The sequence below is a fragment of the Tasmannia lanceolata genome, unplaced genomic scaffold, assembly GCF_043159265.1.
Source record: "Tasmannia lanceolata isolate RefF3 unplaced genomic scaffold, GAP_Taslan_0.1 ptg000025l, whole genome shotgun sequence".
Taxonomy (NCBI): Eukaryota; Viridiplantae; Streptophyta; class Magnoliopsida; order Canellales; family Winteraceae; genus Tasmannia; species Tasmannia lanceolata.
In genome coordinates, this window is record NW_027518702.1 from 13,407,261 (window position 1) to 13,478,441 (window position 71,181).

General features: G+C 38.2%; 6 protein-coding genes across 8 annotated transcripts; 3 read left to right on the top strand and 3 right to left on the bottom strand.

Annotated features, from left to right (window-relative positions):
* Window positions 1–415: 415 nt before the first annotated feature.
* LOC143857666 (uncharacterized) lies at window positions 416–748 on the top strand. Its single transcript, XM_077368103.1, has one exon. It carries the CDS (start codon window positions 416–418, stop codon window positions 746–748), a length of 333 nt encoding a protein of 110 aa, XP_077224218.1.
* A 4,010-nt stretch (window positions 749–4,758) lies between these two features.
* Window positions 4,759–22,222, bottom strand: LOC143857879 (SWIM zinc finger family protein). Of its 3 annotated transcripts, none has more exons than XM_077368404.1 (8): window positions 21,996–22,222; window positions 17,931–18,229; window positions 16,946–17,597; window positions 16,240–16,439; window positions 15,576–15,685; window positions 14,641–15,478; window positions 13,695–13,848; window positions 4,759–5,107 (listed from the first exon to the last, which is right to left on the bottom strand). In XM_077368404.1, the coding sequence occupies exons 2-6, from the start codon at window positions 18,197–18,199 to the stop codon at window positions 14,691–14,693; spliced, it is 2,019 nt and encodes a 672-aa protein (XP_077224519.1). In that variant the 5' UTR covers window positions 18,200–18,229; window positions 21,996–22,222; the 3' UTR covers window positions 4,759–5,107; window positions 13,695–13,848; window positions 14,641–14,690. The 3 variants fall into 3 exon arrangements, with proteins under 3 accessions (XP_077224519.1, XP_077224518.1, XP_077224520.1); XM_077368403.1 differs by having other exon boundaries at window positions 15,576–15,820; XM_077368405.1 differs by lacking the exon at window positions 21,996–22,222 and having other exon boundaries at window positions 15,576–15,820; window positions 17,933–18,103.
* Window positions 22,223–23,657: 1,435 nt separating this feature from the next.
* Window positions 23,658–36,419, top strand: LOC143857970 (uncharacterized). Its single transcript, XM_077368536.1, has 5 exons — window positions 23,658–23,761; window positions 23,804–23,855; window positions 33,176–33,309; window positions 34,021–34,235; window positions 35,980–36,419. The coding sequence occupies exons 3-5, from the start codon at window positions 33,217–33,219 to the stop codon at window positions 36,269–36,271; spliced, it is 600 nt and encodes a 199-aa protein (XP_077224651.1). The 5' UTR covers window positions 23,658–23,761; window positions 23,804–23,855; window positions 33,176–33,216; the 3' UTR covers window positions 36,272–36,419.
* LOC143858222 (uncharacterized) lies at window positions 26,461–29,858 on the top strand. The gene is made up of 2 exons (XM_077368879.1): window positions 26,461–26,975; window positions 27,321–29,858. The coding sequence occupies exon 2, from the start codon at window positions 27,428–27,430 to the stop codon at window positions 28,586–28,588; it is 1,161 nt and encodes a 386-aa protein (XP_077224994.1). The 5' UTR covers window positions 26,461–26,975; window positions 27,321–27,427; the 3' UTR covers window positions 28,589–29,858.
* Window positions 36,420–39,876: 3,457 nt separating the features above from the next.
* Window positions 39,877–45,907, bottom strand: LOC143858284 (putative indole-3-pyruvate monooxygenase YUCCA10). Its single transcript, XM_077368931.1, has 5 exons — window positions 45,569–45,907; window positions 41,480–42,082; window positions 40,945–41,178; window positions 40,613–40,735; window positions 39,877–40,091 (listed from the first exon to the last, which is right to left on the bottom strand). The coding sequence occupies exons 1-5, from the start codon at window positions 45,605–45,607 to the stop codon at window positions 39,915–39,917; spliced, it is 1,176 nt and encodes a 391-aa protein (XP_077225046.1). The 5' UTR covers window positions 45,608–45,907; the 3' UTR covers window positions 39,877–39,914.
* A 3,573-nt stretch (window positions 45,908–49,480) lies between these two features.
* LOC143857667 (uncharacterized) lies at window positions 49,481–51,890 on the bottom strand. Its single transcript, XM_077368105.1, has 3 exons — window positions 51,772–51,890; window positions 51,545–51,677; window positions 49,481–51,427 (listed from the first exon to the last, which is right to left on the bottom strand). The coding sequence occupies exons 1-3, from the start codon at window positions 51,888–51,890 to the stop codon at window positions 49,481–49,483; spliced, it is 2,199 nt and encodes a 732-aa protein (XP_077224220.1).
* Window positions 51,891–71,181: the final 19,291 nt, after the last annotated feature.

Here is a 71,181-nt window from a genome sequence, read left to right on the forward strand (position 1 = left end):
AGGTGTCCTAGTAGTGGAGGGTGGTTAAATTGACTGCCTCTTTGAGTATTAAACTCAGTACTGTAATCTGGTATGCATAGAAAAGTTTTTTTTAAGAAAACCTACAAAATTCTGAGGGCATCCACCCTAAAGTGGATTCTTTTGCTTCCTTGTTGCACATTTTCCCAATCTGCAGCTATCACTCAGGTTCAAAGATGGCTAAGGTGGTTGTCGTTAGCGGAATGGTGGTATAACACATTCTTTCACTAAGCTTCAAAAATGACTCCATATGAGGCTGTCTATGGCCAGCCCCATCCATCCATACCGTTGTAGACACTTGCGGCTACTCAAGTTGATGCAGTGGATTGGGCATTGAAGACTCAAAGAGGAAATAATTAAGACTCTTAAACATAATCTCCGTTGGGCTCAGCAACGTATGAAGCTGCAGACAGACAAACACTGCACAGATAGGCAGTTCAACATTGGAGATTTTGTCTATCTTCGCTTACAACCTTATACACAGGCATTTGAGGCCATGAGGAGTGCAACAAAACTAGCACCTCGGTATTATGGTCGCTTCAAGGCACTTCAACGAATTGGGCCGGTCGCATATAAATTGAATTTACCAGCATATGCTAAAATCCACCCAGTTTTTCATGTATCATGTATTAAACAGAAGCTCGGAGAGAATGTGACACCCACACAACAGTTGCCTTTGGTTGGGGAAGATGGAGAGATAGAGTTTGAACCAGTGGCGGTGCTTGATTGATCGCAGGATGGTGAAACGTCATAACTGTGCAGTAACAGAAGTGCTCATTAATTGATCTAACATGGCTCCTAAAGATGCTACCTGGGAGACTTGGCAGTCCATTCATGAAAGATACCCAGAATTTCAACATTGAGGACAAGGCTGCTTTTGAGAGGGTGGCAATTGATACGTGCAGACAGGAACAAATAGAGAACGTGGGATGGTTTGGATCTGTTTTATATTTATTTCCTATTTTCTAATGTAATGGTATTTGATCATGCTTTTGTTTTAGTTTATGCTTAGAAGTATGGTGTCAGTTAATCTTAGGGGTGGTTAAATTAACTGCCTCTTTGAGTATTAAACTCTGTAATGTAATATGGTATGCATAGAAAAGTTCTTTTAACTTTTAAGAATAACTACAGATTTCTGAGGGTGTCCACCCTGAAGTGGATTCTTTTGGCTACTTCTTGCTCATCTTCCCAATCTGCAGCTATCATTTTCTCTCATCCTAATTGATTACCAGAAACACAAAAATAAGAGCAAGAAAGAGAGTAAATTCAAAAATTCAAAACAAACTCAACTCAACAAAGCATTTGTCCCAAACTAGTTGGGGTCGGCTAATGAATCCTTTAGGAAATTTTCATGAAGAAGATGAAAAAGTCTACCGGGCGCAAATTGACTAAGTCTAATCCTGACACTAGTTGACTAATTCAAAACAAAATAAAGAAAAAAAAAAAATTTGGGCCCAAGCGGGAAAATAAAGAGGAAGAGTGAAATTTGGTAAAGGGCGAAAAATGGAATTTCGGAAAATTTTGGTTTCGGTCCCCACCGGTATCCAAAATTTCGGATTTCGGTCGAAATTTTAAACCATGATCATCAGTTCATCACAAATGGAAGGCTGTCTTAGATAAAAATTGAATAAGGTTGCTTCAGGTTGTTTTTTTCGTGTGTAAAAAAGTAGTAAATTTAGAAATATTTTTCCTCACCAAACTTTTTGAGAGAATTCCTACAATCCAAACAGGCCAAAGCCTTGGTCTAGTGAGGGTAAATATGAGGAAAGTTTTAAATTTCGATCGTAATCCGAAATTTTGGGCTTTGGTTTATTCCGAAACCGAAAGATAACCCGAAAAGTTACTTTATTTCGACCGGAATTTCGAAATTTCGTTTCCCTTAAATTTTGGTCCGAAATAGGAAAATCACATTAAAAATACATTTTATTAATTATTTAATATTTCCCTGAAATTTCAGGTGGAATAAAATATTACTTTTTTTTTGTTCAACAAAAATTTCGGTTTCGGTGAGTACCGAAATGCATTCTGAAGCCGAAATTTAAAACCTTGAATATGAGAAGGTAACCTATTTCGGAGAAATTTACTTACTCTATGTTTGTTTACTTAATGAATTATTTTTCATTGTTCCAATGTGTAAGGTGAACTAAGTGGTATTTAACTTCCCTTGCTCCAGTGACCGCATATTGTAGGCAGTGGCGGAGATAGAGGAGGGTTGGGACACCACCCACGCACGCCCCCCCCCCCCCCCGGCGGGCAAATTAGATTTTTTTTTCCTCATCAAAACAAGAGCTGTAAAATGATGAGCCCAACCCTATACATGGGCTCGGGTGGAGATTGTAAGACCTACCCGTCAAAACATGAGGCAAAATGGTGAGCCTCACCAGATGCATTGGTTTGAGTTGAGTTAGGGAGGGACCTACCCTACATATCAATGAGCATCACGGTTATTTTGGGTTTTTACTTGGTAATTTTTGTCCTTTCACATATAAGGACATTTTGGTCTTTTTGAGTCGAGAAAATCCAACATGAGTATTTTGGTCACAAATTGATGGCATGACCCGATTTGCAAAATTCACTCAAATGTGACACTTTTTTCTTTCTTTCTTTCGTCAGGTAAAGCAAAGTAGAAGGCTCTTTCGCAAAAAAAAACCCTTTATTTTATGCCCACTAAGTTAGAACTTTCATTTAGAAAGCAAGTAGGGATTAAATGCTATAATGGGCACATTTTCAAATCTAGCCCCTCTTGTTAAAGTTCAATATTCCTCCACTTTCCATTGAGTTGCTTAGCACAAAGCAAAAGAAGTAGGGAATCTACCCACAAGATGCAAGCATCAAACTCTCTAGTTTAAGATATGTTCCCAGAAAAATATTTGCATCAAACTCTCTAGCTTAAGATATTCACATGAGAATTGAGAGGCCATGAGTGAGTAGTAGGTTACAAGTGACTAGAAAATAGGGAAAATAATCACTCTATCCAAGGCTTAATTGCAAGAATGCCAATTAAGAGTGTGAATATCAGGATAGGATCATCTCTAGTTTAAGATATGTTCCCAGAAAAATATTTGCATCAAACTCTCTAGCTTAAGATATTCACATGAGAATTGAGAGGCCATGAGTGAGTAGTAGGTTACAAGTGACTAGAAAATAGGGAAAATAATCACTCTATCCAAGGCTTAATTGCAAGAATGCCAATTAAGAGTGTGAATATCAGGTTAGGATCATCTGACATAAATGAGAGTAGGCCTAATTGGAAGGCTTGTCACAATATTTTAAGGAAAGTGATATATTCGCCCCACTTTTCTTTCCCGGGCCACCTCCTCTAGTGTATATATTACTCTTTTAAAACTGAAGGGGCTAGCCCGGGGAAGAAATGAGGCCTAATATATCATTCTCTGTCTTAATAAAATAATAATCTACTGTTGATGGTTAAGGATCATCTATAATCCATGCAATTTAGGGTTTAGGGCCAACTAAATGGATGGTATATATATTATTGAGATATTGTGGCAAGCGTACACTAGTGATAGACATTATGCCTAAACCGAGTCAGAATTTATCGCAAATCACTGTAAAATTCTGCTCGAGAGTCAAAAATAAAAGAAACAAGCTAATCCATTGAAAGCTCCACAAACAATAAGCAAGAGAGAACAAGTCCAAAGGTTATGATCATTTAATTGATGATTTTTAAGACATTTGGGGGGTTCTTGATCAAGCTGTTGTATGCTGTCAATACTCCTGACAGCGTTTCTTGGATTTTAATTTTGAAATCCAGGTTTTAGAAATCTCTCCCCCATCCTGAGATTTCTAAAACCTAAAACCTGAAAACATGGGAGGATCTCCTGCTCTCTTGCTGTCGGAAAGAGGGGCAAGAAATCAGAAAACTACAGCTGGTCACTTTCTTCTCTTGTCCCCGTCTACAATTTTGAGGAATTCCAAGATTCTAAAATCCGCATATCCAAATGACCCCTTAATGATTTTTGGGACATGACCTATTCATGTTCTGCTCGAACATAAAAAGGTCATGCCCCCTAAAACCATATCCCTAAGGTTTGGCACATTATTAAAAATGAATGGTTTCGATATTCGAACTATGGTAAGCCGCTATATTTTAAAAAAATGTGGGGACACCATATAAAACTCTTCACTATCATCTGACACATTTCTAAATTTAATAGGTTCTCATCATCCACACTAAACTCTGTGATGAGCGCAAATAGTACACTAGTTCATCATATAAGTAGATGGATACATAAAAACACTTTGGTAGATACATTTTGCATTTATCCAAAAGAACTGAGTTTCCTTACAGTTTTCAATTTCAGGGTGTATGACATACATGTAATACTCTTGCTGAAAGTGCTCTACTAATCAAATGATATCCTCGTTGCAAATCAATATGCCTATGGAAGAGTTTAAAATCAACCTCTCTAAATGGATTAGGATTGTGTAGATGGAATAGAGAATCAATGTCAAATCCTTAGAAAGATACCAATATAAGCAATATAATCTTAAGTCTTAACTGTAAACAAAAAATTGGCAATAACATAACTTAGTATTCCCAATTAAATGGATATGTACAACCAGCCCCTTCCCTAGGTTTAGGACAGTATCTGATAATCCTAAGAGAGAGACCTTTATAAAAGGGGCAAGGAAAAAGCCTAAAGAATAAAGACCAGGCACATAATGCAAATAGATTATTTCATTACAAGACACCCTATAATTTACCAAGTTGATAGACAATGAATTTCCTTCTGTGAATGAGGAAATGAATAAAGAAAAGGCATATAATTCAAATAGAATATTTCATTACAAAACATCCTATAATTTACCAAGTAATCAACCAATTAATTTCCTTTAGTGAATGAGAGAGAATTAGAAATCAACCTAAGCTCTCAAAAGGGTGTGCATCTCTTTAAAAAAGTTTGAGAAAGGCCAAGCTGGCCAGGGATAATTCTTCAAATACTTGATGACCAGTATTGACCCGCCTTCAGACCAAAATTTACATTGACGAATATTTGCCAAGAATTTCATGCCCATATCGAAGCCACTATAACTTCCTCATCAATTGCTTAAGAGCCGCCAACAGGACCTGCGAAAGAAAAAATAAAAGCTCCAGATGAACAAAGATTATAACCCCCAGAACCTGCTTTCGTATTCTTACCATTGGCCTCAATAAAGGAAGATAGCACAGGTTCAGCACAACTGGCTCAAACAAAGCTACCAACAGTTCCACTGCATAGAAAGTTATAATAATTCCTGAATAATATGAGTGTATCTGTGTGTTTGTCATATAGTTATTCGCTATTACTTGCATATGTTAGTAGAGCAGTTATATAAATATTCTTTGGTGATGCAACCAATAACGTTGAGTACAAAAAGGCTTTCACATGGTAGTAGACCAGTCACTTGTCTTGGGTTTGCAGCGTCCAAAGAGTCCACACCTTTTTAAGATTACTACTTTAAGTAGGATGAGGAGATATGCTATATTACATGGGATGTTGAGAAAAAAACAATTCTTTACCCAATTTAAGTTTTCTTTCTCTGTTTTTTTTTTCCGAGAAGGCAAGAAAAACATATATAGAAATGAAAGAATTACAGAAGGGGTATACATTGCCCCTGAAACAAATACATCCCTAATAGCACCCTCCTTAAGAAGAGAATTGGCAACATCATAGCCTCTCTAAGGATGGTTGGGCATTCATGAAGCAACTTTAAAAATATAGTCATGACAAAGCACAGATGGTCCATTTGGATGCCAAGAAAAGCAGGAAAGTACAAAGAAATAACGGTTTTTTACCGTCAAACGCAGTTGACGTCACATTTGGTTTACAGGGAAAGCAGTTATTCGAAATATGGGGAATGCCTTGTCCGCTCCTTATTGGCCGATGTGGCAGCCAATTACCCCGGCTTGTTTTCTTCTTCTTTTGAGAGGAAAAGGGAGAAATTCTCTCCCCCGAAAATCGTAGGTGACTGGTTCTAAGAAAGATCGACGACCACCCTAAACCCGGAAGATTACCTCCCAACGTCTTTGTCGCCATCAACAACATGACAGTCATGCTCATGGACGCCCTAAACTCGGCATCTTACCCCCAAACGTCTCCGTCGCCATCAGTGGCATGACGCTCATGCTCATAGTCGCCCAAAACCCGGCAGCTTACCCCCAAACGTCTCTCACGCCATTAACGGCATGACCCTCATGCTCATGGTCCCCGTGAATTCAGTGTTCGAACTCCACAGCTTGCTCACCCAGCCAGGGGCCATCAACAAGGGGCACGCCGTGAATTCAGGGTTCATTACGTAAATAAAAGGTGAAAATTGCCAAGTTCTTCTCCCACAGCTCATAAAAAACTTTATCTTTTCCCTTTCCAACCGTGAAAACCAGACAACCATTGGAATCGAGAAATATTCAATGGAGACATTGTTCCATTCCTTCCCCTTGTCCTGTCACCACATTGGCACTTTCCATTTCCATTTCTTTCCCGACATCCAAACGTACCCTCAACTCAACTCAACAAAGCCTTTGTCCCAAACTAGTTGGGGTCGGCTAAATGAATCCTTTAGAAAAATTTCATGAAGAGTGAAAATAAGGGTGGCACTTCAACGAATCAGGCTCAATCTTCGACAATAGACCTTGCTGATTGTGGTTGCATCAGTATGTGTAACATTGCAACTCCTAGTGCAACCCTAATTGTTCAAGTTTACAATAGATGGATTAGTGTTGTAATTCCTAGGTTGAATACCATGCATGGTTTAAACTTTAAAGCAGTGTTCTAAAAAGCGCTGGGCGGAGCTGGGCGGCTGACTGACCTCCCAGCGCCCAGGTGTTTTTAGGTGTTTTTCATTTTTTTAGATATTAATATATTTTCATAATATCTTGCATTTTTTTATATAAAATATAAATACTTGAATACATAACAATCCAAACCATTTTATGCATAAGCACTAAACATTAAATAATAACAAAAAGTCAAAAACATAATAAGAAATTAAGCATAAAGTACTTAATAATTTAAATATTTATCAATACAACACAAATCCATGACAAAAAAAAGAATAAAATCCAAGCACTTCTTCAGTCTTCACCAATCATTGTCCTCTCCCTCCAAGACCAAGATTCTATGTTCATCTGAGTCTTCAAACCCGCCTTGCCCAGGCCCACGCTCAGCGCCTAGGCACCTCCTCATCACTTGGGCTGCTGCCTAATAACGCCCAGGCGGTGAGACCGCTTTTTTAAATGCCCAGGGCCTGGGCGGTGCATTTTTTCTGACCAGACCGCCTTTAAGATCTGATACATAGAGTAAACCATATAGCCAGAGAGAAAGATTGTCTTAGAAAATATTTTTTTTTTTATGGATGAAGAGTCCATATATCAAAGCTTAGTTGTCGATTCCATTTCTTCGTCGTTACGTTTTGGCCAGTGGAAAGGGATGTTTCGCCGTTTCAGCCGTTTCAGCATTTCGTTTCGGAAAAGGCGCCACGAAGACTGGGGAAATTTTTTTAACAATTAAAATTAAAACAAAAAACAAAAAATTGATAAAAAAAAATATTAGAAACAATTATATGAAACAAATATTTAAGAAATACATTTATTACTTAAAAATTTAAATTTCATGCAATACATCAAAAAAATTACAAATTACATCTCAAATTTCATCGCTCCACTGCCAAACATACAAATTAATTCATCTCCTGAATCCTCCTACGGGCTCTCATAAGGAGATCACCATACTCAATGGAGTGGTTGCTCTCATAGTTGTTAAAATCCTACAATTCAAGAATCGAGCGTTGATTGATTCAAATCGAAAGGAAGAATCATTTTCGTAAAAATCGCACGATTTCTTCGATTCTGTATTTTTTATTTTTTTTCTGCAGTGGGCCTTTACGATTAGAAATAAATCGAATCTATACCTGTCACCCCAACTTATAACCTAAAAACAAAAATAGAAGATCCTAATTCTATTCTCTTACCTTTTCTCTCCCTGTTTCCTTCTTCTTCTCCTCATCCTTCCTACTTACCAATGCCAGCAGCAGGTTTTGTTTCTGTTGCAAGGTTTATTTGCCTGTTTCAACTAAGATTCAGGTCATGTTTGTCATGTATTCTGAGAACTAATTGGACTCACAATTGATTCTCAAAATCCAAAACAAACAGGAACATTTGATGGTTGCATAATCCAAAACAAACAGGGCCTTTATATGGAAATCTGTTAAATGATTTAGCCCCTATATGTTTTTTTCCCATGATTCAATAATTTAAGTTACGTTTGTTTTGGATTTTGAGAACTGATTGTGATTTCAATATGGAAATCATTTCACTGTGCTTTGTTTACTGCTGACACTTCTTTGCATGATGATGATTATAGAATTGAGTGTGCTTTGTTTATTGCTATGATAAATTATATGATGACTTATTGTATGATGAATATAGTTTGTGCTTTGGTTTGTTAATTGTAGAATTTTATATTTAATTTAATAGTTTTGAATGAAAAATAGATAATTACTCATTTTAGTCTTGTTTTTGACCTTTTTATAGTTTTAAATACTTGAAAAAATCTTATGATTTGCAATCCGATTAACGATTCGAACACGATTCAATTCCAATTTTCAAAACCTTGGTTGCTCTCGGTGTCATTGTCACTAACATCTCTAGGGACATCGCCAGCATCCTCGTCTTCGTCATCTGCAGTAGCAACTCCAGCAGGATCTTCAACATTTTGCCAACCTAAATCATCTATTGTGATAACAATAGGGCCATCTTTAGCAACCCAATCAATCATAACATCAAGGTGATCTAGACTACTTGGGTCGCAAGTGGTTTATGATTTTTTGTGTAAATTCCGAAAAAAAAATTCATCTACTCAAATGTGTTTAAATTTAAACATAAACTATGATGATTAAGAAGTGAGAATATTAATTAAAATTAGTATACATTTCTCGAAACTTGGGATTGTTATGAACAAGCACCAGGTCATCTAATCTCCGATGTTCCAACAAGTTTCTCTTTGCAGAGTGGATGTATTCGAAAGTACTCAAGTTCCTTTCACATCCTGTCGCGCTATAGGTTTGGCTTAGAATTCTGGTGGCAAGGTTTTATAGTTTCAAGACATCTTTGCCAAACTGATTCCACCATGCACTTGTACAATAACCAAAAGTTAAGCATTAATTTATTGAAAGTTTAACTGAAATAAACTTCATAAAATGAATAAATTAATTTGCCAGGCCCCAACTTGGTTCAGTTGCAGATTGCCATCACCATGCTGAACTGGCCTGAAGGCATGTGATACTCCTCAACTTGAGCAGTGATGGTGCCCTATGTACCTTCATCATTAGGTACTAATCTACTAACGCAATCCACCAAGCCTCTAGTGACTTTCAATCCGCGCAGGACTATATAAGTCTCTCCCTTTTGTGATCTTATTTCTCATCATAAGCAACAGTGCTCCATGCCTCCATGGTTAGGGGAGCAACTCGGGTCGATTTTTGGGAATTTGGGTTGAGCTTTTACCTTAAAATCGGGTTCGGGTTGATTCCAATTCATTTTTTACCAGAAGCTCAACCCGACCCGACACAAGTTGCACCCCTATCCACGGTTATAGATAATTCTTGTTATCTTTCGAGCCCGCTCAATTGTGTCTCCTACGACAGGAAACACGTCTGGTTTGCACACGGAATCTAGTAGAAGTTTCCATATTTAATTTCTAAGTTTTTGCTCTTAGCTTTATAACTAGACTCGCTATCAGTTATACACGACATTGCCCGGGCCTACTCCTAACACTATGGAATAAAAAATACTGAATAATGCATCGACATTCTTCGACATTCTTCACCATGCCAGATGCATCAATAGATTTAATGGAAACTACTTTAGGGCAATATACCAAAAAGTTCATTGGAGAACGTTGTTTAGCATCTGTCCATTCATCAGCCATAATGCAACAACCAGTGAATTTCCATTGAAACTTGACTTATGTCAAGTAGTTCTGTACTTCCCCACAATTTTCTTTAATAATAGTCATCTTAAATCGTGATAAGCAGGTGCCCTATAACCTATAACCTATAACCTGATCCTACCGCATTTACGGCATCAAACATAGGTTGCCAATATAGGGAGTTTTTTTTTTAATGGCATCGTAGCAAAGCATGCCAACCGCCATGTTGGTCCGATCAACAGTTTCATTCGTTGCCCAAGCACTTTTAATGCTTGGCTGGGTTTCAAGGGTTTTTCGTGGTGCAAAAAAATGTTTAAGTTCCTACACACCACCCCCCACCCCCCACCCCCACCCCCCCCCCCCCCCCCCCGCACGATACTTTTTTCCTCTTTCCACCTCCTTCTGCAATTTATTTTCCCTCATGTCATGTCGTAGATGGGCTAATTATATCAACATCTTCTTCATCATCTTCATCTCCGTCTTCTTCTTGTTGTGGGGTTCCATATGGATTACCAACTTCTGCTCTGACTATGTTTTTCCTAGCTTTTTCTTTTTTCTTATCTTCTAAGAATTTTCTCATTCTCAATTTTACATCAGCATTTACCTTTTTACATGTTACTTCGTCAGGAACACCCGCTAGATGTTCTTTCAATCGGGTGATACCTCCATTCGATATAACTTTATTACAAAACACCCATATTAGTTTATTTCGTTGACCCGACACCGATAATCCATAAGCACATGCCAGGTTATTCGATCTTGCAGAACCAATAGATGAGGCTCCTCCAGAAGGTCCCGGACTAATCTTGTTTTTAAAATTTATTGAAATGAAATAGGAATAAAGATGATGATTTAAAGTAAACTTAAAACTAAAAGAAATCCAAAATAATTCACAACACAAGGTATAACGGGGGACCTCGTTTTTTTTTAAATGATGTACAGGGGTACCTCTTTTGAATATGTAAATGTATATTTATGTCATAAAAACATGGAGGTTCATGGCATTGAGAAAGAACTATTTTATTTTAATGTAAGCAAAAGCAGGATAGACCGGTACACAAGAAAAAAACATAACTTCATTAAATTCCAAAATATTTGACTTGAAACCATAGTTACCAGTTCGGGAAACGGAAACGGGAAATACTACATGAAACGGAAACGTGAAACGTGTGAAAAAAATCAAAGGGGAAACGAGAAACGGGAAACGATAGAGAAACGCATTGGGAAACGTCTTGGGAAACCTAAGGAAATGCTAGTGAAACCTAAAGGAAACGCTAGTGAAACACATAAATGTGATGGTAACACACATTAATAAGAAAATGCTTGTACTAGAATCTTGAATATAATATATATAATTCTAAGTTCTAAGTCTAACATTAGCTTAGAAGCAGGAACCTCCTCTCGGGGTGCCGCTCCCACCTCGGAACCTCGATTCCGCGCTCCTTAGGAAGGAGCTTCTAGGGAGCGCGACCCCAGAGAGACAGGAACTGCTCTAATGACGCTCACAGCTTGCTTCTATTACTCTATAAGTCCCACGATCACCAACTTCCTTATATCAAACTCCTCCAACTCTTCAAAGTAATTCGTTGGAGAAAGCACAAAGGCTTGTGCATCTTCAGAAGGCATGAGGAACGAGTGCACACAAATGAAGATGGTGAAGATGGTGAAGATGGTTAGAAATTAGCTTTTAGATGTACTTAAATTTTGAAAGATACATATGAAAATGGTTAGAAAATATTATTTTTTGATGTGCTTGAATTTTGAAAGATATATAAAGAAAATATTACATACACGCTCCCATGGCGCTCCCAAACTTAGACTTTTCTAGAACCCACGCTTCCCCGCCCCCACTCCCGCCTCCGCTCCCGCCCCCGCTTCGTGCTTCTAAGAACATTAGCAAATCAAATACCATTTAAAATTCAAAGTTCAAAGTGATAAATCATATGTGAAACGCGTTACCAAGAAATGGGAAACGCGTTCCACAAACATTTCACATACGTTTCACCATTTTCCAAAAAGCGTTTCATACCTGTTTCGGAAACATGTTTCCCACCTACCCTAGGCGTTTCCTGCATCTATGTTTGAAACCATCGTCCTATCGGGATATACCTCCACCAGATATAACTTTATTACAAAACACCCATATTAGTTTATTTCGTTGACCCGACACCAATAATCCATAAGCACATGCCGGGTTATTCGATCTTGAAGATGCGGAACCAATAAATGAGGCTCCTCCAGAAGGTCCCGGACTCATCTTGTTTTTAAAATTTATTAAAATGAAATAGGAATAAAGATGATTTAAAGTAAACTTAAAACTAAAAGAAATCCAAAATAATTCAAGACACAAGGTATACCGGGGTACCTTGTTTTTTTCTTAATGCTCCGTTTGGTTGCCGGAATTTTTTTTATTCTTGGGACTTTTGTGGAATTTCCACAGGAAACCCACGTTTGGTTGGTGGGACCAAAATAATCCCAAGAACCAAAATAACCCCGCACGAAACCCTAGGAAGGAAAAAAAATACTCCCAAGAACCAAAATAATCCCAGGAACAAAAAATAAGCTTGCAGAAGAATTTTTTTTTCTTCCCAACAGTTCAAGCAACCAAACAAAGTATTTTTTTTTCCACCATAGTCCGGTCAACCAAACATAGGATTTTTATTTTACCGGGATATTTCCAAGGAGTTTTTTTTCACACCAAACTCCCAGGAAGTTTTTTTTTCCACAAAAATCCCAAGAACCAAAAAAATTCCGGCAACCAAACGGAGCATGAATGATGTACCAGGGGACCTCTTTTGAATATGTAAATGTATATGTATGCCATAAAAACACATAGGCTCATGGCACAGACAAAGAACTATTTTATTTTAATGTCAGCAAACTTAGGATAGACTGGTATAAAAGAAACAGCATAACTTCACTAAATTCCAAAATATTTGACTTGAAACTATCGTCCTTTTAGAGTATTTTGGAGACTAGTAACATTCCTGACATTTTTATTTTCCAAACACTCCATCTTCAAACAGGGAGGCTAGTAAATAGATTGGGATGACAACCTTGTGCTACCTCTGGTTAGAAAACAAAGTCTAAAAGGGCTTGTTGAAGCATAAAGCTTCCAGTAGAATGTGCATTAATAGTTTCACATGTTTTGAAATCTGAGTATGGTGCATTTTTTTTACTTCACAACAACTCATCTTATTAATGGAATGTAAATTAATGTTTATTGGACACGTGGGTTTTTTTTATGTGGGTGTATCAAGGAATCAAACTTCAAACATTCATCTGACTTTGAATTTCTGTCTCCACAGAAGTTGACACATGTCGGTAGAAGTTTCAACACATGACTAGACCTTCTAGTTTATCACATATTCTTTACAACAAGGATATATATGGTATATTTGATTACCCTTTTTAATTAGTTTGAAGGAACATCCCAGTTATTACCACCAGTAGTACTTAAGAATAAGAAAGTTTGAAGAACACTAATACGGCAACAGCTTGTATTTTCAGATGGAAAACAGAAACAGAGCAGACATAGCTCCCCCCCCACACAAAACAAAAAAAAAAAACCACCCACACACACACAAATATATATATATATATATATATATATATATATATATATATATATACTTTGCCAAGAAAAAGCAGTAGACCATCTATATATGCATAACCATCATGTAACAGTAAATAAGCAAAACAAAACAAAAAACCATTCTCAAAATATGCTCTGGAAGATCCAAAACTTACTGAATATATAAATAGGTTGAAATGATAGCTCATGGCACTTAGTGTGATCAAATGAGCTACACAGATGTGCTGTTCAGTCAGATTCATGGGTCCTGAGATGCCGAAAATGCAAAATCATGGCATTTCCACAAATATTGACTAATGGAAGGATCCTCTGCAAGAAAAGTACCACCCAATCAATGCATGCACATCAAAAGCATAAAGAATGCAAGAGAGAAAATAACTGATAGGGAGTTGAGTATAAAGTTGAAAAATTCAAACAAAACATAGAGGTATCCATAAGAATTTGCCAACACAAGCAGCTTTAATAGCATTAGAGAGACCAAGGTTCTGAAAATCGGAATCGAATCGTAAATCGTAACAGGGTTTGAATCGTATCGATCGTAAATCGTAAATCGTAAAAAAAATTTAGATTTATATATTAAAATGAGAAAAAATATTTAAAATATAAATAGTCAAAAATAAGAATAAAATGAGTAATTATCTATTTTTCATTCAAAATTATTAATTTAAATATAAAATTCCATGACAGCAATCCAAACTTGCGGCTAATATTGGTAGAAGTAGGAAGGATGAGGAAGAGAAGGAAAAATGACGAAGAAAAAGGAGGAGGAGAATAGAGTTAGGTTTTTCTTTATTTGTTTTTAGGTTATAAGTTCGGGCAGGGGGGGGGGGGGGGTTTATATACGATTTATTTCTAATCGTAAAGGGTCCACCACAAAAAATATGCGAACAAATAAGAATCGTAAAAAATCGTAAAAATCGTACAATTCAAAGTCAAGTCGTGAATCATACGATTTTAACAACAGTGAGTGAGACAATTCAAACATAATTACTAATAGGGAGCTGAGTATAAAGTTGAAAATTTCAAACAAAATATAATGATGTATCCATAAGAATTTGCCAACACAAGCAGCTATAATAACGTGAGTGAGACAATACTAACCATAATTACGGGAAGGGAGACAGATACTCAACAGTCTAAGCAGAACCCTTCTAAACCATTAGTCGGGACACTCGCTTTCTCTTCCGATGCTTTTTATGTGCAGAACTCTTGGAACTTGGTGTAAGGGCCAAAGTATTACCTGCCGGCTTACCAACAGATGTCCGGCCTTTCTTACAATTCCACTTCAGTGGTAGATTGTTTACCACATTGCCAATGCCATTAGAATTGCTTAGCTCAACTAGCCTTTGAATCTTGTCTTGCATCTGGTTTGTCCAAGCCACTGATTGATCAAGGGAGACTGAGTCATCCATAGGCTTTTGCCACAAATTAATTAAGATGTGCCGGTATGATTGAAATGACATTGATGGATGATATCCCTTGTGATTATGACAAATCATATTAACTTTGATGACATGCTTGCAAAGATTTCCCAACATAGACCACGAACAATCACAGAAAGCAAATTCCGATCCAGGATTCCACACTAAATGTGTTTGAGTACTGTCCTTCTGGCTTAGAACCTTGGCAAAAAGATGGTCTTTATCATCCAAGATTACAGCACTATCTGGAATTTGCAATGCCCTGTGCCATGATGTAGAAGAAATGTACTCGTCCTTAACATTTTGAAATGAACCACTTTCGTCTGCATAGCGGTCAAGCCAGTAAGCGGAATGTATCTCAGTCGTAAGCTTGTGAACCAACCAATCAACTCGTTGGAATGCACCAAGATGTGAATCATCATATAATTTGAGTTTCAACTTCACATGATATGTCTCAATGGCACCACATGCCTCCTGGCTTGCTAGTGGAAGACTTTTCATTGTTGCAAGCCACATTTCTAGCATAAAACAATAAAATGTCAACATATTTTCAACAGGATTAAAGCATAAGAACTAAAATAAAACCAAAAAAGACTGGTTATATGGTCATCTAACCAATTTTAGGCACCCAACAGTCCTTAAAGTACTGCATGAAGGTAGTTTGGTCCACAAAATCTTGAATAAATTCTCCCATAGCATTTACAGAATCCTCCCCATTCCAGATGCTGTACATAATTTTGCCAAGATGTTTAAATATCTCACGTTGCACTTCAATATTATTGCATTTCTTGATTATATTCCTCAGCCATGATCTACGTACACGCCAGAAGCAAAAAAGAACAGGACAGGAAAAGATATCCCTGAATACCACTCAATAGGTTAATACCTGACGGTTTAGCAAAAAACTGAGCAAGAAATAGAAAGAAATATAGAAAACTTGTGTCTTGCCCATAGTTAGCTAAACGAGATTCGGCAATAACACGAGACGGCAAAAATTCAAGTTTAATACGGTTTTGGTTCAGAAAAATGTAGTGAAAAAATGGAAACACAAAAAAAATGCATTTAAATTTTTGTAATTTACCAAATATAGTAGGGGTAAATTTGGAAAGTTGGCCAAAAAAACGTATTTAATATGTTTAAAACATGTGTTTAGAACGTTTTCCTCAAAAAAAAGACGGAGTTTTTTTACTGTAAAAGTTTTAAATGGAGTTTTAAACAGCAAAATATTAAAATGAGTTTTACAAGGCGTTTTTTTTGTTTTTGCTAACTATGGTCTTGCCTGATTGGGTCAAGCTCTGCAGCTGCATCATCAATTAGAAACCCACTTATCCTCCAACTCGAATCCAAAGCATGAACTCTATCTGAAAGAGCTTTCATCCATTTACAGACATCCTGCTTAGCAGAGCTCCGCGTAATGATCCATGCAACAGGAAGTGCATGTTGTCTTGAGTCAAACACAAGAACTGAGTACAGTGGATACTGCAAGCCATAGCCACCAAAATATAAGCTTCTTGGTCAATACCCGGTCTGCAATGTCACAAATATCTCCGATAATTTCAAATATCGTGTTTTTATCACGATATTTTTAACGACCATGATATTTTGAATGACATCATTCAAAAAAAAAATTGGATAAAACGACAAAATCCCGAAATAATCCAGAGATTTTAAAAATATAGCAATATTTTCATTTCATGATGATATTTTTACGATATTAATATCATGATAATTTTACCATATTTTTATTTTATATTTTTTCTTAAATTTTATATATTTAAATATTTTTTAAATAGTTTTATTTTAACATTTTTTTCTTCTGATATATAAACCCAAAAAAAATAAAAATAAAAATTTAATATATCCTGAGATTTTCCCTTGCCGAGAAATTCCCAAGAACTATATTTGTGACAGCCAGCTCCCTTTAAAAAAAAAAAAATTGTGACAGCCAGTTTGTACACGCGCATAAACAAGAGCACAGTGCATACCTTGAGTTTTTTTACACCGAACAATGAGTCAGCAGCTAGCAAACTGTGATGGCCAAAACGAATCATTTGCTGTAATTGCCATTCTGTTTGAATACCTAAAATGAAAGGGTCGGTATCCGAAGAATCCTGATAGAAGAATACAGATTTCTTATTGCGTTCAACCCATAAGCGAACGCTAGCCTGGTCGTCTAGATCCAATTCATGTGTAGACCGTTTAATAATCATCCCGAGTTTTTGGACATACTGGGATGCCAGACTATTGACTTTGGCATCTGAACCACAGTAACGCTGAACTCCTTCAATATGTTTCTCTAATACATTCTCCTCAGGAATGCCTAGGTATATCATGGACATCGTTTGCTGTTGAATTTCATTACAAATGTAGGGTATTTTCTTCGCACCTGGGCCAATAGCATCTCTGTCAAGAGGTCCATGGCATATGAAACCGGCCTTGTTGACGTGGCGTCTATTATTGTATATGATGAGTGCAACTGATGGGCGGGCATAAAGGCGCTTCACTACAAAATGGCATTGACAACCCCGCATAGATTGTGGTCTAGCAGCACGATTTCTCGTATTGAGTCTATATCTCCGGCTAGGCAGAATATCCCCACCCTCTCCGTAATTCTCAGGACCAAATGAACACCAATAACTTCAAATCCATAAATTTTTTAGTAAAGATCAGATTGTTTCCACCACGAAAGAAAAGTATAAAAACATGGGATTTACTAGCCAATTTCTAGGAAAGCCATTTCGTGGCCTTTTGCATGACAGAATAGCCATACAGGCTTACTTTTTAGCAGATTTTGTATTATTCATTTAATTCATCTGAGGTGGCTGTTCTCTTGTGCAAAAGTCAGCCACGAAATGGCTTTCAGCGAAATTGCCTAGCAAACCCCTAGAAACATATAGCCATAGAAAAACAAATTGAACAAAAAAAAAAGAGGAAGCGCAGGAGCTTAAAGATGCAAATTAAGGAACTCACACCCTAGATTCCAGATATTCATCATTCTTGTAGTTCTTTAAGCTTCCTTTTTTTCTTTTTCTTCCTCTCTCAATGTGAAACCGTGTTGGGCATTCTGCATTAGAACATTCTCCAATTATAAATGCATCAGCTCGATCGTATGGAATAAGGGCCACATCATCATTGTGCTCAGTTGTGCCAAACTTGGTCCAACTAAGATCTGCAGAAGAGAATTCTTCATTTGGTGGATTTTGCACAGGAAGATCAAGAACGGAGCCCGTTATCTCCATCTGATGTTGCGTCCTTCGGTAATTGTACCGCTGAAACATCATGATTTACACCAACAATTAGGGCAGTAAAAATGGACATAAAGAATAAAAAGTAGCAATTAAAAACATAGAAGTTTAGTAGCTGGACCTGCTAGGTCAGATGCATAAAAAGAATAGAGTTTAAGACAATTTCAAACCATTATATTTCCTTTTTCCAAGTGACCTTCTGCTTTTGTTTTCTAAAAATGCCCACTGATACAAAAATGATATGATTATCCTCTTTTTATGAAACGGTAAAGATATTGTCAATGATAAACGAAGATACAAAAATTAACAAAGGGCACTGAGATTGCCCCATTAGTAATGCATCGCGACAGACCCAGATCCTACCAAGAGAGTGCAATAGATCTTTCTCGAAACATAAAGTCATTCAACTCGTCAACTATATGCGCCAATCTCCAAGGACCTGTGCTCTTTTCTACCCAAGCATGGCATTGAGGGATCATCTTCCACCCAAAGACTACCCCAGATATTGTTGAGAAAATATGGAGACCAGTAAAAAGCGTTGAGTTCATCACACATACCAGGCAGGAAAAACCCACCTGTCTCCCTTGAACAATTATGAAACAGATTCCCTACTCCCGCCGGACTTGGATTCCCCACTGATGAAAGTGAAGCTACACCGCCGGCTTAAAATACAATGGGCCCACATTGTTTTGGTGATCCAAAGAATTCATTTGATTGGCCCTCACATAGATAGGGTGTCCACAAAAAATCAGCTCCATAGGATCATCCCAACCCTACGATTTGTGGAGGCAAAAATGAACGTGTAAAAACCTTCACAAATTTGTCCATTTTTGCCTCCACAGTTTGAAGGATTGGGATGATCCTATGGAGCTGATTTTTGGTGGACACCCTATCTATGTGAGGGCCTATCAAATGAATGGTTTGGATCACCAAAACAATGTGGCCCCATTGTATTTTAAGCCGGCGGTGTAGCTAAGTTAGCTACACCGGCGGTGTAGCTTCACTTTCCTCTCTCTCTCTCTCTCTCTCTCTCTCTCTCTCTCTCTATATATATATATATATATATATATATATATATATATATATATATATATATATAGTGTTGATCTTTTAACAAGCAAAAATTAAGTCAAAGGGAGTTCGGTTATGCATCCCGGATGCTGAAAAGTAGGGAGCTCAACAATGTGAAGTAATAAGAAGGCCATGTTTGGTAGTTTTAGAAATAGCCAGTGGATGTTATTCTAGTTGGATCGGCGATATTAAATTCACCAGCTAACACATTGACTATGAATTTCTAGAAAGGGAAAGTAGAGAATGGTGAATTGGTGATTTTAGTAATTTTGTTAAGCTGATAAAATGTGGAATTTAGATTACTTGAGTTAATTTTGATTCTCAGTAGAGGTTGCATTGCTTCTCACAATTTTAGGTTTTACCACACGATTCTTTCTATTGCAGGTTTTCCCACACGATTCATTCTATTGCAGTTTTTTTTTACAGGGTACAGTTAATCCTAGGGTTTTCTTTTATAAGGCAAAAGTGGGAAAATGAGAGAGCTTAACACCCTTAACTCCCATTTTCATGGTTACTATGCCTCACTTTTGGGTATTGGCTCAAGGAAAAAAGGTGTTACCTCAATGGATGATCTCAAGACATCAAATACCTCTTAAAAATTCAAACCTAAAGAAAGAAAACACAACGGATGGAGGCTAGTAAGATCACAAAAGAGTAAAGCATACAAGACCCTCATGGTTTCTACTTGAACTACAAATAATCAAAAGAAAACAAAAGATCCTAGAATAAAAAACCATGAGACCATGAGACCTTTCTAGCCTATAGTATGACATGTAACATAACATCTAAGTGGAATAGTTAAAATTAAACTTTGATGGTAACATCAAGGTGTTCTTTGATGATTTGGAGATCTGAGGAAAGCTTTGTTGACATCATCTCTATTTTAAATGGTCGTATGGCTAACTCTGATGCTATCAACGTGGGGGTAATGGGAGCTTCGCTAGGGGTAAGATTACTTCACACGTTTACGGTCGATAAAGTCAGGATCGAAAGCGATTCTTTGCCATCCATCAATTGGCTTAAGAAAGACTTTTGTCCTCTTTGTTTTTCTAAGATGTTTAAGGGAGAGGAAAGTAGGTCTAAGTCTTCTTGGAAAGACATTTCTTACACATTCATTTTTTTAATGGTATTTCTCACACATTCATAGAGAGGGTAACACTTTAGTCGCCTATTTAGTACATTATAGTGTCTCATGCAATAATAAAATTGTATGCCATCATATTCCTCGCATGTGGGTCCTTTCTTATGTCACATCATTTTGCTTGTATGATTTCCTCTTTTTTAATATCTATTTTAATTTGCTAAAGAAGTACGTAAAACATGATCCCAAGTTGAATGTCAAACCCTCCAAACTTGTGGGAGATGAAATCCAACAAGATTAATTGAGAGCCCCATATTTCCCTTGGGTAGGGTTTCCCTGGGTTTCGGCTTAAAACAAGGCATGCTGTCCTCCTCTCGTATGTTTCCTTTACTATTTTGAGGTCTGCCCCATGTCCAAACTCAAGTTTCGGGGTAAAAAAAAGAGTGCATCGAGCATTTACTCTAATGGACTCTCTTTTGGTAGGAATTTTGAATCATGTGGCACACCGATTCTATGATTAGGGGAAATTCCTCTTCTCATTGTTTTCTACTTTCGTTAAGTTACGCATTATTTCTCCTAGCTTATGCCCACAGTCTATGACTCTTGTGAAGAGTCGGAGAGGGAAGTCATCTATGTTGACTATATTTACATTAGAGTACGCTAGTAGTCCTTGGTCCATGGTTGGATATTCTAACATTCATCAATGATTTTTCGATGCCATTTCTGACCTTAATCTACCTGACCTTCCCTCGCAAGAGACTAACTTTGCATGTCTGGTGGAAAAGCTTGCCCCATCTTATGTAAGATTAACAGAATTTTCTCATCCATTTACATGTTGTTAAGCAAATTACACCAAAGGAATTTACAGTCTTATTGAAAATTCTGTATATACAAATGATTTTATTTTATTTTTTTATCGGTAAGCTAGGATCGAACCTGAGACCTCAAGGTTTAGAAACAACAATATATACAAATGATAAACCTAATAGACAGTATGATTCTACAAATGGATGGAAAAATGCAAAAAAATGGACAAATAAAAAACAAATACACTAAATATATTTGGCACTTAGCATCCACCAAACAGCATTGCATTGTAAAAGGTAATCAGTAATATAATAAATAAAAGGAAATGATATCAGCACAACCATCTTTTAATAAATGCACTAACTTGCATTGTCTTTTATTATTTAAGGAGCTCTCACAAGCCAATTAAAAAAGAATAGAGAAGCTGAGTTTGTGCAATTATTAAAACATGGTTGTGCTGATATCATTACCCTAAATAAAATTCTCTACCACTTCCGACTTCCGAGTCATCTCAATACCATGTTCCAGAAATTGAAGATGGAGACTATTCAAAGATCAAACCCAACTACCACAGAAAACCCAAATCGGAAAAAATAAAATAAAAATCGAACTACCACAGAAAACCCAAATCAGAAAAACAAATAAAAACAAAGACCCAACATAGAATTAAGCCCCAACAAGTGTACAAGAAGAAGAAATTCAAAAAAACTAACCAGCTGAAGCATTCTCAATACATACATTGCATAAACAAAACATAAACAGTAAATTAAGCATGCAGTCTTCAACAATCTACAAAAAGAAATCGAAAAATATAAAGATATATTCAGTAACCTGTCGGCACGTTTTCAAAGCTTTACTGTAGATTCATCGAAAGAGAAGCGAAGGGGATTTAAAGTCCCATGGGGGGGCTTGCCAGACTGTGAAAGGGCTAGTTGAGAGAGTTGGGCAAAGAGGGAGAGGAAGAGTTGTGGCTAGGGTTAGGACTTGGGAGGAGTGGAGAGCAAGAAAACGCACCAGGATTTTAACTTCTCTCTATCCCGTTAAAAAGGGTTTTTGGGGCATAACCTATTTACGTTGCGGCCCATCAAATGGACGGCTTGGATCATCTTATGGGGGGGGGGGGATCTTATGGGGGGGGGGGGGATATCTCTGCCCTTAATCCAAGCCTTATGGTTCCAGGGTAAGCCACGCACATGAAATTATGGAAACCAATACTTTCTGGGAATTGTTTTTGGGATTTTTTTTCTTGAATTTCTCTTTTCACTGTTTGGATGACATCATCTGGAATAATCTAGGAAATGTTTCTAGAATTTATCTTTTCAATGTTCGGGCATCCTATGGAGATGATTTTGGGACATGATCTATTTAAGCTGGACCCCAACAAATAAATGGTTTGGATCATCGAATGATCTGGGCCCACTACATTTTTTTTGTGCTTATAGGGAAAGACAGGGCACTTATAGGGATATTTATGTAATTTTATAGATGAGGATTATGGGGCGGGAGTCATCCCCGTCCCCCATTTCGGATAATTTATTTCAATCCCCGCCCCATCCCTTCCCTTGCTTAGATAGGGGAATCCCCGTCCCGTGAGGGCCAGGCCAGGGCGGATCCCCGTTTTCACGTGTTTAATTGCCAGCCTTAGTCATAATTCATAAATACACTGAGGGGCTCGCACAGGAAGAAAAGGCGGCCAATATATCACCTCCCTCCTTGCTACTATATTCAATCGGGCCCCACCATTGGTCGGTTTGGATCATGTATTTGGTAGGCTCCACTATGAATCATTTGAAATCGAATGTGGGACTATGCAAATCAAACAAATGTGGGATCCACTATACAATTTTCATTCTGGAAGCGATATTGACTCCCCTTTTGATCGCTAGAGACACTCAGTGCCCGTGTATCAATGACTAAAGGGGGGCTAATGTACTTGACGTCAGAAGAATCTAGTGGGTTTGATTGCCCCGTACACTGACGCTGGGTGCCCCCGGTGATCAAAAGGGGTGTAAATATCACTTTTCAGGATATATCATATCCAAATTTGGATATGGATCTGCATATTTTAATTTTAAAATCAGAAAAAATAAGAACATTTTGTGAATGGATTTGCTAGGGACCATCGCATAAGGCATTTCGTGGCTGGGCTGTTGCATTTGGGAGCAGCCACACAGGCTCAGATGAATTAAATCAATAAGACAAAATCTGAGTCTCACATGCAACAGCCCAGTCGCGAAATGCCTTATGGGATGATCCCTAGCAAATTCCTTTTTACAATTATAATTAAGGAGATGATTTTTAAAGAATGAAGGTTTTTCACTCCCTGTAGGATAATGCGCCCCATTTTAACGTAAAATGTGGGCACACTTAAAACGCTTTCTGTCGTCAAAATCAAGTTAAAGAGTGGGGCGCATTATTCTACAGGGGGAGCGAAAACAATCATTGCCCTATTTAAATCGCCAGCTCACGAGAAAGCTAAAATAGAACGAAAAGATACGAATCATAAAACAGATCGAGAACAAACTCTCTATAATTTTTTCTCACTCCACCCCATTTTTTCTCCTCAACCCGTCTCTTCCAAAAACCGATAAAATCACAGAGAGAGAGAGAGAGAGAGAGAGAGAGAGAGAGAGAGAGAGAGAGAGAGAGAGAGTTTAGGGTTTTGGACTCCTTTTCATTCTCTCCGAACAGGTAAAAATAGTTCTCTTTCTCTTTCTTTGGAGTTATTTTGTTCGAGTGTGATTTATTGCGATTTTTTAGAAGATTATTGTTTTGTTCGATTTTGAGTTCTTTTAAGTCTCTGTTCTTATAATACTTGTGTTCATTTTGGTAGCTTCATTTGTGACTATTGAAGATGTTTTTGTTTTCTTATGTTTTGAATATGTTTGATTTGTATTTTTATTTTTTTTGGTTATTGAATCTACATTGCTCTTTGCTTTCCTATGCCACAAATATTGTTCTTCGCAAGGGAAAATCTCGGGTTATATTGTTTTTTGGGAAAATTCTCAAAAAAATATGATTTCTATCTGAAATTCTCAAAAAAGGGTTAAGTTGGCTAATTTCTCAAAAAGGGGTGAAACGCATCCCAAGGAGTGTTTTTGGACAAAAATGCCCTTGTGTTGGTTTTCCCTCCAAGAAAGTAAGCAACAAATCCCAATGCATTTCACCTAACATTTTGACCTTTTTACCTTCTTCCCCATGCCAAAATCAAACTCCATTGTCTTTATAAAAAACCCAAATGAAATTCCATTGCAGAGGGGTGAAACTCTCCCCTCCTAAAATGTAGATTTTATTGGATCTTTTATTTTTCTTTGGCTATCAAACCTAAGCTTCTCAAGTAGGTCCATTGTGATACATTTGTATAGGTTTAGCATGTTCCTTAGAATGCTATGGTGTATTTTCATCATCTTGTTTATTTGTTATGGTTTTGTTAGGCATTTGTTATTGTCATCATCCTCTTTACAATGCTATGGTGTATTGTTTAGATGGCCTAATACTTGGATGTATGGTGTATTGTCACTCGGATGTTATGGTGGTTCATAGTTTAGATGGCCTAATACTTGTGAGAATGACTGTATTTATAGGGTTTTAAACACTCAAAATCACTCATTATACCTAGGAACCACTAATTATACTTAGGAACCACTAATTATACCTAGGAACCATTATTTACCATTATGTAGTGGTTCCAAGGTATAAATTGTGGTTCCAAGTTATAAATAGTGGTTCCAGAGTAGAAATATTGCTTCACACAATCTAATAGTGCTTCATTGGGTGTTAATGTTGCAATGAATTTATGGGTTAATTAGTTTTCTAAACACTCGGATGTTATTGTGGTTCATAGTTTAGATGGCCTAATACTTGTGAGAATGACTGTTTATAGGGTTTTAAACACTCAGAAGTACTCATTATACCTAGGAACCACTAATTATACTTAGGAACCACTAATTATACTTAGGAACCACTATTTATCATTATGTAGTGGTTCCAAGGTATAAATAGTGGTTCCAGAGTAGAAATATTGCTTCACACAATCTAATAGTACTTCATTGGGTGTCAATGTTGCAATGAATTTATGAACAATGGGTTAAATAGTTTTCTATACACTTGGATGTTATGGTGGTTCATAGTTTAGATTGCCTAATACTTGTTAGAATGACAGTATTTATAGGGTTTTAAACACTCAGAAGCACTCATTATACCGAGGAACCACTAATTATACCTAGGAACCACTATTTACCATTATGTAGTGGTTCCAAGGTATAAATAGTGGTTCCATAGTAGAGATATTGCTTTACACAATCTAATAATACTTCATTGGGTGTCAATATTGCAATGAATTTATGAACACCTGTATGAGGGAATGGTGGAAAGATCGACCTTTTCACATGTTTTACACCTGTCTGACGGAATGGTGGAAAGGTCAACCTGTAATTGGTCTTCCTACCTGTTTGGTCAAATGATGAAAAGGTCGACCTCTATCAAGGCAAATCCCCACATGTTTGTACATATGCTATAAAGGTTGAACTGCAGGTCGACCTATTATGGCAAATTTACACCTGTTTGCGAAGAATGTAAAAAGGTCGACCTTCAGGTGTGACCCGTACAATACTATTTGCATTGTATTTCATTAGATCACCCTGTGGAAATGATTTTTTAGGCATAACCTATTTGCATTGTGGCTCATCTAATGGACGGTTTGGATCATCCTACGTTGTGACCCGTACAATGCTTTTTTGAAAAATGCTAGAGTATATGGGTTTACACCATATAAAAACTCTTTCTCATGAAGAAACAATATAGGTCTTCCCTACCACTAAGTCCAAAGCCAAAAGTACTTATGTAATTGAACACAATTTGTAGAAGGGCAGTGAAAAATTCACCTCGTATTTTTCAAAATGGACTATACAGCCCACACCATAGGATGATCCAAACCGCCCAATTGATGGGCCACAACATAAATAGGTTCTGCCCCAAAAATTATTTCCATGGATGATCCCAACCGTCCAATCTATAGAAGTTTCGATAATCTAAGTCCCTCTTTAGATCGGATGGTTAGAATTATCCTATGGAAATGATTTTTGGGGCCAACCTATTTACGTTGTGGCCTATCAATTGGGCGGTTTGGATCATCCTATGGTATGGGCTATATAGTCTATTTTGAAAAGTATGGGCTAAGTTCATCCTAGAAGGGGGCTGTACAATGGAGTTTTACCAAAGGCAAGACTTTCAACACTTGGCATGGGGAAGAAGAATCTAAAAAAGGTGAATAGGGTTTGTGAAATGCATTGGAATCCGTTTCTCAAAAAGGTGGAGGGAAAAGCAACTCAAGGGCATTCTTGTCTTTAAACATGCCTTGGGATGCGTTTCACCCCTTTTTGAGAATTTAGCCAACTCAACCATTTTTTGAGATTTTCAGTTAAAAATAACATTTTTTTGAGAATTTTCCCTTGTTTTTTTATTTGGTTATATACGGGAAAAAATAATAAAATAAAGTTATTTATAGATTTATAAAAATATATAAAGTAAGAAAAAATATAAAATAAAAATATCGTGAAATTATCACGATATTATTGCAGTAAATGAAACTATCGCTATATTTTTCAAATTCTTGGGATTATTTTGGGGTTTTGTCATTTTATCAAAATATGGTGATAAAATCGCTATATTTTGTAAATATGATAGCAACCAGGAAGATAGTGAACAAGAACTACATCAAAATGCTGAAGGGTTCAAAGTAAGGAATCATGAAGATCAGGCAATGCTGAAAGAACAGAGGAAAGACAGCAGGGTTCAGAGGCTGAAACAAAAGTCAGTATGGTTGAAGGATTACATTTGATCTAGCTTAAGTTGATTTACACAAGCAGTTGTCTTTTAGGAATAGAGAAAAGAGAATCTTAGTTGGTTAAACAGAATGCCAGCTGTATTAACTGAAAAGCAGTTGTATAAAAGAGCTTGACAATTGTAATGAGAGGCATCAAATGAAATTGTTCTTCTTTTTTCCCAAAAACTTTGTTTTCTGAACTTCTTTCCCTGTTCTCTTCTTCTCTCGAATCTTCAAGATCTGTGATACATGACCCTACAAAAACAGGTTACGTATCAATTGGTGCTTTCATTGACTTCTTCTGTTATTTTCTTGGTGATCATCAATGGCAGACAACACCCGTGCCCAATCAAAAATAAATGAACAATTTAAACACCATCAGCAACAACTCAATGAATTGAGGCTTCTTCAATCTCAGCAACATGAAGAACTTGTCTCAATGATCAAACAGTTACAAACTACATCTCAACCAATGCGTTTTCAGCGGAATGGAGGTCAGGATCACTCGTCTGGTAGCTCTGAAGATGGCATTGTTCCTATTCAATCAAATGTTAGTAAATTCATTCGTATGGATGTTCCACGCTTTGATGGTACTAATCCAGTGGGTTGGATCTTCAAAATTGAACAATTTTTCAATTATTATAGTATTCCTCCATATCAGAGATTAGCTATTTCTTCCTTTCATCTCGAAGGTCCAGCCCTCGCCTGGTTTCAATGGGCGAAATCTAATGATCTTGTACATTCTTGGAAGGGTTTTCTTGATGCTATACAATTGAGATTTGGGCCATTACTCTATGTTGATTTCAAAGGGGAATTGGCGAAACTTCAGCAAACTTCTTCAGTGGAAGATTATCAGTCAAGATTTGAGGACTTATCCAACAAGGTAAGTGGCCTCTCTGAATCTTTTGTCATCAGTTTTTTCATGTCAGGCCTCAAACCAGATCTCAAAAGAGAATTGATGGTAAAACAACCCACTTCCTTATTACAAGCAATTTCTTTAGCTAGAGTATATGAGCAAAAATATGAGGATTTGCTGAAGTCATGGAAATCAACATGGGTTAAGCTTATAGGAGGCCCTGGCTTACTTCCGAATCCACCTTTTAATCCTGTTAAAACCCTTCCTGCACCTCCCAGTAAACAAATCCCAATTCGTACGCGACAGCTTACTAAGGACGAAATGAAACTCAAACGAGAACAAGGTCTTTGTTATTTCTGTGATGAGAAATACATTCCAGGCCATGATTGTCGATGTCACTTGTATCATCTGACGGGCATGGATGAATTAGAACCAGAACTTTTTCCTGAAACCTGCCACATTGACTTGCCTGAGGGACCAAATGATACCATTCCACCTGACTCCCCAGCAGAAATAAGTTTCAATGCGATGGTTGGGCAATTGAATCCAAGTACAATCCGATTAACAGGAATCAGTTCTTCCATTGCTGTTAATCTTTTGATTGATAGTGGATCTACCCACAACTTTGTTACAGAAAGGATAGCTACCTCTCTTAAATGGGTTGTTGTTCCTATTACATCTTTTAAAGTCCTGATTGGCAATGGCGAATCCTTACTTTGCACAAAAAAATGTCAAAAATGTTAAACTTTCACTACAGACACATGTCTTTTCCTTGGATTTATTCATTTTGCCAATAAAAGGGGCAGATATTGTTCTGGGTATTCAATGGTTAGCTGATTTGGGACCCATTTTGACTGATTACAAACTATCCACAATGGAATTTACTTGGCAAGGGAACCCTGTGAAACTCATAGGCGAAACAGAGCTGAATCCTAACCCCCTTAAACCGGCTCAGCTGAAGTGTTTGAAAAGATCCCATTCAATAGCTTCCTATTTCCAATTGATGTGTATAGAGAAACCTTTGTCAATTGATGGAGAAGCTGAGAAGGAACTCATTGTTTTCTCTGACACACTACTCCACAGTTTTACATCAGTTCCACAATGTCTTTGAAAAACCACAGGGGCTCCCTCCTTTCAGAGAAATGGATCATCAAATTCATTTGTTACCTAATTCTCAGCCAGTTAATGTGAAGCCTTATAGATATCCTCATTTTCAGAAAACTGAAATAGAAAAATTGGTTCAAGAAATGCTAAAAGAGGGTCTCATTGCTCCCAGCCATGGCCCGTATTCATCACCAGTTCTTTTAGTCAAAAAGAAAGATGGTACTTGGCGCTTCTGTGTCGATTACAGAGCCTTGAATGCTATTACAATTAAAGACAGGTTTCCTATTCCAATGATTCACGAACTGATGGATGAGTTACATGGGGCAGTTGTATTTTCTAAACTTGATCTTAGATATGGGTACCATCAGATTAGAATGAAGCAGGAGGATTGTACCAAAACAGCTTTTCGTACTCATGAGGGACATTATGAATTCCTAGTTATGCCATTTTGCCTCATCAATGCACCTTCCACATTCCAAAATACCATGAATGTTCTCTTGAAGCCTTTTTTACGGAAATTTGTTATTGTATTTTTCGATGACATCCTTGTTTATAGGAGTTCTATCAGTGACCATGAGAATCATTACATTCAGTTCTCACTTGCTTAGTTCGTCACCGGTTGTTTGCTAAATTGAGCAAATGTAGATTCTGTCAAGTCAAAATCGATTATTTGGGTCACTTGGTTTCTGGAGAGGGTGTACAACCAGATCCGGAGAAAATTACAGCTGTTCAGGAATGGCCAACGCCTACTAATCTTAAACAATTGAGGGGATTCCTTGGTCTCACCGGCTATTACTGTAGATTTGTGCATCATTACGCCACCATTGCAGCTTCACTTACTAATCGTCTAAAGAAAGATGCTTTCTATTGGTCTATAGAAGCTCAAGGTGCTTTCATTGAATTGAAGTTACTTATGACTCAATTACCAGTTCTTGCATTGCCAGATTTTTCGCAAGAGTTCGTTCTGGAAACAGATGCATCTAGTATTGCAATTGGTGCTGTATTAATGCAAAACAAACATCCGATTGCATATTTCAGTAAGAAGATGTCCATGACTATGTCAGTTGCCTCTGCCTATGACAAAGAGTTGTTTGCTATTACGGAAGCTGTTAAAAAATGGAGACAGTATTTGTTAGGCCGGAAATTTGTCATTTATACGGATCACCGCAGCTTAAAGAACTTGATGGCTCAAGTTATCCAAACCCCAGCTCAACAACAATACCTTTCTAAGTTGCTCGGTTATAACTATTCGATTTTCTACAAGTCTGGCAAGGAAAATCAGGCTGCTGATGCTTTGTCAAGGGTGGAGCACCTTCCTTCTACTCTATTCACATTTCAGTCCTGTCAGTTAACAAGGGCTTTATCGGTCCCAATATTTGATATATCAGTCCAGCTTCAATCTGAAAATACTACTGATCCTGAATTACTTGACAAGCATGGTGAAGTGAGTAAAGGAATTGCCTCCCCAGAATTCACTGTCAGAAATGGCTTCCTTTTTTATAATTCTCGATTTTTTATTGGCTCTACTTCGCCACTGAGATACAAAATCCTTCATGAATTCCATAGTACACCTCAATCAGGCCATCTCGGGATCTTAAGGACTTTTAAGAAAGTCTCTGCAAATTTCTTTTGGAACACGCTGCGAAAAGATGTTAAACAATTTGTGAAAGATTGTCTTGTTTATCAACAAACTAAATATTCCACAACTCCACCAGTGGGATTATTACAACCTTTACCGGTACCACTCAGGATCTGGGAAGACGTTGCAATGGATTTCATTACTCATTTGCCACTTTCGGATGGTTTTACGACTATAATGGTCGTGATTGATAGGTTGTCAAAGTATGTGCACTTGGGTGCTTTGCTAACACATTTCACTGCAGTTAAGGTTGCAAAATTTTTCTCTGAAATGGTAATTAAAACTTCATGGATTACCAAAATCTATAGTTTCCGACAGAGATCCCATTTTTACCAGTAAATTCTGGACTGAGCTGTTTAAATTGAGTGGCACATCCTTGAATTTGTCTTCTGCCTATCCCCCCAATCTGATGGCCAATCTGAAGTTTTAAATAGGTGTGTTGAGCAGTATTTGAGAGCTTTTTTCCTGGATAATCCCAGGAATTGGCATCAGTATTTGTTGTGGGCTGAGTACTCTTACAACAACTCTTTTCACAGTGCGATTCAGATGACCCCTTTTGAAGCTGTGTATGGAAGATCTCCTCCTACAATTCAAGTGTATATTCTAGGGACCTCTTCCATTGAAGCGGTTGATGCTGAATTGCTGCAACGAGATGACATTTTGAATCGTCTAAAGGCTAATTTGATTCACGCCAAAGCTTGAATGAAAGATATGGTGGATACAAAACGAGTCGACAAACAATTTGACGTGGGTTCTTGGGTTCTACTTAAACTTCAACCGTATAGACAACGTTCCGTTGATCAGCGCACTTCTCAAAAATTAAGCAAACGATATTATGGAGCTTATGAGATCATGGCTCGGGTGGGCCAAGTTGCTTATAAATTACGGTTGCCTGATGGAAGTAGAATCCATCCTGTGTTTCACATTTCTCAGCTTAAAACATTCTATGGTCCAACTCCCCAGTCAATTTGTACATTACCTGATATGAGTTTTAACAACCATCCTGTAATTACACCCTTAGCTATTTTAGGGACTCGACTTGTTCTCCAAAACGACACACCTGTACAACAAGTGCTTGTGCAATGGCATGGACTGTTGCCTGAAGATACATCTTGGGAGAATTTGGATGCACTTCAAATTGACTATGCTCATATGAACCTTGAGGACAAGGTAATTTTTCAAGGGGTGGGTAATGATAGCAACCAGGAAGATAGTGAACAAGAACTACATCAAAATGCTGAAGGGTTGGAAGTAAGGAATCATGAAGATCGGGCAATGCCGAAAGAACAGAGGCAAGATAGCAGGGTTCAGAGGCTGAAACAAAAGTCAGTATGGTTGAAGGATTACATTTGAACTAGCATGGTTGAAGGATTACATTTGAACTAGCTTAAGTTGATTTACACAAGCAGTTGTCTTTTAGGAATAGAGAAAAGAGAATCTTAGTTGGTTAAACAGAATGCCAGCTGTATTAACTGAAAAACAGTTGTATAAAAGAGCTTGGCAATTGTAATGAGAGGCATCAGATGAAATTGTTCTTCTTTTTTCCCAAAAACTCTGTTTTTTGAACTTCTTTCCCTGTTCTCTTCTTCTCTTGAATCTTCAAGATCTGTGATACATGACCCTACAAAAACAGGTTACGTATCAAAATATCAGATATATCTGTGACATAGCTTCTTTCCATAAGGTGAATATTGAGATATCATGTTGTTTGGTGTTTGACTTGTCTGAGCGTGTTAAGGATTTTATGTAGATGTAAGTTTTGTATCAGTTCAGATTGTCCAATATAGATAGCTTTTTATTTTGTTTTGGTTTTGTGTTTGATTGCTTTTTGTTCTACCTCATATCTATTGCAAGGTGAGCATGTGGTATTTTAGGTCAGTTCGTTATGATTTTTTTTTATTGTATTTATATAGTAAATCTTTTTTTTTGACTGGGTCCTCTTTTAGTTTTTATCATTATCTTTTCAGTTTTAATGTTCAACCTGATTTTGCTTGGCTTTTGATTTACATGTTTTTTGTGTGAGTTTATTTAATTACTTTCTTGGCTTGTTGGTTATGTAATCTGATGAAACAATAATTAATTTTCTTTTTAGCCCTTAATTCTATATCTTCTTTTACTTATCAGTATGTCTAAACTGGGAAATGAGGCCTTAGCATTAGGAACTCTTGTGAAGCTTAGATCAATTTGTTTAGAAATACATGCAGTTTCGTAGTTGCTATACTATAATTATGGATGCATGCAGTTTTTTAGTCTTCGAAATTATTTCGAAGGGTTTAATCTTTTTTATTTGCCTTGGAAGTTACTATCATCATGTGCTGACTTGTTGATCATTTCTTCTTCCAAAATCTATATCTTTGAGTAAATAACCTCAGTCAGTGCATTTTTGAAAAACAGGCAGTTTCAATATATAAGAAATGATGACTATAATAGATGCCATATGCTTTTGATTTGACATTGTTTGCTCATGTCTATTATCAAGCTCGCTTATTTGAACTTGCTTAAGAATGTATGCAACAGATCCTTGTGAAATTGTGCATCTTTTCTTCGTTTTGATCTAATCATGATTTTATATGATGTTTTTATTGCAGAGGGCTCTGCTTCCATATTGTGGTGTTAATTTGCTGGAACAATGGCTATTAGTCGGACTGCGCAGATTTCTGTTGCTATTGCAACATTTGGCATATTGGCCTTCATATTTGGAGTAATTGCTGAAAATAAGAAGGTTATTTTCTCAACTAATGCAGAATGTCTTGTTGCAAGAAATATAGGGATTTGCTAGCGTCCATCGCAGAAGGCATTTCGCGGATGGTCTGTTGCATGTGAGAGCAGCCACCAAGGCTCACTATTCAGCAGATTTTGTCTTCATTCATGAGGTGGCTGCTCTCACATGCAACAGACCATCAGTGAAATGCCTTCTGTGTGTGTTACAAAAAGCTATTCCCAGAACAATCCTGCGGCAGTGTGGGCAATAGCTCGTAGATAAAAATATAAGCAATATAGTCTAAAAAAGTGAGGAAAATGTAAGATCAATACATGAACTAATAGGTGATAAAATCATACCGATTCTTCGGAAAGACTTCTTGTAGTTTGGTGTTATTTTCTACTAACTGTAGGAAGTTATGCCTTTCCCTATTGATTGGCCTTGTGTGTACAAAACTGAAAATAGGGTTTCTTTCTTCTCTAACCTTTCAAAAGAAATGTATGTCTTTATCCGCGAAATAAATGCAATGTTCAACACATCTTGCAAGATAATGTTGAAAGACTTGTTGCTACATTTTTTTCCTAGAAAAATATTAGTTTTTTTTTAATTATAAGTCATGAAAATAAATACATGTATACTATAGAGATGCATTAAAATGTAAAGCTTTCTGAATATTTTTTTCAGCCCTCTGGGTGTTATCTAATTGTCCACTATTCTTTTTCTTGTTGGCAGCCTGCATCTGGAAATCCAATTCAAGTAAAAGATATTGTAATATGTAAATATCCAGCTGATGCCACTGTTGCCTTGGGATCTTTATCTGTAGTAACTCTTTTTATTTCTAGTATTCTTGGCATCACGGCGGTGTTTTTCCCCTACAAAGGCCAATCTGTCCCAACAAAAGCTTTGTTCCAGAGCACCACCTTGGTCGTGTTCTTTGCTGTTGCAGTGTAAGTACCCTTATTTGATTCGTCTAGCATAACGACTATTTCAGGAGTATATATACTTACTGAATATACGGAACAATGTTTGACAATCAAAATCAACTCAGTAACTAGTTGTCTGATTTTTGTCTTTGATTTGGCAAATCTAATGAAATGTCACCAAGAAATAATGAAAAAATAGGCGAAAAAATTATGAAGTTAATTTTTGTTTTTCTCATGTTGGAAAAATGGAGACCAGAATCAACCAGTGTTCACTTAAAGCAACCACAAATTAAAGAGGTGCTGATAATGTCCTGTCTATCATTCAAAAAAAAAATCCGGTCTGAGACCCATAATTAAATTTCATTAAGCTATCTGAAATTAGCAAGCTGGTCAAGGAATTACAGGTTATTTGAAAAGAATATAAAGCTGTGTAGTTTGTTAATTGCTTTTAAACATGACAATTTATAGTTGTTGTTTTTCGTTTGCTCCATGATTTCTATCTTCTCTCCAAATCAGGGTTAAAGTCCCTGAGATTATTGTTATGGAGAGAACATTTTGTCTTGTTTGTGTATAACATAGGAGAAACTGGTTAGATTTTTGCTTGTATATGGATAGGCTTATATATGCATGTGTGAAGTAGAATGTAACATTGGACATGGAAAACATGATTTGGTGCTATATGTATCTCTTTATGCAAGGCATGCACGATTAGATGTGTTAATGTGTAATGTATCCGTGTGAATGTGATGTAATGTATGGTAATGTCTACAGTGCATCTACAGTATGTATGTCTTTCATTTTTTGTAGGTACATGTATATCTCTGTGTATGTATGCTTCTATTGATGCTATGCATGCTATTAAGTGAATACATATTTGATATAGGGAACTTATATCTGCACTCCCTTGTTTTGACAAGGGAAGTCGTCGGTTTATCAACACTCTTTTAATTGTCTGTGGGTACCTTTTTGGGAATTGTAACATGCCTTTACCATGATTACCTGAAACATCCTAGTTGGATGAGAAGCTCCGCTTCAGAAGCTAAGTTCTTCTCGCTTCCCAAATTTAGGGGAAGTGGACTTCCCACTCGTTGCTTACGCGTTTACTCTAAATTAAGAGCGTGCTTCCAATGTAGGCGATTATTTCTTCCTAAAAGAATATTTTCTCTTATTGATAATGCCGAAGGAGCATATTTAAAAAATGCATTTAAAACTTAAAAACTTATCTTTAAGTTTTAAATGAAACTTATGTTGATCTTTTTCCCAAAACTTAACATTAAATCTACATTATTATTTTTTTTTGAAAAGGATTAAATCTACAGTATTAAAGCATACATTATTAAAGCATGTGAAGCTCTAAATTCCTAATATTTGTAATTCTAATCAGTCACGAAGTCTTCTTTACTGCTTGTAATCCTTGCCTACATTAAGCCTTCCTTCCTATCCTACGACAATCTTACTCTTTTTATATATTTCTTGTTCGCTTCCAATGAAGCTAAGCATGCTTCATGTTGACTTTCATTGACGCATTCACACATGTTCCTGCTTTTGCTTCCGCAACGCTTTTTGCACTCGCTTCCCACTCTCGCAGCTGCTTTTAACAGCTAATTGGAATGTTTAAAATGAAGAGAGGAGTGTCACTACTGAAACAAGGGAGTGTGGGTATCAATTCCCTTGATATAATGTACTTATGTTTCCTCTTTCTGCATAATTATGTGTGCATACATATATGTCCTCTCATCTCTCTTTTGCCCTAACTATGTAAAATTAGGTCCGTCTCTGTTCTAGCTGAAGGAATGATGATGTGGGCTTCAATCACTGAAGGTCTTCACCGTGTCCGTAATGTCCACCATGACCTCCAAACTGGGTGCCCTACTGCCAAGACTGGTCTCTTTGGCGGTGCCGCCTTTTTGGCCCTGGACGCATCTCTATTCTGGTTAGTCTGTCAAATGCTAACCCTCAACGCCAGAGCTGACTACTTAGAAGATGATGATCCTAAAGGTGACTATGGCCAAGTCCTTGCAACTGATTATGAGGTAAATGCAACTAAGATCAAGGTATAAAACTGATTACTAAGTAGACATAACTTAGAAAGCGATATTTTTATTGATGTGTGTCTCTTCTATATTTCACTACTTTCTTAAATAGCAATGCATGGATCTTTTAGTTTCTGTTGCCAATTGAGCATTAAAGTATTTTTCTTCAAAATAACTTCTCCATGTTTGCTTCAACTTATTGCATACTAGAATGCTGTTGTATTTTTTCCCCTCCTTTTGGGATTTGTGATGTTTTTTTTTAATTCATGAATCCATGACGGAACAATGGTTATAAGTATGATACAATTTGCCACATTCTCATTGAACTTTACAAAAATATAGTTGAGGACTTGGAGTAAAGTTTGAAAGTTGGCCAAAAAACACTTTAATACATCTAAAAACGCGTTTAAAACGTTTTCCACGAAAACGGAGTCTCTTTCACTGGAAAAGTTTTAAACAGAGTACTAAATGGCACTCCAATAAAACCAATTTTTTTTTTTTTTTTTTCTATAAAATGTCCCACTCCTGCCTTTGTCTCACAACTGGCCCCACATATATTTCATGGAATATATTTTCATGGTGGCCAGACATGGCCTTAAGTTCTTGATTGGATTTAGAGAAATTTTAACTGAAAAAACTCCCAATTGAATGCTGAACAATAATAGTCACGGTGGATGAGGATTTACGCTAATACCAATTGAATAAAAAACTTGGATTTTTTGAGTGGTTTTTAACAATAGTCATTGCCATAGTTTTAAAACTCATCTGGACTCAAGCTAGTCGACTCCCTTTTCTCTTTTCTCTTGGCCGAGTTTTGCTGCTGTGCTCCGCATTTTGCCCGCAAGAGTCAATAAAAACTCTTGACTCTCCCGAGTTATGATCGCGTCAACCGAGTACTCAGCTGTGTCAACCGTGAAATTGGCCGTGTCCGCGCCGAGTCGACAGGGATTTTTCTTCGGCCATCGCATCGGCGTCTTTAAACACTGGTCATTGCAATTGGAACACAGACAAAAAGCCCTTTTTAAGTAGCTATACCAGTATCATAAAATTGACTGAAAGAGAAAGGAAGAGAAAGAGAACCAACAACTCAAATTTAAGCAACTATATAAATTGAGTGTGACAGTATCACAAAATCTGCTTACAAGGACCATAATGGATATACGAGATGACTCCAAGAAAAACACCTCAAAGGTTTTCGTAGCTTTAGGTGATACTGGTGCTGACTTGAGTATCTGGATTACAATCTAGCTAGAAAATATTGTATCGTTGAGGCTCAATCAATGAATAGAATGTATTATGTATTAATTGAGATGGGCCCACTTAGGGGAAGTGGGTGCCACTTTTGATTTATCTGAACCGTCCACTTAATAGGCCTTGCTTTGGATCTCCTACGGCCCAAAAATCACATCAATAATCCAATTAATCCGAGCATACTATAATATGCAATTTTTGTATTCGATTCACTTTATGTGAAAAAAAAATATAAATTATTTGATGTTATATTAGCATGATTGAAGTGATTTTTGGGTCATAAAAGAACCAAAGGGGAGGAGGCTACCGAACAAATGGCTTGGATCAATTAAAGGTGGGTCCCACTATCTCACATTCCTCTTGTGCAAGCTGCATAAGATTACCATGTAAAGTAGCTTGTGTAGTATTAATTAGTTTGTGTTTATGGTCCTAATCCTGTTTAATTTTGGCTAGGGGCACAGAAGCCTTCATAGCCAACTCATCCTGTCCAAGACAGATCACCAGGAAGAGAAGCATCTCTTTACCAGACATATCTGGTTCCTTTCTTTAAAAAATGGCAATATTGCATCTCACTTTTCTTCTTTAAATGATGACTTCATTAGCTCTCAGAATTTTCTATTGTTGGTGAAAATCATAGTGGAAGCCAATAAAGTTTAAAAAAGAAAGGAAAAGAAAATAATTGTGAAACTTATTGTTAATTTGCTATTTTCACTCATCTTAAAGTCTCATCAAATTATAGAAATAATATGATTATGGTTAATTTTGATTGATATCATCATAAATTTATTATTATTATTATTATTGACAATTTTCATATAATATTCTACACAAGATCAATAATGTTAAGAATGGACAAGAAAAGAACTCACCTGCAAAATTTCAAGAGTGAAGTTTGTGACCATGCATTAAACAATGAGAGATTCCCTCCCATTAAACAAACAAGTTGGCAGCCTTCATGTCTCAATAAATAGAGTTCAAGTCACCAAGCTCAAGTGCTTCTTTCTGTAAAGAAGGGTTTGATAATTAAGAGAGCTTGTGGTACTTCTCAAATGGAGGGAATTCTATGGTGGTGGCAGAGAGGCCTGGTTTTGGGTCTCCTTGCAAGTATAGTTCTCTCAGAGGCATCAAGGTCTCCATGGGGATATTGGGACCAAATGCTTCCCAAGCTTCTTCCTTCGCCGCCATCATCCCCGTCGAGAGGCACAAATTCAGTTACGGCGTCGTCATCTACGAGTACCATGAAAACAACACGTCTTCCTTCGCGGCGAGGATCAAATCATTGATTCTTAATTCATTTCTCCAACTTGTTGATAGACTTTTTTTTTTTAGATAGACTCATTATCCATTGCACTATTAATTTCTAATTATCTTTTCTCTGGCTATATCTTCATATATATATATATATATATATATATATATAGAGAGAGAGAGAGAGAGAGAGAGAGAGAGTAAAGTGTCTCTTGTCGGTCGACTAGAGAACCTTCTCTAGTCCGCCGACCAAAAACACAGTGGGCCCACATTATTTGGATGATCCAAAGCATTCATTTGATAGGCCCTACCATAGATAGTGTGCAAAAAAAAAAATCAGCTCCATAGGATCATCCTAACCCTTCGATCTGTGGAGGTTAAATGAATGCGATGCATATGGTGAACAAAAATAAAATAAAATTGAAAACAGAAATAATATTAAGTGACGAGTTGAATGTAAAAGTTAGGATTTATAAAGAATTATCAAGACCACCAGAAAGAAACTGTGGAAATCTGCACGCGCGTAGAGGTGACAAAAACTGTCACTAATTCTATATTGTAATCACTGATTCATTACAGTTGATCCGAATTCCGTTCATTTGTAGGCACACAACGAAAATAGACTGGAGGTTTCTATGATTATCTCCATACGATGATCCTACCTCGCCGATTTATACAGGTTTCTATAATGTGCAGTCCCTCGGGAGTGGTCGAGAGCAGTGCCCTAAAGGCTAAAGCATTAGAATAAGGGTATTTTTGTCATGTGGGGAAAAAAATTCATACATTAGGTCATATGCTTTTGTTTCCCTGTTTATTTGCATTTCTAATTCTAAGATGAGATTACTATTGCTAAAGGTGGCGCATTTGCTTCAATGATGAACTCGGCATATCACCCTTCCATTTGGAAAACTCATACCCAGAAATAAAATTAACTCATTCTTATTCTCATAACAAAAATTTTACAATACATATTTGATACTCATAAGATTATTGCATTCAGCCATTGCACAAAGGCAACTTTCATGGCCAATGCAAACACTTCAAAATATCTCAATGTATTTTGCACTGACTCCCACACTAACACACAAACACAGTCTCTCTCTCTCTCTCTCTCTCTCTCTCTCTCTCTCTCTCTCTCACACACACACACACACACACACACTCTGTGTTGTTACTCACTGACACTGAAATTCCTCTCTATGTCATCAGCTATGTTTTGGGCATCTTCTGCAACTCCAGCTAAGCCTCTTCTTGAAAGCCCTGCACAATAAAGACCATTCTTACCCTTCCAATGGTTAGGATACCTCTCTTTTGGCATTCCGTCTTGGCCAAGGAGGTAGTCCTCATCCTGCATAAACAGAAAACAAGCATATATAAACACTTGAAAAATAAGAGAGAGAAAGAGAGAGAGAGAGAGAGAGATGTGAAACAACCAATCACTCCAAAACATTAAGCTGTTAGAGTTGGTGTTATTTAATCACTCCAAAACATGTGGACCCTTTTTTGGGGGGTTGCTGGTGAGGCAATAGGTCTGATACCATGTGAAACAACTAATTGCTCTAAAAGCTTAAGCTTTTATAGTAATTGGCTGTTTAGAGAGAGATAGAGGATGGTCATAGATGTCATGAGACTCATGACCTAGTGGGCTACCACCACATCATATTGATCTTAGCCTCTCGCATCAGGATCATCAGTGCCGGATGACCTTGATTAAAAAGATCTAGATTTCAGTTGGGCACAAGTGTGGCTTGCCCTAATGATTTTTTTGGTAACCCACCAGATCAACGGCCTCAATCACCACAAACATTTGCACAAGAAATCCATCTCTCACAGTACTATACTCTTTAGATAAACATTTAGATTCAACACCTTAACCCAATCTTTCGCAGTGCTTCTATAGCCGGTGGCAAAAATAATTGCGTCAAATTGATGCAACTTTTCGTCTGCAAAAACTGCTTCATCTCCCTTGATTCGTGTCAATGCAGGAAGAACCTGTTCATCATAATCAAATGAAGTCATTAGTGCTATTTTTAGAGCCATAATCTGAGTTACATATATAATGTTATTATAACCATTAATGGCAGATAAGCTTATATGGAAATAATTATTAGAGATATCAAAAGAGATCCTATGTTTAATTGAGGACAGAAGATATAGGCTATACAATGAATTTCTATGTATGTTTGTATCTTATAATGTACCTGAATCTCTCCTGACATGATCTTGTTCATGGTCCCAACATCTATAACTGGGGACCTGCCCGTGGTAGCTTTCAAATAGAACGGGCCATTAGTGGGCTTACAGAGCCCATACTTAGACATATCTCCATACGTCAATTTGGCAAGCATGGAAACCAAGGAATCCACCATAGATAATGGCAAGTATTTCAGCATTGTCATTCCCAACTGCACTATCTCTCTTGAGAGCACATGCAACTGCATGCAATAAACCATTAGAAGAGCATATATTAGGATATATAATTTTTAGATCGAAATAAATAATACTAAGAGAAACAGCAATATTCGAACGTGGGGGCGCCCTTTTAACTGTGTTTTGCAAGGGTACCTTTCAGTCTTGAATTCCTGGTGATCGAGAAGATCGACACAATACAAGAACAAATAATAAAAACCACTACAAGAGAGCGCTTCAAGGGGAAGGAAATCAAAGACTTCCAAATATTTACACTTACATAAAAACTAAAACCATGGAAGAAATGAGTGGACAGCAAAGATTTACCGGACTCCGGATGACTACGGAGGTCTTTGCTCCATAGTTTGCTAGATCAAAAGCTATTTCCATGCCAGAATTCCCTGACCCAACCACCAAAACAGACTTGTCATTGTATTTCTTGCCTGACTTGTACTCACTAGAATGTAAGACCTCCCCAGAGAATGCATACAAGCCTGGAACATCTGGGATAAAACCTTTACTATTTTCACCAGTGGCCACTATCAGGAACCGGGCGTTGTACTCCTCAACCTCGCTGGAGTTAGTGTTCTTAGCTACTATACGCCATGTTCCAGTAGTCTCATCAAATGTCGCGGACTCGACGGACCAGCAGTACATTGGACTGAGCCTAAAATGGGAGACATAGTTATCAAGGTAGTTAATGAAGTGATTTTTAGTGATAAAGGTTGGTGTGGTGGGTGGGTGGGGCATGTGAGGGAGATGGCAGAATTGCTTGGCTAAGTGTATGTTTAGGCGATCATAAGCCCTTTTCTTCCATAGAGAAGCTGAACAGTCTTCTCTTTCTAAGATAATGTGAGGTATGGAGAGAAGCTTGAGGCAAGCTGATATTGCCAACCCAGATGGCCCTGCTCCTACTATCACTACTTCCTTCTTCATATTATTTGTCTCTTTTTGTCAAACTAACGTCTTATTGTTCCTTCTTTTATAGGTAATTGCCAGAGCAATCCTCATTAAAGGCCAGTATCCTAGTCTTTCCAAAATTGCTTGGAAGAAATCTTTTACTTTTATTTGGGCTTACCCATATGTTCGAAGTTATATCTTCGCAATATTTTAGATCTTACCAATATCTTTGAACAGAGAAATTATATGGTGCCCGCCCTTTGATTTTTGATAAAGGTAAAAGTAAAAAAAAGGTGTTTGACCCAGATAAAAATCAAGGGGGAGGGTTTTTCTCTCCCTGCCCTTGTTGTTTGACGGTCGGTCACCATATAAAAACTCCTTTGAACATATCCCATAAGATATTGAATTGACCAAATTATCCATGGGTTGACTTATTCAGCCATTTTGAAAATGGTGAGCAAGTTTCTAAAAACACATCAAGCACACTTAGTAATCTGGGCCATTGAACTGCATATGGGGTACCACAACAGATCTTTGATGAATGGCAACCATGTCCGCTCGATCAGATTTACATATGTAACAGTCAAAGGCTTTAAAAAATCCCTGTCCAAGAAATCAGATTGGCGTCACACTATTGTAGACACCCAATTTTGTCAAGGTGGAACTAATGATATGTTGTCGCGAGGAAGAGTCTCATAACGAGTCACAGAGCCCATGTCCCCTTTCTCTCGGTCTCTCTCTCTTTGGTTCACGAAAGGGGAAAGATTTCTCAAAAAATTTATCCCGGAGTCGCGATTTACTGCCTAACCGTATAAAACGACATATTAAACGTGGGCGCCGTTTAAAACGGGAGTTTCGACAAGAAATCGAATTAAATGCATAAAACACATTTTTTCACCTTTTTTCCAAGGAAAAATTGTGAACTGGTGACAGAAAAATACGAAAATAGTGAATGGGTGACACCTTTTCGAAAGTTTGTGAACGGAGGTCGAAATACGTTTTCTGACATGGCCTTTTACGTAAATACCCTTGAGAACGAAAAACCCAATGTACAGAGGCTTTTTTTTTTAACTGTAGAGAGGCTTTTTTTCTCTTCGTTTTTGACTATACAGAGGGTTTTTTTTTATACTTTTACTCCATTTTCATTTGAACCACCTGAAACCCATCTTCTCCGGCGTGAGGTGTGACCGGCGTGAAGATCTCTCATTTTTCTCTGGAGTGGGACGGTTTCCTGCATTATTCCGAACCTCTCTCCTCCGTTATCAAGTGTATTCCGGCGAGGGCTTCATTTTTCTCCGGCGAGGGCTTCATTTTTCCGGCGAGGGATTCATTTTTTCCGGCGTGGGCTTCATTTTTCCCCCATCCCCATCGTGCAGGTATGTTAGGGTGTCGTATTTCATATTTTTTTACTTTTTTTTTTCGTTCTATTAAGTTACCTTTGTGGTGTATTGTTTCATTGTCAGTATTTGGAAGTCTTTACACGTCTAGGGTTAAAAAAAAAAAATTTGTTCCCTATTTTGTTTGATTTTGACTGTGGAGAACCCCCTTTTGATAATCTCTCATTCTCGGTGTTGAGAATCCCCTTTTGAGATTCATAATATCCCTTTTTCAGTGTTGAGAACCCATTTCCACTGTTGGGACCCCCCTTTTCCAGTGTTGGGATGCTTTATATCCAGTGTTGGGACCCCCTTTTGAGGTTCATAATCCCTCAATTTAAGTGTTGAGGACCCCCTCCAGGTAGATTGATAATCCCTCATTGCCAGTGTTGAGAATCCCCTCATTTCCAGTGTTAGTAACCCTCTCTAGGATGTTGATAATCCCCCATTGCCAGTGTTGAGAACCCCCTCTAGGTAGTTCATAATGTCCCATTTGCAGTGTTGGGAACCCCTTTTCAGGCTGATAATCCCCCACTTTCAGTGTTGAGAATCCTTTCTAGGTACATTGATAATCCCCCTTCTCCACTGTTAAAAACCCCCTATTGAGGTTGATAATCCCCCTTCTCCAATGTTGAAAACCCCTGAAGGGAGGTTGATAATCCCTATTGCCAGTGTTGGGAACCCCCTGTTGAGGTTGATAATCCCTATTGCCAGTGTTGGGAACCCCCTTTTGAGGTTGATAATCCCCATTCTCGTGTGTTGAGAACCCCCTGTGGTTGATAATCCCCCTTCTCTTCTGTTGAGAACCCCCTGTTGAGGTTGATAATACTCATTGTCCAGTGTTGAGAACCCCCTCCTGAGGTTGATAATCCCCCTTCTACAGTGTTGAAAACCCCCTCAAGGGAGGTTGATAATCCCCATTTCCTGTGTTGAGAACCCCCTGTTGAGGTTGATAATCCCCTACTCCAGTGTTAAAACTCTCTATTGAGGTTGATAATCCCCCTTCTCTAGTGTTGAAAACCCCCTCAGGGAGTTTATAATACCCATTTCCAGTGTTGTGAATCCCGGTTGAGGTTGATAATTAATATTTGTAGTGTTGAGAACTCCCTGTTGAGGTTGATAATCCCCCTTCTCCACTGTTGAAAACCCCCTCAAGGGAGGTTGATAATCCCTATTTTCAGATTGTTGCCAATCCTCTTTTGGATCATTGTTCATATAGTAATTTTTGGTATGGTTTCTACACTTGAGAATCACATATTTGAGTTGCGAACCCCATTTTAAGAAACATGAACTTACATTACAATTAATTATGTTCTTTTTTGTGACAGTTATATAGTTGGATTGGGAGAAGGCAAAGTCTACAATGAAGACGCGTGTAAGTGTAGTCTTTTTTGTTCTCGTTTTAGATTGTTGGTCAATAGAATGCTCTTTTATTTTCTAATTATGTTAATAGGCAAATGAGAGCCGGAGTCGAAAGTGTAATACGAAGCCTGCAATGGGTTTAAAGAATGAGGAGATTAAAATGAAAGGTAGTAAGGGGAAAATGTAATTGAAAGGTGAGAAGGCAAAAATGAGAAATAGAGGTGAGAAGAAGATAGTTGAAGTGAAAGGTCAGAAGATGAAAACCAAAGTGAAAGGTCAGAAGATGAAAAGCGATGTGAAAAGTGAGAAGATGAAAAGCAACGTGAAAGGTCAGAAGAGTGAAGTGAAGGCGAAACATGTAAGTGTATTTGATCTTTACAGTTTTAATCTAAGTTACTTGATAAAAGTTGACGCTCTGATTATGTATGTTGTTTTACAGGATCCATATGTCCCTGCACGATGTTCTCCATCGTGCTTTATTAAGGAGATGCGGAGTACACAGTTCCGGCAGTCCCACTATGATGCTATAGGCAAGACCCCTTTCAAGGACTTCATCCGCCTAGAACAGAATCCACTAGAAGAGGCTGTCATGCATAAGCCTCTAATTAGAGCACTACACAGTAAGTGGGATCCGGCGACGAAGACATTCATGCTAGGAGGTATCGCAGTTCCATTTAGGGCTAGCGATGTTGCATTGGCTTTAGGCCTTCCCCTTAGAGGGGAAAAATTAATTTGGCGAGGGTTCCGTGGACGGACAAGAGTAAACCCACTCCTTTACTGCCTGGGTGGCCATTTCGTAGAGGATCTGTTCTGGCATCTGACCTTTCTGTGCAAATCAAGGCCTTAGTTGGTCTAGAGGACCAACCCTCCATAGAGACTTGTGTGAAATATGTCGTGCTACACCTATTCGCTACTGTGTTATTCACTCAGGCTGCACATCGGGCCGACCAGCTGTTTTGGCCCTATATCGATGATTTAGAGAAGATGTGCGACTATAACTGGGGGGAAGCAGTATACAATTGGTTACTCGAGTATTTAAACGCATCCGTCGCAGGGGGAAAATATCTTGGAGGTTGCTCCCTCACATTGCAGGTATCATGGCCTCTGCAATAGTTTGCCTTTTTATTTATCTTCCTATTAATAAAATATTAACAAAGTCTGTCTTGTGTGTGCAGGTGTGGCTTTTCGAGCACACGAAGTTGTGGATACCAAAAAATCCAGATGCCTGTCCACGTATTCTGAAGTGGAAGTCGAAAGGAAATGAAGCGAATAAGTATTATATGATTGAGCATGGGAAGATAGACAAATCTGAGGTGAGACCCTATCTACTAGATACCATTTTAGATAGTCTGTAATATTTTCTGATCTAACAACTTTCTCAAATCGTTAGGTAGTGGTGACATTGACGCCACGAGAGGACGAACTGCGGTACATTCCTGAGCAGGTATCGCAATGGACCTCTTTTTATATTATGTTTTATTTAAGTTGGTAATGTTTACAAATTTTGTGTGTTGTATCCCTTATTTGTATATTAGGAAGCCGAGGAAGAAGGAATCATTGGGCAGGGAGAACCATTAGGGCAGTCACCTACTGTCCCAGCATTGATCGGCACACCTGCGTTTGAAGGAAGGGATACTGTAGTTGAGGAGGGTGGTCAGGAGGGTGCTGAGGAGGCCAGTGAGGATAGGAGGATAAAAAGAGAGTGGGAGAAGATAGGAGAGGCATGGGACAATATAAAAAGAGAGAGGGGACAGAATGAAGAGGAGAAGGAGAGGTTAAGAAGAGTCAGGGTGGAGATGGAGGCGGAGAAGGAGAATTTACGAATACAGATTGCAGCTGAGAGGGAAATTATACAGAAGGAGTGGGAAGCGATGAGAAGACAGGAGGGAGACGAAGCTGAAATGGAGAAGGAAGAATTGAGAAAAGATGGGGAAAAAGAAGAGAGGAGGAAGATATGGAGGTCATAAATGTGATGAGTCAGGCTGAAGATGTTGGCTTCGTAAATGAAGCAGTTGTAACAGGAGCGTCAGATGTTGTTACCATTCTCGATAGCCCTGAGGGTAAAGAGAAGAGGAAGAGGACGGAAAAATTAGGGAGCATTGAGAGGAGAGTGAAAAATCAGAGAAGGGATAGGAAACCAAGCTACGCTAAGAGTAGCCCCTATACAGTACCCCCAGTGACAAAGAAAAAAAGTAAGAGGGCAACGAAGAAAGTAACACGGAGGCGAACTGATCTCATTGAGAAGTTGAAAAAACAAGAACAAAGGCAAGTACACTTGTTTTCAATTAACCATTATTCAAAGTTAGATACTTGCTTCCTCTAACCTTTGTATATTTTTGCAGTCGTATTCTCATGACCGTTGACGGGGTAAAAGTCTTGGCCGAGGATCTCAAAACGTTGTGGAACCTGAAAGGAGTCCTCAGTGGCCAAGTAAGTGTCATTTTTTAAATTAAGTGTTGTCTTCAGTACCCATTGTTGAGGTAATTAAGAAATTTTTTTGAGTTGTAGGTGTTGGATGTATATGGGAAGTATTTGTGCGCCTCCAGCAATGCCTTGATTGGACGGATTGTATATATTCCTTCGTCAGTACATGTAAGAGGCTTTTTTGTAGCTATACATGTTACTTTACAACTTATCCATGATCTAGTGTTCCCACAAAATTCATTTCATTGTACAGGGATATAAGACTTCAGGGCGTGATTCAATGGATGACAAAAATAAGTTGGACACCGATCGGTTGGCGAACGAGCTATTGCATCGTACACTTGACCATATCCCGTCAGAAGATATTGGGATGCTTTTAATCCCATGCTGTCAAGACTTTCATTGGGCTCTTGTGCTTGTTGATATGGTGAATAAAAAGATGGTCGAGTTCAACTCAATGGAAGGGGACTCATTTCAGGAGCGAGCATCTCCCACTGTAAGTAAATTAACATCTTCCGTAACATTTAATGTTACTTCCATATATATAACACTCAATATTCCTTCCTTGTCTTAAATTCAGGTAGCATTAATGAAGGAATATTTGAAGGGCCGGGGTTGCAACATCGATGACTTTCCATATTCACAGATGGATGGCTTCCGAAAGCAGAACAATGGGTGGGTTCAAACTTAAAACTTTCGAATTTTTGTTAGTATTCCTATCTCATTCGTAGTTAGCTTAAAAGTAACTCCATTCAATGCATGCTTTTATACAGGGTTGATTGCGGCGCTTTTGTCCTAAAAGTGATTGAGCATCTCTACCATGGTCAACCGCTAAACTTTGGGCCGACAGACATTCCTGAATTTCGGCTACAACTCTGTGAGAGATTTTTACGAGGAGAGTTTGGGGACTGCACACTTATATAGGAACACCTTCTAATGTTGGTGGATGTTTATTTTTTCTGATGATCAAACTTTATTTTTTAATGGAGATTGGTAGGGGATTTGTTAAATGGCAAGGGAAGTTGTTATGGTCTGTGTTTTTGTTTGTGAATGGGTGGAGAACTTGTAAATTGAAATAGGTTTAATGGAAGTGTGTTTGTGTTTGTGAATGGGTGGAGAACTTGTTTATGAATGTGGAGAAGTTGTAAATGTAAGCAGGTCTTATGGAATTGTGAACTTGTTTATGAATGTGGAGAAGTTGTAAATGTAAGCAGGTTTTATGGAAGTGTATTTGTGTTTGTGTTTCAATTTGAATATTGGAACTTGTAAATTTAAACAGGTTTTAGACATGTGTGTTTGTGTTTCTGAATGAGTAGGGAAGTTATAAATTTAAACATAATATGAAGTGTGTTTGTGTTTAAACAGGTTTTAGACATTTTCAATTCCAGCAGCTTTACTCCCCTGGAAATGGGTTGGTGACCCTTTTTCTGGGTTGGTAACCCACATTCCAAGGTCAATCACCCAAAAAAAGGGAGGTTGGTAACCTTAATTTAGAAGTCCAGCAGCTTTACTCCCCCGAAAAAATGGTTGGTGACCCTTTGTCTGGGTTGATAACCCACATTCGAAGGTTAATAACCCAAAAAAAGGGCGGTTGGTAACCTTAAGTTCCAATTCCAGCAGCTTTACTCGGCTGGAAAAATGGTTGGTGACCCTCTTTCTGGGTTGATAACCCACATTCGAAGGTTAATAACCCAAAAAAGGGAGGTTGGTAACCTTAAGTTCCAATTCCAGCAGCTTTACTCGGCTGGAAAAATGGTTGGTGACCCTTTTTATGGGTTGGTAACCCACATTCCAAGGTCAATGACCCAAAAAATGGGAGGTTGGTAACCTTAATTTTTCGGTCGATCACCCACTTTCGAATGTTGGTAACCTCGTTTTGAGGGAGTCGATAACCTGGATTTTGAATTCCAGTAGCTTTATTAACCAAGGGAATGGGTTGATGATCCAATTTTGAGTGTTGATAACCTCACTTCCGATTGGTTGATGACCTATTTTGGGGGAGTCGATAACCTAGATTTTGGTTGATAACCTAGGGAATTGGTTGATAATCCTATTGATTGTGCCGGTAATCCAAATCTGACTGTTGATAAGTCCATTTTCATGGTTTAGATGTAGGAGAGCGACAACTAAATAGAGAACAAATAGCATATCTATATCCAAAAAAATTGTTTATGTATTGATGTTCCAATTACAACAATTCTTTACAAAATAACAAAAAAGAAGTCATCACAATATCTGAGAACATTCAAAAAATTCAATTACACCCTTACACAAAGAAGGGAGCTTGACAAGGTACGCCCGACCTACTGAGTATGGGTGCAGAAGGCCCAATAGCAGTTTGGTCAACTTGTTGTCTTACCACGGGTGGTTCTTTGCAACTTCTTCTATTGTGGCCAAGTTGTCGACATCGGGTGCATTTGTAATGTAATCCACCTTTCAATTCGCGATCAGTTCTTCTCGTACGCGGCCTTCCCGGTGGTCGCTTTGCAATCGGCGGTAATATTGTCATCAAGGATTCGGGATTTAATTCCCATTGGGTCCTGTCTAGTGTCGGGTGCAAAACTTCAGCGTACGTATCCCGATATCTCTCTACATGAAACCATTTCTCGCAGTAATCGTATGCATCAAAATCTGTGATGCCAATGGCTGCCATGGCATGTCCACACGGGAGTCCATATGTTTGGAATGCACGACAACTGCACGTGCGAAGTTCCAAGTTTACGCCATCTGTATGTTCAAGGGACCGTACTTCATATTCATGAACCCCAACTCGATAAGCTGTATACTGGCGGCTCTCTTCCCTCGCTAATGTTATACGTTCTTCTGTGTAATGAGTCAACTTTGTTTGCCAACTATGACCCAATTTCTGACGCTTTTGAATGAAGTCTGTAGTCTGATGTCTACTGTGCTCTACCAATGATGCAATCGGCAATCTTCTCGCATCCTTCAGGACAGCATTGAAACACTCCAATCTATTTGTAGTCAATACATCATACATATTCCCCTTAAAATAAAAACTAGCCCAGTGTTCGTTCGCAATGTCACTTATCCACTTGTGTGCACGTTCATTCCTCACCTTAATCTTCTCCATTGTTTCTCTGAACACACTCTCTCTCAAAGTCCGTGCGGCTTTCCAAAACAATCTCTCAAGTAGAACATCTTTGAACTCGGATCGCAAATTGGCGGCGAGGTGACGCATGCAATAACTATGATGAGAATTGGGAAATATATTAGGCACTGCCTGCAACAACCCCTTCTGTCGATCAGAGCATATGGTGAATATGTTCATCTCCGCTGCCAATACGTATTGCCTCAGCAACATAAAAAACCACCTCCAACTATCTTCGTTCTCCGTCTCAACAACCCCAAATGCTAATGGATATAAACCGTTGTTACCATCGACCCCGATTGCAATCAATAAGATTCCTAGATACTTCCCTTGCAGATGTGTCCCATCAACCAAAATTATAGGCCTGAGTGTTCGATGAAAAGACCGTATGCTAGGACCAAATGTCCAAAATAAGCGAACAAATCTATCATCTCCCCTAGGTCGTAAATCTCTGGCTCTGAAAACACGCATATAGCTGCCGGGATTTCTTCTCATCATCTGAACTGTAAGTGCAGGCAATATTCGATAAGAGTCCTCCACATTCCCACACTTAATCTCAAGTATGATGTTCATCGCGTTGTACGCCTTCCAATAGCTTATAATTATACCCCAATGCATCTTGATATATTCTCGTATGATCCTCGTCCTCACATCATCTGGGCAAGCAAATAAGCGTAAACATGTCTGAGCAACCCAAGCTGCTGTGACAAGAGGGTGATCATTGCCCTTTAATTTAGTTCTACACGTATGGTCGGGGACAAACGACTTCACTAACACACAGGTCATATGATTAGTACCCGTTATACGCCATTTGCAACCCTCTACCTTGCATCGAACGGCATACTTCTTCGGTGTTGACTTTGACCTCACGAACATAAACCTCTGCCGAATAGCGTACTCTTTGACAACCTTTTTGAAGTGTTGCATATTAGAAAATATTGCCCCAACCGTTAACTGCTCAAACTGAAGATTATTAGTATCTACATCATGGGCCCCAACAAACATCCCATCTGCTTTCATTGGCCGACTACTGTTAGTCGGAACCGGTTGAGATCCCTCTCTGATAGGAGAACCCCCTCTGATAGGAGAATCCGCACTGAAAGGCTGAGCACATGGACTAACACCGATATTTTCATAATCGTCATCATCATCATCCTCCTCCTCCTCCTCCTCATCATCATCATCATCATTTCTTTCTTCTTTTAAATCTAAACCCCTCACACAGAAACCGTCTTCACTAACATTACTGAAGTCCACTTCAAGATCTCCCACATTTTGGAAGTCATCAATGCCTCCACTAACATGGTTGCCATACAAATCACTTGCCAATGTTTCATTTAAGTCAATTTCAGACCTGCATAGTTCGGCAATATATAATCAAGTTGGATCCATATGAATTATAAATTGAAATATGGAAGTATTCAAACATTGCCAAAGAACTACAATACCTTATGACAAGTTCTGCTGGAGCACCTCTGATTTCTTCACTTACATATCTCCCATCAAATTCACTTTCGTAGTCTTTTTGCAAGTCCACTTCAAAATGAAGACATTTTTGGGACGGCATCGAAGTAGAAGGAATGCTACGATTAAGAGAGGGTCTCCTAGTGCAGAGTTTGTTTGGGGGAAGCATTGACGAATTTAAGGAATTAATACATTTGTCATTTATGCTCTTAGTTATGTATATCATCACAGAATTGAACATGTATCTGTCAAACATCCTTAACATTGTTTGGAGGACATCATCATCATCGACGTCGATTAAAGTGACTATATATGGATCCACAACATATCGACATTTTATCGATAGTAAAACCTGCCTTTCTATAACACCAATCCTTCTTCAGATTGCAGCTTGAAATTCGTCGAAATTGATTCCGCGGCTGACAGATAACAATGTCTTCTTCCCTCCGACGTATTTTCAAGAAACATCATCTGTCAAATCTCCATCATAGTGTAAAAGAAGAGAAACCATTGTTTCAGACATTTTTATAAAATCCTAAATAGGGGTTCTAAACAGAGTTGTTGCTAAAAGGGGATCTTCATATCTTCTTGAGGGGTATTCAAGTGTACACAATGGGTTACCAAGTTCATAAGTGGGGTTATGGACTCTAAAGGGGGTTTTGCTACCTCAATGGGGGTTTGAAAGTTAGTCCACAAGGTGTTCTAAGAGATTATTAGGTACCTAATGGGGGATTCAAGTCCGTACGGAGGCTTCTGTAAAGGGTAATCAAGTTGCAAATTAGGGGTTTTCAACTCTCTACACAAGGGGGTTTTCAAGTTTCTAAAGGGATTACCAAGTACATAGAAGGGGGGTTACCAAGCCTCTCCGAGGTGTATCTAGTGTCAAAACAAGTTTATCAGGTAAATATATGGGACTTACCAACAGCAAATAAGGGATTATCAAGTGCAAAAAATTGTGATTCATGTACAAAAGGGTTTACATAAACTATCTATATTCGGGTCATCAAACACTAATACCAACTTTATTAGTAGGGTACCAACTCTATAAGAACAGTTTCAGAGATAATAGAAGCACAAGCCCTAATTCACCATTTTAAAAGGGTTATAAGATAGGGTTATCAATCACAATAAAGATAGGGTTATCACATACAATACAGACATGGTTATTATCACACTAAAGACAGGGTTCAAACGCATTAATGGAAGCACTAATCCTAAGAAGTCTTCTGCTACTGACCTTCACTTACACTTCTTGGGTTTCAGGCGTTAATGGAGAAAAGTAACAGAGGTTGGCGGTAAACTTTGGTTGGTGAAAAGTAACAGAGAGAAAAATCTAGTATAACGTGTTCTTTTTGCCATGAGGAGTATTTCGGTAAAAGGCCATGTCAGAAAAAGGTGTTTCGACCTCCGTTCACAAACTTTCAAAAGGGTGTCACCCATTCACTATTTTTGCATTTTTCTGTCACCAGTTGACAATTTTTCCTTTTTCCAATTATACCCATGTCCCCTATAGAAATAACAAACAAAATCGAAGACCTAATTTGATTCTTTTGGTCATCTCTCTCGTCACCATTCCAACTTCCAACCCAAATACACCTAGCCGTCCATCTGTCTCCCTCCCCCATCGGATTAGGTCGTCGCCCTCGGCCCTCCACCCTTAAGCACGAGAAGATAAGAAGAAGTTAGAAGAGAAGGAAGAGAAGAATAAGAAAGTGAGTTGGGGTTTTGGGCATGTTTTTCTTCACTTCATTTGAATTTTTTTTATTTTCAAGGTTCCCTTTGCTTTTATTTTTTCCTTTTTTTCATTTTTGGGTTTGAATTTTAGTTTCCTCAAACAAAGTTAGGAAAGTGAAATGTTGCTTGTGTTGGGGTTTTGGGAAAAGGAGAGACATGAAAAAAAAAGATAAATTTACGGGACTGTTTGATTGTAGGATCTGTTGTTCTATGTAAGACCTCATCCAAGATTGGCTTGTATTCTAAGATAGATTGCTCTGAATATGATCTATCCTACACAAATTCTATCTCAGAATAACAATATCAAAGAAAAAAAAACACTAAATTTAAGTATGATTCCATTTTACAGTGTATTTTTAGGATGGGATTTGCTATCGTCCATCGCAAAAGGCATTTCACGGATGGGCTGTTGCATGTGAGAGCTACCACACAGGCTCACTTATCAGTATATTTTGTCTTCATTCACAAGGTGGCTGCTCTCACATGCAACAACCCATCTGTGAAATGCCTTCTGTGATGGATGCTAGCAAATTCCTTTTAGGATAGTTCTTAATCTTATCTAGGACAACTTACCCTCCAATAAAAAAAGGCCCCTACGAGATGGGGGTTTGGGAAGAGGTTCCAAGATTGCAAAATTGATTCGCAATCTATGAAATTCGTCCCGAATTTTATAAATAGCGGGTAAGAGTAAAATCAAATTTTAACCAGATAGGTTTTTATATTTTAGATTTCTCTGGTTTTAGAAATTAGTTTTTACATAAAAAAAACCTCTGTCTTCTTGCTTTTCAAACCCCTTTTTCAAAGAAAACCCTAGTTTCTTTACTTGAGATTTGAGAAAGAGAAAGTAGAGGAATTCATAGGGAGCTAACAGCCTAATACTGGGCGTCGGCATTCTGCCGAATTTCTGAAGACTCAGAGCGATACCCTCCAAATAGCGCTATTGTTTAGCTGAATTTTCAGAGAACCCGAAGCCCCTTCGTCCGAATAGCGTCGTTGTTCTGCTGAATTTTCAGAGAACCCGAAGCCCTTTCGTCCGAATAGCGTTGTTATTCTGTCGAATTTTCGGAGAACCCGAAGCCCCTTCGTCCGAATAGCGCCGTTGTTCTGCCGAATTTTCGGAGAACCCAAAGCCCCTTCGTCCGAATAGTGCCGTTGTTCTGCTGAATTTTCGGAGAACACGAAGCTATACAATCCAACTAGCACCGTTACGCCGCCAACTTTTTGGAAAGCGTCCTCGCTCTGTTGGTAAAATTACATTTGTATTTTCGCTTTCTGCACTTCTGTTATAAAATCCGGTGCAGGATAGTTATGGGATCTATGGCTCCTTTTTCCTGGGTCCTATAACATAAATCCTTCATCTCTTTTTGTAAATAGGACTACGTTCCCTCTCCTTATCCTTCCACTCTGTCTCCGGTCCCATCATAGACAAAAGATACAGAAACGAGAGCCCTGGTGCTCCACGGTGTTGGATAAACTGAGGGAATCAGAAACCCAGTGTTTTCTTTCCTTTATGCCTTGCCATTTTCCGTTTGTTTTAGTTACCCTGATTGAGGTCAACTGAGAGATCCTCCCGGGACTCGAAATATGCAGTACACGATCTCAATCCAGATAACACCTAAACCAATTTTTCTTATTTTCTTTACAAATCCACTTTATTTTACGTACAGGAATTAAGCCTAATCGTTATAAAAGATAAAAAGTAAAGATTTCTGATAAATCTCTTCAAAAATGCCAAATTAAGTAAAGAGACCAGGTTTACCCTGGGCCTGAGGGGTGCCTAACACCTTCCTTGAATGTAACCATAACCTTTACTCAGATTTCTGTAAGGACCAAACCTTAACAAACAGAGCAAAATTACAGGTTCTAGGCACTCGACCTAGAGTACAACTACGGTTACTGCTCTTTTAATGAAACTCGGACCTCTATCCATGTTTCATCAGAAAAGCAGACACGGGTCCTAGGCCATAACCTAGGTGGCGACTCTGAAACTCTCTTTCTTGCGAAATCTGGACCTCGATCCCGAGTTCACAAGAAATGCAGACGAACAAACACTCCCCACTCTTCAAAAGAGCACCCGAAGTGGTGATCTTACGCCTCTCAGAAAGCGAGCAGCAAGGCTGGAAAAAACCAACTCCCACAACTATATGATGGAAATACAACGAAGAATCAAAGAGAAGAAGTTGAAAGATGTGAGAATGGGTTGAGAGATGTAGAGAGGGCTCTGTTGAAGATGTGTTTTCACTTACGGGTTGGCCCACATCGACTTAAGACGATTTTTTTCATTTAATAGGTTTTAGGTGATTAAAGATATTTTGAAATTTCGAACTCAAAATTTGGCGGGAAGATTCAAAATAAAGAATCACCCTCTTGATTTTTAAATCCCTTGTCTTTTGTTTTGCCTTGGAACTTGAACCCCAAAACCAAGTGTGATGTGAGATTGTGTAAAATCCAAAGCAAGTTTTTGAGTCCCACATTGGAAAGTTGAAGAAACTTTCACCTCCGTATAAGAGTTATTGTGGAGACAAAGGCTTGGGCCTTTCAGGGGTCATTGGAATTTTGACATAGTTTTACAAAGATCAAATAAAAAACACACGCGAGCACCGGGCCAAGGCCCGAGGTCCGGTTACCAATTACCAATTACAAATTTTAAATATAAAATCTTGATGTTTTGTTTTTTCTCTAAAGACATACGTGTTCTTCCACGCAAAACACACAAGCATACTGTTTTACAGAAACATACAAATTTCTCTCCTTGAGTTTTGCTCTTTCTTCCTCCGTTTTGTTCTGTGTTTGAGCATAGTTCTAAGGTGATTTGAATTGGACCAATAAGCGAGTGCACATCTACTTAAGCCTATGCGACTGTCTTATCTTGGAGTGTCGATTCGCAGATCCTGGTTGCATCGTAGAGGGATAATACAATTCTTAAGGAGAGTGACCAAGTGGCACAACGCATCCGCATGTTCATCCTCCTTCCTTCAACAATCATTAAGGCCCATAATGAGTTGTAGGGGCATAATCGATTTTTTAGGAAACATTTATGTAAACTCTTGTATTTTAGTTGGATAAAGTGACCACTGATGATCCAAGTGTTATATTTCAATGGTTAAGAAGTCCTTTCCATGGGTCTTGATGGCTAAGATTAATTTGGGACCTTAATGTATGCAAAGCATATGTTTTGCAAGGCCCACTTATGGATTTTATTCTATTTTGATGTGTGCATAGATGTTCTCATGAATGTTAGTAAGGGGATTATAGTTTGTTTTCTTATTATCAATCCTGTATATAACGGTAATTTTGGCATTTATACTATACAGTCAATACCTCCCCAAAGGAACTCCTGAGAACTCGAATCCACCAATTTCCATATATTATTGATCTGATAAGTTGATTTTGACTTTCTTTATGTCACATAGAGGAGGATGTCAAGATAACTTAATAGTAGCCCCTACATCTTGAGTTACATGGACATTTAGTGGTCAATCGTAATCATTAATTACACAACTCCATCAAGAGGATTATATGCAACTGGGTCAATGTAGACACCCCATTTTGACCGAGCCCTAATAGTGTCGTTAGGATAGAAATCCTATCAAACTAGTGTTTTAGTATCCCCAATTTGTTCCTAGAATAGGTTATGGTCTCATTTAGGTCCCCATAAAATTTCATCGGAATCCGTCGCGGTTTGCCTAGCAAACGAACAAAATTTGTAGTGTAGTGTAATGTAGGAATAAGGGTAGCGATTTAGCCAGAAAAGGGGGTGTACTGGGACCTGGAAAGACAATTCAAATTTACTGCGGTGGGCTGTCCATGATGATATATGGGTGTGCGGATTAATGTGTAGCATAATTAGGGGGTGCATTATCCGGAATGAGGGCAGTTTGGTAAATATGGAAGATTCTTTTCTTCCTTTTCAAGTTTTGTTTAAAGCCTAATCTAAATTAATGAGGGTTTAGGTTTAGGGTTAGTTGGAGGGAATCCTAGGGAATCTTAGGTGGTTAGAATTCCTTTGATCCCAACCCTTGAACAAAAAGGTGATTTGAAGGGTTGGGATCAAATGGAGGGAGATATTTTTCATAAAATTTCCCCCCTCTATTATTGCTCGAGCCCCCCTTTTTTATTCCATCGAAGAATGGTCATAAAATACACTTGGAGGTTGTCTAAGGAAGGAGGGAGGGGTGCAAATTTATCTGTTAGTTTAACCCCTCTCTTTTTGCCTGGACCACCCCTTTTGGTATAAAAGAGTAGTCATGATGCACATACAAGTGGGCTGTCCATGGGATAAAGGGGGGCCAAATATCATTTTCCTATATATATATATATATATAATCACTGAATGAGGGTTTTTGGGGGAGATTTTTTTTTGTGAGAAAAAACAGAGAAGAAGGAGAGAAAATCGCAAAGAAAGAGAGAGAGATTTTGGCTTTCTTCTCCGGCATCATCCTCCATCCGATCATCTTCTCCACCACCCTCGCCACCATCATCCCCACCAATCGCCTCCATCACAGCCACTATCTTCTTCTCCTTCCAGCCACCACCCCATCTTCTCCGGTGGGTTTGCCGGAATCCGGCGAGGCCATCGCAGCCACCATCGCCTCCACCATCACCATCTCTGCAACCCACACCCCCACCTTTATTTCAAACATCAAAACCCATTCTCCGGCTTAACTCCATATTCTCCGATCAACCTTCAATCGGAATCCGGTAACTCCATTTAACCATCACCACTACCAAAAACCCTTTGGACATTCTCCAATCAAACCCGACCCCATCCCCTTCCTCCATTTACAGACCTTCATTGCCCCAACACTACCTCCGACCACATCTCCATTGATTCCGGTGTCGGAATCCGATATCACCACTTTCTATCACCCCACTTCACCTCACTTCTCAGCCACTATTAGAATCCATGATTTTCATCAAACCCACTTGGATTTTTTCCCTTTGCCGCCATTAAAACCCACCTTCTCCATCATAGGATTCCATCTCCAACAACCGTTCCATTGCCCAGATCTGTTAGGGGAAAGACAACCCAAGCATCATCAGCCTCCTCTCATCTCTACTTCTCAAATCTTTAAAACCCATCTTCAATCTATTTCAGCAAAGCCCATTTCAAGAGACCATTAAATCCGACCACCTTGTTTTCTCCCCATTTCCATTTTCACTCAAATGCGTATAGCCACCACTTCTTATCTCCTCCTTCAAATCTGGGCGAACCTTCGTTTGTTCTTTTGAGAGGATGGTAGCATCAAGGTTTCTATAGATTTTCAAGGAGGAGCTGGAGAATCAGGTGGTAGGTTTGTAATCCTTCATTTACACCACCCACTCCCATCTCAACAGAACCCAAAGAGAGTTTCAAATCCAAGCTTATCTTTGTCGCAGCTCAGGTAATTTTCTTCATTTTATTCGAGCTTGATGTGATTTGGGTTCATTTGAGTAATGTGTTGATGATGGCTACTTCATTTCTATTTCTTGATAATACTCATTTGGAAAGCATAGGCTCCTCTGATTTTTATTTCCTGTGTGGTTTTCTTTGCTTAAATTTCTCTTTAGTTCATAACTTCATATCAATTACTGATTATGTCAATTTTACAAAAAATCAAAGAGCATATGTCATGACTTTTCTTCTTCCCCTGATGATCGTTTCAGTACCTATTTCTAAAAACCAAGGAAAAATTCATGTTGTGAATATTGTTTCTTGTTGAACCTGAATTCTGGACTTTAACATTGTTTTGAGTTCTTTGATCCCATATATGCCCTTTCTTCTTTCTATTCGTCTGATGTGATGCTCGCAGGACTGTTATGATTGACCCATTTAATCGGATCATGTTGTTGTCTGTTTGAGGCTAATGCTAACTCATTAGTTGCTTGTGGGTTTGGACATGGTTTTCTATTTTGTGTTGGTGTGTATGATGGAAAAGTTGTATGGTTTCACCTATAGTCTAAGGCTGAGATTTTCCAAAGAGCAAAAAGATGATAGGTCTAGGCCATTTCATCAATACTCGCTTCTTCTGCCATTCAAATTTAATGCATCCATTATCTGTTTCGTAGTCATGAACTGCCCATCGATTCAGATCCTTATGTCCCAAGGCGCCTATCCTCTTAAATGCTTTTTTTCAATTAGGTTGTGGATTGGTGGTTCTAGTGTGTCCTAGCAGCATGCTCTATCTTGCATGGTATGGAGGTCAGTAATGAGGAATGGTTCTTTCTCATTTTCAATTGCATTAATGGCAAAATGATCTTATCAAATTCTTGTTCCGACTGGACTGAGCAACCTTGTTCCATGGGGTTAATATTGTAAAAGTTGTGCTCTAGAGTTGTTTTTTTTTAGAGGGTGCGATGCCATTGAAATACCTTGGGTTTATGTCGATGGTTGGGCCTTCACTAGTGCAAGGTTGGGGATCCTGTAACTGTGAAGACATTGGCCGGGTTAAGGTAATAGCATGAGGGGGCTGTTGTAAAGGGTAAAGAAGCAATAATTATTTGGGCTGCAATAGTTGGCCGAGAAGGATAATATGTTTGATTGTCTTGAATGAGTGTAGTAACTTTTAGACCAGGGAGTATTATAATATTTGGATGGTAAAAGCTTGCTTGTTAAAAAATGGTTTCATACACCCAAATTATGAATATTTGTGATGATCAACTTGTTTCTCTTTTAATTTACCTGTAAGTCATGGAAATTTGTTATGAGCTGGAGAATTGCAGAATGATGAAAAGGCAGGTTGTGCTATCTTCCTCGAGCTAGACTACATCTTGGTATAATAACCTGAATAATTTGTGTAGTATAAAAGTGGAATTGATTCTTGGCTTCAACAATTCCTTGCCATTCCATTTGCATACCTTGGTTTAGGTCTTTTCATGTTGATACTGCAGATTTCTTAATGAGCATATCTTATTAGTACACATGTTTAAGCCTAACATCGATAGATTTTAAAATGTGGCAAATTGATAGTGATGCTCCTGTTATACTTCATTTCTTCAGCCTCGTTGTTATGTAGGAAGATTTGTATGTTGTTGTGAATGTTAAGGTGGGCTTGGTTGTTATCCTAATAAGGGGGCAGATGGCAGAGTGTTGTTTATTGATTTGATCTCAATAATTTTCGCTCGCAAGCTGACTAAACCTTTCCTCTCGGTTTAAAGTCTGCTTGTGGAGCTTGGTCGCAAGCAGAGAGTTGAATTCTTTGTATGCTTGGACGAAATTAGCTTATGGGTTTAGACTCATGGTCAATGAAGGAGATTATCTAGAGCTCGCCCATAGGGAGACAAGTTGTGTCTCAGCAGAGAGTCATACCCTTTAGGGAGACAAGCTATGTCTCAGCACAGAGTCATACCCTTTAGAGAGATAGGCTAAGTCTCAGTAGAAAAGTCAAACCTTTAGGAGACCATCTTGGCCTCATTAGAGGAGTCCGCCCATAGGAGACAGGCTTTATCTCATATATAGGGTTCACCCTTTTAGGAGGCTCGCCTAGCATCATTTGTGGAGCACCCTCATAAGTAGAAGACTAACTTAGTCTTTTTAGTTTCTCTGATCTTGTTTATCATTGCAAAGGCAATGAGGGCGATAGCCCAAGCCCATATTTTAAGGGGGACTTACTTAGTCCAAGTAGTGCTCTCCTCTTTTGTTTATAAGACTTGCCCAGTCTTTTAGATATCTTTAGATAATAGAACCCTTCATCATTGTGAGGGCAATTAAAGAGTTATTTAGAGCCCTCATTTAGAGCTTCTTTAAAGTTGTTACTTTATCGTAGTTAGAGACTAACTCAGTCTTATTAGAGCTTTGCTTGGGATTTTAGATCATTTTCATTGTTCTTGGGACACTAGTTTACTTGTTGTGGATCGTCTCTTTGGGACATTAGTTGCTTGTTCGGGGTTTCTCCTTTAATAGTGAAAATATTTTAAGATCCAAAAACATTGTAATCATTTTGAGGTCCAAAAACATTCAAGATTTTTTTTAAATCCAAAAAACATTAGAAATTTGAAACCCAAAAACAATTGAATATTTCAAAATTCAAAACATCAAAAATGCAAAAGTCAAAACCATTTGAAAACATAAAAAACCTTAAAAATCTAAAGTGTTGAGTTTTAGGATGGTATTAGGAAAGTTCGTATTCCGAACTACGTTAGCTTGATCCTCTTTCACAAAGTACGTAGTGCAGCTTGGGATCTTTATCCCAAGTCCAGCCAAACTTTGTAAATAGACTTTGTAAATCTTTCAAAAATCGTTCAAACAACTTTAAAATCTTATTTTCAAAAGGATCTTCCTTTAGTGTTAGGAGTTTGTTCTAGATAGATAGTTTTAGAGCTAGGAGTTTCTCCTTGATTTGTTGTGTGTTTGTGTTAGAGTTAGAGTTAGGAGTTTGTCCTAGTCAGGTGCGCCTCCGTCCGGTCAGTTGACGATTCACATCGCCGACTGATGACTAGGTTTATGATGCGTTAGTGATCCCATTATTTTCCTTAGGACGCATAGCCTAGTTACACATAGGTTGTAGGAGCCACCTGCATTAGCTTATGACTAACCTGCATTTAGCTAGGGCATATAGGGTGTCCTAAAATCCACAATCCACTGGAATTTAAATAATCGCACAAGAAGTTTTAATAACTAGTTCGGTCTTTTAAGATCGAGTCTAGTTTAGTGGTCTAGATGTCTTAGGCATCATAGTTTAGAATAGGTGCGAAGAACTACGTTGCCTTGATTCTCGTGGAGGCGGGGATACGTAGGCTTCTTTGGATGAACATCAGATTATCTAAAGACTCAGGCTTAAGCATTAGAGTCTTAGGGTCTGTTGTTAGCACTTTGGGGCTTGTGTCTGTATATTGATGATGATTTTTTGCATAGGATCTTGATAGTGGGCGTTCATTTCTTTGATTACTTACATGTTTAGCTGTAATATTCCTGTTTGTTTACCTTGATCATATGTTCAGTTGTATCTCATTTATCTTCTTTATTGTATTTGATATATCTTGTGCAGACCTTATACCTATAGCTGTAGCATGTATGTGTCTGTCCATCAGAACTTAGACACCCATTAGGCATGTCACTCATAACCTAGCAATGCTTAGGTAACACTTCTTTCATTTATTTTGTGTGTGCTTATTATTTCATCCATGGGTCATGCATGATTAGATAGATGTTTTCTCGGGGATATTTCATTCCCATTTTACATGATTTTTGAAATTAGGGTCTATGGAACCAAGAGGGGGGATGAATTAGTTTTATCAAAAATTTATCCCTTTTTGAATTCAAAATTCTAATCTAATTCATTTTTTCTTTTCTTGCTTAATTTTGGTTAGTTCACATAACATCAAAGTAGAGGAAAATACTAAGCCAAAAGGCAAAAATAAGAGTGCAAGAATAAGAGAAGAACACACCGATGTATAGTGGTTCGGGCAAAGCCCTACTCCACTCTTCTTGAGATCGTCCTCAAGGATTTCCACTATTTGAGACCTCCATGATGCCTAGCTCCGAGGCGATTACACTCTCAAGGGTATTAAATGATGATGCCCTTGTCACCTTTACACCGACTCTCCTTATTTGCCGAGTTCTAAGTGCTACTCCCTGGGGTATTACGAATAGGATGCCCTAGCCACCTTTACAATGAATGGAAAGGAGATTGCTTAGCCTCTCTTGAAGGCTTGATGCACAATGATTGCTCCTCAAAATATTCTCCACAAAAGGATTGCAAGTAGAAGCCCTAAATCCAAACTCTAATGATTTGCAAGTGCAAGGCAAGTTTGATGGAGAAGAAAACAAAAGCTTAAGCCAAAAGGGTTTTCAAATGATTTGAATGCTTAAGGTTGTTTTTGAATCATTCAAGAGAGGTAGATGAACCTCTTAAATGTGTATTTATAAGCCCTAAAAATAATATGACCGTTTGGGGGTGGATGTATCAAAAAGACCCCAAAAAGCAACTAGCCGTTTGAATTCAAACGGCTATTTTTTTTTACTGTCGCGACGTTCTCGGAGTTCCGAGAACTTTTCTCGGAGCTCCGAGAAAACAACCAAAAGGCTTTCTGGATTGTTTCTCGGAGTTCCGAGAAATCAAACAGAACTTGGAAAACTTCCTGGAAGGTTTTTTGGAGTTCCGAGCTCGGAGCTCTGAGAAGCCTAAAACATCAGTCTTTTTCTGTTTTTGTTGCTGATTAATTTTGGGCTTTTGGAACTCAATTTTAATAAGATAAATGGAATGTTATGAGGGTCCAAAAAGGTTGGTCCACCCACGAACATTCTCTTAACTATTTAAGTCTAATGCGGGGAGTGTTAGTCTTTTTGAAAAATACATTTTAAAAAGTTTGCCTTGACTTAGAAATCAAAAGAGAGAGGATGTACAACAAGTCTAAGTATAATTACGCTCCTCTTTGGTCTTGGTCTTCATAGATCTTCTATTGTGTGCTTACTTTGCTTGAGTGTATTGAGGTGAGCTCCCCATTGATTGTTCTTCCGAGGTAAGTTGTCCCATGTGGTCTCTAGCTCCCTTGACCCCTGTGTAGTACAACTTCAAGCACGACCACGTGATGTGATGGTTCCTTCTATGATCAACCTATTTTATCACAACACTTCAAGGCAAATTGATTATTATTAAACAAACATAATCAATTATGTTTAGAATCATCAAAACAAGATAGGAGAGTAGACCCTTGAGCTTACAATTTTTGCCCAAAACTCTTCAAGGTTAATAAATAAATGGCATAAGAGACCAAGTGTTCGCACTCGGGCGAATTGGGGGCGCTCTTATGACCTTCTCCATTCTTCACCAGGCACGAACCTTTTGTATCTCTGGTTATCCATTGCAACAGAGCATTTGTTTTTTGTTCCATGGCGTATCCATGGATGGCGACTCTGAGTTATTTTAAGTACGTCTTGGTTTGAGGATTTTTTCTTGGATCAAGAGGTATCTCGTTTATCACTACTCGTGATATGCTATGAGGGTGGCATCTGTTTCGAGAGTTCCTTGGTACAGCTCTCCTTCACATGTGGAGATCTTTGAGGATTGCAGGGGACTCATTCCTCGGCACTATAGTCCTCGGGATCGAGGTCCACAGTCAACTAAGAATTTGTTGATTCTAATCAATCTAAGGCAAGAGTGTCATATTAATGCGGGAGTAGCCACAACAGCCTGGGCCATGAGGAGGTTCTTGTGGCGAAGTGCTTCGACAAGGTGCACTATGCTATGTGAGGTTGATCGATCTACATTGTAGATTCTAATCCATCTAAGGCAAGAGCATCTGATTGACTCGAGGGTAGCCACAACATCCTGGGCCATGAGGAGGTTCTTTTGGCACATTGGTGCACTACGCCATGTGTGGTTGTCGATCTACGTCATTGGTTCTAATCGATCTTAAGCAAGAGCGTCTGATTGACTCAAGAGTAGCCACAACATTCTAGGCCATGAGGAGGTTCTTGTGGTGCTTCTATGCACTACGCCATGTGAGGTTGACCGATCCATATTGTTGATTCTAACGAATCTAAGGAAAGTGCATTTGATTGACTCAAAATTAGTCACAACATCTTTGGCCATGAGGCAGTTCTTACGGTGAAGTGCTTTGGCAAGTTGCACTACGCCATGTGAGGTTGATCAATTTACTTCGTTTATTCTAATTGATCTAAGGCGAGAGTGTTTGATTGAGGTTCTTGAGGTGAAGTGCTTAGGCAAGGTGCACTACACAACGTCAGTTGGTTGATCTACATCGTTGATTCTAATAGATCTAAGGCAAAAATGTTGATTGATTTGGACATAGCCATAACATCCTGAGCCACAGGAGGTTCTTTTGGTGAAGTGCTTTAGCAAGGTGTACTATGCCACAGGAGGTTGATTGATCTAAGTGACATAAGACATTGCAAGCAACAATGTAAAGTGATTCCCAGTCCCACATGGAAGCAATCATGGTTCACTAATCGATCAGTTGATGTGATGAGTGGGAGATCAATTTTCAGAATATTTGTAGATGTCCACAGGTATAGGAATATATTTCAAATTGGTTTTACAACTGATTGACCCCATAAATAAAGTTTTTGGAAAATTACTAGTCTGTTCAACTTTTTCCCACAGGAGGATTGCAATGTCAGTAAACTATATTGATGATGTGCAACAATTAAATGGAATCTAGCTAGAATCTTTAAAATGTATGCTTGTATGTGGTAGTTGATTGTTCTATTATGTTATGTAATGAAGGTACTCATATTCCCTCTCTTCGGAAATCCAAGCTGGGTCCTAATTTAAATATAGGAAAAAAGAATGTGTCGAGAAAATGTGCTAGTTGATTTTCAAAATCCAAAAGCCCTGTTTTTATTATTATATAATTATTGATTATTGATTATTATATAAAAACCAAAGATAATTTCTTCGGGATGGGATCTTTATTTCTAAAGCTAACCTATTCAAGAGATAATCTTTCCATGAAGTTGCACTTGGACTTCATTTTTGCATCATCTCGTAGATCCGTATGACGTTATTATTTTATTTTTAAAGTAATACTCTGAAAATAAGGGGTTCATCATCGGGTTCGCCACCACTGGTTCCCATTAGCTAAGCGAAGCAAAATGGGGTGTCTACAATTACATTCGCATTTCAAAAACAAAAAGTCCAAGATGAGACTAGTATTGCTATCCCACAATGGGTGGGATGCTACAGGACACACCACGACCATCGGTGGCATGTTTGCTTCAATGACGAAATGCCGGTATTTCCCTACCATTTATAAAACTCATAGCCAAATAACATTCACTAATTCTTTTTCCCATAAAAGAAATTTTGCAATACATATTTGATACATAAGATGTATTCGGCCATTGCATATGTTGTTGGGTATATAATATAACCCTATTATGTTATAATATAAGCCCAATAAGATAATGGACATGTGTAGTGGGCCTATTTGGGCTAGAGCCCATTAACCTATTAAAACCATAGTGTATTTCTATATATAGGGGCTGGAGGCAACAAACTTGGTATTCCAAACTAGATACCTTGGGTGTAATGCTTCAAGCAACCTCTTGCTTGACCTAATTCCTCTAACAATCTTGAAGCATTATTGAGCCCTAATTGTCCATCATTTTTTTGGCCGTGGGTTTTCAAGATTGGGCGTGGGATTCTTCTCTGCTCGTTTTGTTTTTCCGTCAATTATTCCATCCGATTGGTGGAAACGATTTCAGAAGCCACCGTTTTTTTTCCTCTAAACGTGGGTTCAAGACGTGGGTTTCTTCTCCAAAACGATTCTGGTTCTTGAGTTTTGTTTGGGTTTTGATCTAAGGAAAAATGTTTCTGTTTCTTGTGTTTCTCATCAAACCCTCATCAAGCCCTCTTTTAATTCAAGGTGTGGGTTTTCCTCTCCAACTTGTACATCAACAGAAATTGAGTGTGGGTTTTATCCCATCGCCATCGGCTGCAGCCCACTCTCTCGGAAATCCTGAAAGAACTCAACAGGAGTGTTGAAAACCCTTGTGTTTGTTGCTGAGATATGGTTTGCTGAAGCTTTTGTTGAGAAACTCCACCGACCCAACTCTCTCTGCAATTCGTTTTTGGTTTTGGACGAAATTTCGTGGATCAATTGGTGTGGGTTTCTATCTCACAGAAATCGATTTGTTCGTGGATTCGAAATTTTGGGATTCTTAACAGTTGTAGAGAAACCCTCTTGTTGGGTTGAAACCCATCTTGCTTGAAACCTTCATGGTCTTGCCATCTGCTTGTGGGTTTTAGGCATCTTGTTGATTTTGGATTGAATCCTTTGTTTCGATTTGGGGATCTTTCGGTGCAAAATCGAGGTTGTGGTGTTGAAGAATATTGTGGCCGAATCTTGTTTTGGTGAAGACTGAATTTTGGTGACACATATTAGGCAATTGTTGCTGGTTTGTTTTACCTCGGTTCGCGTTTCGCCTTGGCTGGTTCTTTGTACTTGGTTCACCCCCTATAAATCTCAATTACTGTTGAATTTGGGTATGGGTTTTTCCCTTGGTGGTAATCAGGTGCACTCTTTCCAATTTGTGTTTTAATCTGAAAATAAAATAGAAAATATTGTAATTCCCTTAAAGATGGTCAAACTTCAATCGTTTGGAGGCTCGAAATTTTATTCCTGGAAGCGAAAGACTCAATTCGGTTTGAAGTACTTAAATGTTTATTATACCGTCTTGAGTACTGTAGACACCCCATTTTGACCGTACCCTAAACCTCCCATGTTTGAGCAAAACCTAACCAAACCAATGTTTTAAAACTCCAAATTTCACCCCAAGATAGGTTAGGGTCCCAGCCAAGTCCCTGCAAAATTTCATCAAAATCCGAGCGCGTTTGCCTAGCGAACGAGCCGAGATAGTGTCCGTAGTGTAAATCACAAGGGGGGTGAATGTATCCTGAGAGGGGGGCGAAATTATCTTGGAAGAGATCGATCAGGTGTCGAATAGGACACGATTGATCCGCGCGCTCATCAAATTTTGCGCAACCGCACGCCAATCAAAAATGGTATTGCCAATATCCTCACCTGAAAATGCTTATAAATATGGATTTAAGCTCATAAAAAAAGGAATTTTCGTTTTAGAGAGAGAAAAGAGAGAGTGAGAAAAGGGGAGAGAGAAAATAGATATGAGAATTCAAGCCTTATTCGTTTCTTTTTTTTTCTTCTCCGGTGGTGTTTTTCTGGTCGATCGTCTGCAAGCCTCCGGTCATACTCTCCGGTGAGCTCATCGGAGCTCCGTCTGACGCTCTTCATTCTCGTTTACACTTACTCTTAGTGTATTAATCTTGTTTCTTCATCCTTCTGGTGCTATTTCTGCTCTAAACTATAGATCTACCACCTCAAATCCTAGTTCTTTAGTCTAAACCCTAGGTTCAAAATCTTAAATCATAGATCCAAGCTCCTAAACTTTAGATCTAACTCAGACTTTATATTCAGTTTTAAGCTACAAATCTGCTCTTTTTCCTTAGAGGAAAACCGAGATCCAACCTTTTAACATCTTTCTTCACAGTTTTTGCTCCAAAAATCCCATCGGTTTCATTTTCATCTCATTAGATCTGATCCAGGTTTCAGATAGCCTTCATCCTTTTTGTCAAATTCAAAGTCAGATCCGAGCTTAATCTCTCATTTTTAATTTTTAATTAGGGTTTCTTGAACCTAATTAGAGAAAGAGAAAGAGAGCGAGAGGAGTTTTCAAAACCCTAACCTTTGTGGTTTCCTCTCCGCTTAATCTTCGTCGGATTCCGGCCACATTTTCCGTAGTATAAAATCCTTTGTGATTTTCACTACTAAAGAAATCAGAGAGAGATTTGAAAGAATAGAGGAATAGAGCTTGAGAAACAAAGAGTAAAAGCTCAAAGAGGTAAGAGCTCTATACAGCATTGTTCTGTAATTATGCTATGATTGTGAGATTTTTTTTTATTTGTCTAAAACAATGTCTGTACAAGTAATTTCTCTGTTAATTAGCATTTTCGTTCACTTGATGGTTGATCTATGAACTGAAAGGGTAGGATTTTTTTTTTTAGATCAGAAATTTCAATGTTCATATTTTTAGTTGAAATTTTCATGATACCTCTGATGGATTTTCATCGTAATATCATCATCGTTATCGTTGATTGGATGAAATCAGTTCTTGATAAATTGATTGTCACATATGTGTATAGATATTAGCTAAGGTATGTCCCTTTTAGTTATTGATATAGATTGTGTAAGCCCAATAGTTTTCACCTTGGCATTCCCATCTTATTTTGATGATTCCAATACACAAGTGATTTATGATCACTAATGTGTTTGATTGTCTAAGTTGTAGATCACATTGGTGCTAAGACAACATTGCTTGGATTGAGGTCAAGAAGCACTCATTGATCCACATTCGGAAGGCCAAAGACATCGTAGATCCAAGACAAATGAAGACTTGAAGAATCCATTGAAGATCAAGTTATATTAGATTGTATTAAGATCCAATCCTAGTTTAGGATTTTGAAAGGCATAATTAAGTAATTAAACACACACCCTAAATATATAAGTGATTGTATTTGTGGAGTTCCAACACCTTGGAACCCTCATAGCAATCCCAACTTGGTGTTAAGTTGGAAGCCTAAAAACAGAAATGAAAATCTGCTCAACATAGGCTTCTCGGAACTCCGAGAGTTTTTCTCGAAACTCTGAGAAATGGTCCAGTAGACATTTTTTCAAGTTCTGTTAGTATTCCCGGACCTCCGAGATTTTTTCTCGGAACTCTGAGAAATATTCTCGGAACTCCGAGAACACTACAACGGTCGGAAAAAGAGCCGTTTGAAATTTTGCTGGAATTACCACAATGCCATTGAACGGTCATATTTTGGTTTTCCTATATATATGGGCATTCTAAACTTCCCAACAATCAATTCTAACACTCTTAAACTCCATTTGAACATCCAAAGAGTGAATCAAACTTGATTATGCCTCTCATCCTCTAAAGCTTAGGATTTGGATCATAGGCTCAATTTGTACATCTTCTGCAATTCTTGTAAACCCTTGTGAGGAATTTTTTGTTCTTTCTTTCTTAGTCAAGAACTTGTATCGGGCGAGTGTTCGGAGAAGCGTAGCCCACTCTCCGTGGTGAAGATTGCCACCAAGGTTAAAGGTAATCGGAATTTGTAATCGGCACTGATCTTCGCCGAAGTTAAGAAGATCACATAGTGAAGCCATCAACGGGTTTGGTTGGTGGAGTGGAGTATGCCTCACGTTTGGAGGACCGAACTACTTTAAATCTCGGGTGCAATCTCTCTTACTCTTGCTCTTTATTTGCATTTGCACTTTAGATTTAACTTGTGTGCTTGAATTTCTTTTTGATCTCTTAATTTCCAAATTTGGGTTTGAGTTTTCAAAAGAGTTAAAACTTGTTAGAAACCTAATTCTTCCCTCCTCATAAGTTGCCGTACTCGGGACCACCCTTAGATTTTCAGTTGGTATCAGAGCAGGGGCTCTTAAAAGATTTTCTTTTCTATAAATCTTTGGTAAATTTTTCTTTAAAAATTTCAAACAAGGGAAAGATCATAAGATCTTTGGCAACTTTCTAATTGTGAAATGGCGGATAGAAATGAAACCGGACTTCCGGAGGGCCATTCCACAACTAGATCTCCCTTCTTTAATGGGTCCAACTATGGACATTGGAAGACAAGGATGCGCATCTATCTTCTTTCGATAGATGTGGAACTTTGGCACATTGTTGAAAATGGATACATGTTGCCTTCCAAACCATTTGAAGAATGGAATGTCGTAGAAAAAAGGCATGCAAATTTAAATTACAAAGCCATAAATTCTTTGTTTTGCGCCCTATCTACCGAGGAGTTTAATCGAGTTGCTCTTTTTGATTCCGCCAAGGTTATTTGGGATACACTTGCCGTTACCCATGAGGGAACATCTCAAGTCAATGATTCCAAAATAAACTTGTTAAAGAGCAAATATGAAATGTTTAGAATGGATCAAAACGAAAGCATTTCCGAAATGTATACCCGTTTTTCTAAAATTTCTAATGAATTAGCAAATCTTGGTAAATCTTATCCTACTGATGAACTTGTGAGTAAGTTGCTTAGGTCTCTTCCTCCATATTGGGATCCAAAGGTAACCGCCATACAAGAATCAAAGAATCTCAAGACGCTAACCATGGAGGAGCTTGTAGGATCTCTCATCACCCATGAGATGCTCCTCACTAGCCGACAAGAGGAGAAGAAGCCGAA

Excerpts from the sequence above, each read along its gene's own strand:
- LOC143857666 (XM_077368103.1), top strand. The coding sequence starts at position 416 with ATGAAGCTGCAGACAGACAAACACTGCACAGATAGGCAGTTCAACATT.
- LOC143857879 (XM_077368403.1), bottom strand. The coding sequence starts at position 18,199 with ATGGAGATAACGGGCTCCGTTCTTGATCTTCCTGTGCAAAATCCACCA. Across the intron at positions 16,440-16,945 it reads TCGGTGTAAAAAAACTCAAG|TATCCACTGTACTCAGTTCT; the intron begins GTATGCACTGTG and ends TATGGCTTGCAG. Across the intron at positions 15,479-15,575 it reads CTGTTGGGTGCCTAAAATTG|AAATGTGGCTTGCAACAATG; the intron begins GTTAGATGACCA and ends GTTTTATGCTAG.
- LOC143858222 (XM_077368879.1), top strand. The coding sequence starts at position 27,428 with ATGATCAAACAGTTACAAACTACATCTCAACCAATGCGTTTTCAGCGG.
- LOC143857970 (XM_077368536.1), top strand. The coding sequence starts at position 33,217 with ATGGCTATTAGTCGGACTGCGCAGATTTCTGTTGCTATTGCAACATTT. Across the intron at positions 33,310-34,020 it reads TAATTGCTGAAAATAAGAAG|CCTGCATCTGGAAATCCAAT; the intron begins GTTATTTTCTCA and ends TCTTGTTGGCAG. Across the intron at positions 34,236-35,979 it reads GTGTTCTTTGCTGTTGCAGT|GTCCGTCTCTGTTCTAGCTG; the intron begins GTAAGTACCCTT and ends ATGTAAAATTAG.
- LOC143858284 (XM_077368931.1), bottom strand. The coding sequence starts at position 45,607 with ATGCCAGAACAGATCCTCTACGAAATGGCCACCCAGGCA. Across the intron at positions 42,083-45,568 it reads ACGAAATGGCCACCCAGGCA|AAGGAAGTAGTGATAGTAGG; the intron begins GTAAAGGAGTGG and ends AATAATATGAAG. Across the intron at positions 41,179-41,479 it reads CCGTAGTCATCCGGAGTCCG|TTGCATGTGCTCTCAAGAGA; the intron begins GTAAATCTTTGC and ends TATTGCATGCAG.
- LOC143857667 (XM_077368105.1), bottom strand. The coding sequence starts at position 51,890 with ATGCCGTCCCAAAAATGTCTTCATTTTGAAGTGGACTTGCAAAAAGAC. Across the intron at positions 51,678-51,771 it reads CCAGCAGAACTTGTCATAAG|GTCTGAAATTGACTTAAATG; the intron begins GTATTGTAGTTC and ends CGAACTATGCAG. Across the intron at positions 51,428-51,544 it reads TTAGTGAAGACGGTTTCTGT|CCTTTCAGTGCGGATTCTCC; the intron begins GTGAGGGGTTTA and ends CCATGTGCTCAG.